The 70,281-nt window shown below is 47.0% G+C and overlaps 2 protein-coding genes, 3 long non-coding RNA genes and 1 pseudogene across 8 annotated transcripts; all 6 read left to right on the top strand.

The window, feature by feature from the left end:
• The first annotated feature begins 17,158 nt into the window (after positions 1-17,158).
• LOC136661679 (uncharacterized) lies at positions 17,159-22,452 on the top strand. The gene is made up of 3 exons (XR_010794945.1): positions 17,159-17,243; positions 20,939-21,026; positions 22,375-22,452. It is a non-coding gene; the product is annotated as an uncharacterized lncRNA (long non-coding RNA).
• Positions 22,453-22,599: 147 nt separating this feature from the next.
• On the top strand, positions 22,600-24,588 carry LOC136661678 (uncharacterized). The gene is made up of 3 exons (XR_010794944.1): positions 22,600-22,764; positions 23,779-24,171; positions 24,482-24,588. It is a non-coding gene; the product is annotated as an uncharacterized lncRNA (long non-coding RNA).
• Positions 24,589-25,225: 637 nt separating this feature from the next.
• Positions 25,226-27,500, top strand: LOC136661680 (uncharacterized). The gene is made up of 2 exons (XR_010794946.1): positions 25,226-25,295; positions 26,568-27,500. It is a non-coding gene; the product is annotated as an uncharacterized lncRNA (long non-coding RNA).
• A 5,131-nt stretch (positions 27,501-32,631) lies between these two features.
• Positions 32,632-46,003, top strand: LOC136661677 (pregnancy-specific glycoprotein 22-like). Of its 4 annotated transcripts, none has more exons than XM_066639045.1 (7): positions 32,733-32,761; positions 39,208-39,295; positions 39,558-39,956; positions 40,933-41,340; positions 41,651-41,755; positions 42,347-42,422; positions 45,441-46,003. In XM_066639045.1, the coding sequence occupies exons 2-6, from the start codon at positions 39,241-39,243 to the stop codon at positions 42,382-42,384; spliced, it is 1,005 nt and encodes a 334-aa protein (XP_066495142.1). In that variant the 5' UTR covers positions 32,733-32,761; positions 39,208-39,240; the 3' UTR covers positions 42,385-42,422; positions 45,441-46,003. The 4 variants fall into 4 exon arrangements, with proteins under 4 accessions (XP_066495143.1, XP_066495142.1, XP_066495144.1 ...); XM_066639044.1 differs by lacking the exon at positions 32,733-32,761 and adding an exon at positions 36,858-36,926; XM_066639046.1 differs by lacking the exon at positions 39,208-39,295 and having other exon boundaries at positions 32,632-32,761.
• A 4,210-nt stretch (positions 46,004-50,213) lies between these two features.
• On the top strand, positions 50,214-50,333 carry LOC136661762 (5S ribosomal RNA; annotated as a pseudogene).
• Positions 50,334-64,248: 13,915 nt separating this feature from the next.
• On the top strand, positions 64,249-69,935 carry LOC136661286 (uncharacterized). The gene is made up of 6 exons (XM_066638406.1): positions 64,249-64,364; positions 65,922-66,314; positions 67,322-67,717; positions 68,008-68,121; positions 68,743-68,819; positions 69,756-69,935. The coding sequence occupies exons 1-5, from the start codon at positions 64,310-64,312 to the stop codon at positions 68,814-68,816; spliced, it is 1,032 nt and encodes a 343-aa protein (XP_066494503.1). The 5' UTR covers positions 64,249-64,309; the 3' UTR covers positions 68,817-68,819; positions 69,756-69,935.
• Positions 69,936-70,281: the final 346 nt, after the last annotated feature.

Below are 70,281 nucleotides of genomic sequence, written 5' to 3'. Positions count from 1 at the left end.
GATCCTTTGGGATCCGGCCATCATCCATTCTCACAACATGACCAAGCCAACGCAGGCATCTCTGTTTCAGCAGTGCATACATGCTTGGTGAATATTCAGCAATTATTTGGTATCCTGCAACGACTTCAGGAATATTTGACATCAACTTTTGCAGAGGGGAGTTTGGGACACAAGTTTGTGTTGCCCACAAGCCTCTCTGCTCAGTGTCACTCACCACCTTGGTTCTCACCCAGAGTCTACCATGGTCTGCCTAGGTGAGAACCTTGGGGAGAAGCAGTGGCATAGCTAGAGGGGGGTACAAAGCACTAAGTTTTGTAGGGAGCCTCACCTCAGTGTGCAAGCAGCACCTCCCCCTCCCCTCCCTGCCACTGTTTTGCTCCCCCTGCCTGGAATGGCTCCAAAGGGGGAGGGGAAGGGGCTGCTTGCATGCTGTGGTGAGGTTCCCTGCAAAACTTAGTGCTTTGCACCCCCTCTAGTTATACCACTGTTGAGAAGCATCTTTGGTGCTCTGCCTGACTCTAGCATCTGAATTCCTGATTTTGAATATCATTCATAGCCCCTTTTTACAACTCGGATGCATGGATTTAGCCGTCTTATACGAGAATACGTTTGCAGGCATGAGTCAGAAAATCTGAATTCATGCAAGGAAATGAAAACAGAATTGGGTTCCTCTAATATCGCAGAAGCTTTAAAAAAAAAAAAATCAAAAGAACTGAGATGCCCAGGCAGCCAACTGGGTCACCTGCCCCTAAATCAGCCCTACCTCTTCCCTGTTTTGGACCATCCATCTTACCTGCAAGAAGAGAAATCCCCCAAGCCTTCTTCTTTAGGAATGAGGGTTGATGCTCCATCAGGATCCCTCACACTTCCTGAGCACCAAACCTGTCAAAGAGGTTTTTTTTTATCCCACCAGATCAGACTCTGGTGCCTACCAAACTCTTTGCAGAAGACTTTCTCCCCAAATCCTTTGGCTTCCCCTTCTCTGAAGACTGAGAAAGACGCTGCTGTGTGTCTATCTATCAGATCCTTGGGGTGTTGGCATGTGCTATGGTTTCATCTGCCTGTTTTGGCTCATCCCACCTGAATAGCCAGCTTTGTAGAGAGAGATGGTGGCGGTAGGAGGACTGGGGTGGGGGGGGGGAGAAGACTCTTGGGTTCCTCCCTTTTGATCCATCACAAAGTCACAAACAAATCCTGCTTAATACCCGCTATGCAAAGCAAGAGGCTGGAGGACAACAAGGGCTTCTGTGAAGCAAGGGATGATCAGGCAAGGCTCAACAGATGAAAGGGCTTGGAGTATACCAGAAAGGTCAGTGGGGTCTCCCTCCTCTCTCAACTAAGCCCAGCTTCTCCATGTATACACACTCAAAAATTTGTGTACAACGGTTGATTTGCATGTCACACCTATCAAGAGCACAACTATGAACGCTTCCATTGGGGATACATTTCACCAGGTGACAGACCTCAGAACCGGTTTGTAAAATGGAGGTGGGGACCTGGGGCAATACAGTAATATCCTCGATTTTCATCACTTTGCTCTTTCAGCCATTTTAAGTTATAACCACATTTCAAATTCTGTCCACATGCTTTCCTCTTTTGTCCAGTTTCGTCCAACCTTCCATGATGTTTGTCAATGCTCTTAAGTTTATTTTGCTTTTATTTCTGTTTATTTAGCTTTCGCATGCATTCACAAGTGTTATAGGTAGTTATTTACATATGACATTTTGACATTTACATTTTTGACTTTCAACCCCTGGGGGCTGGGGGATAAGAATAGGCCCTCAGTTTGGCTGTACTTGTCGTAAGAGGCGACTAAACAGCCACCGGGTAGATGGGACTCCTTAGCCTGGGAAGGCAGCTCATCTGAGAGAAGGAAAACTCTGATCCCAAACCTCCACTGCCTTGTGGCTACATCCAGTTATGGAAAAGGCTTCAGGAGTCAACCTCGAGGCAAAATCCAGAGCCGGAGTCCCTGAGGCAGTTCATGGCTGAACACAGTCACGTTCTGGCAACTCCTGCGACGCCGCTGGAACCAACCGTATTGGCCTCTGCCTTTCCATTGGACCATTTCAGCGTCGTGGAGAGGGGGAATTTTCTGCATGGGTAACAGTCTATCCTCCATATCTACATTACCCAGGCTTCGCGCACTGGAGAGGACACTGTTCCATAACCACTATTCAGAGCACGATACCATAGTCTTCCAAGACTGAAGGATGCCAACATGACATGATTTTGACTTTCATCCATGCTCAGGTCCCTCTCCAGACAAAAAGTGCAATGAATTATTCTAGCAGTAAATTGGCAAGTGCCTCTGAGCACGTAAAGAGTGTGCTTCCCAGACTACTGAAGAACAATCGGCACTTTCACCCATTAGGCATAGGGAGCTATTCATCAGGGCTTTGCACACCTTGACATCACTTGTTACTTGAAATTAAGCATAGAGAAAGTGTGAGTAATTGTGAGATTGTTTTTTGGTGGTTTAGGCAAACCGTTACCTATGCAATGAGTCTGTGAGGATGAAGCCTCCGGCACCAATTGGCTGGGCTAGCATGATGTCACAGAATGTTCACTGTTTCTTCATCCGGAACATTCCCTTTGCGTCCCTGACTGAAGGACAGCAAAATTTGGACAGAACATATGAAGTTACTTTCTACAATCCAAGATCGCTGATCCATCTAGCTTAGTTGTTTGTCTACACTGATCAGTAGAGTATCTCCCAAGTTTCAGAGCAAGGTCTTTCCCACTCCCATCTAGAGGTGTCAGGCACTGAACTGAGGACTTTGCTCAATAGCGAAGCATGTTTTGCAATGCCAGTGGGTCTACCCCATTGCTTACAGGTAGGGTGGCCAACTCAGACTGAAGCTATTCCTGGAGATCCCACCAACACAATATAATTTTGTTGGGAATTCCTGGAGGTCCAATTGAAATCTCCAAGATATCAGCAGACACCAAGAGACTGGTGCTAATTTTTGGAGATTTCGGTCCAATAAGAACACAAGAACATGAGAAGAGCCCTGCTGGATCTGGTCAAATGCCCACATAGTCCAGCTTCCTGTATCTCATAGTGGCCCACTAGAGACCTCAGGGAGCACACAAGACAACGAGATACCTGCATTCTTTTGCCATTCCCTCTCATCTGGCATTTTGAACTAGTCTACTTCTAAAACCAGGAGGTTGCACGTACCCACCCTGGCTTCTAACAGGTAATTGACTTCTCCTCCATAAATCTGTCCAAGCGCCTTTTCAGGGCATCTAGACCAGACACCCTCACCACATCCTATGGCGAGGAGATCCACAGATTAATTACACGCTGGATAAAGAAATATTGGAAGGTTGGCAACCCTAAGTAGTATGGTTGGACAGGCTGACAAGTCTGTCTGAAAATACCGTGTCCACTGTCAACTATGTTCCCAGGGCAACAGGAAGTCCTTCTGTTCTTCTCAGACCATCAGCATGTCCAGAAACTTAGGATGAGTGTGTTTGTTTGCTACTTGTGTGTTTGGTTTAGTTAAATGCACGACTGTATCCTGAAGGGAATCCTTCTGTAGGTTCAGGTATTAAGCCCCAAGTTTCAAGGGGGGGCCAACCAACAGGTTCTGAAAGTAACTGCTGTGACAAGCCCTTGAGATGTACCACTGCAGTTAAGAGCCTTTGATTCCATCTCCATGGAGAGATCCTAAATGAAGCAGCTTGGGCCAGAGGAGCAGAGAACTGTCTCTAGGTGAATTAACTGGACGGCAGTAGCTCTGCAGGGTAGACTAAGAAAAGATCCAAGAAGGTATGGAAGGAAAGGATCCCAGGGATTAGTGTTGCCAGCTGTTTTATCAGTCTGGGCTCCTATGCTTTTTTTTTGCTAACATGAGGTAATCATGCTTGTCTCCAGCCATGTTTGCGAACTGCCCTGAGAGGTATTCAGCCTGAAAGGGGGCAATCTATGATTAAAAATGATCTGAAAAGCCTCTTCTGAATCCTAAGCACAGGCTACTGTTAAATGCATAGGAGCAAGCCAGTTTTCTGATCAGCTGGCAGCTTTATGAGACACAAGGTGGCTAAAAAGCAAGATATGGTGAAAGAGGAACTGGAGAAGAGCAAGAGGTGGTGATGGCGTGACTAAAAGGCTGCAGAAACTGGGAAGTACGGCAATTTTACATATCGACTTGAACAAAACCAGACAGTGGTTGGCCAATAGGTTTCCCGTTTGCTCTAATTTGCAATACAAGATGGGTAGTCATGTAAGATGATACAATCTGTTGTGGTTGTTTTTTTTCCATGTATAATATTATGTAGGCAAGATTGGGCGAGATACAACACAAAAGTAACTTGAATTCGGGGGTTTCTGTCAGAGGCTGCGGCGAGGACGCAAGCACACTCCCTGTGCGTCACACTTATTGCTCATGCTTCAGTTCCACAAGGGGGAGAGATCAGGATATGGCACAGCAATCTGACATGCGTGGTGATGCTCAGGGGCCCCGGCCTGACCCAGGTTAGGGGGTAGAAGCACTGCCACCAGAGGAAGAATTGGCCACCCCAGTCCAAGTCTGCCCTCAGCCTGCGGTCAGCCAGTTAATGCAGGCATCCCTCAGTGTTGGAGCTCATTGCCGGAGGGGAGAAATCTGCTCTCTGCCCACACACAACCGCAGATCCTCACACCGCCCTTGCATCACTGGCTCAAGCCGTCTAATGGAGAAAAGGCCAGCAAACAGCTCATCACCCTTGTCTAAAAAGGGAAAATAATATGCCTTGTGACCAGAGGCAATGGGGAAAAATCCAAAGCAATTTCCACCACCACATTTCCTGCCCTAAGAAACTGACAAGGATGACGAGGCAGAATCTCCTCCATCAACCGTCCAAGGAGAATGAGAAGGTCTAAAAATCAGATTCTGCTCCAAGTACCAACGCAGGTTAAGGCTGCAGACAGTGGAAGGATTGCTGCTTGTGATGGAGGCCCCACACATTTTTACCTCCAGTTAAGCAGGTTCAGTAGGCTTTTGAGTTTCAAAAACCCACTGAACCTATGTGATCAGAGGTGACAAGAAGGCAAAAGAAGTGCTTATGTACACCATGGGGAGCAAAGTCTCTCCCAAACCACTTTCAGCTCTCTTAAAAACCCGTCTTCAGGCCTACAGAGTTTTATGAAGGTGAATATAATAGCGATTTTTTTTTAAAAAAACCTGAAATATTTATGGAAAGGGTTGCATAAAAAATATGATTGCCATAATTGGTGGCGCATGCTGGTTTCCCCACTTGACAGCAATATTCTTGTCTCCAACTGCCAGCGATAGAAGGAGGCCATGCTGCGTGAACCCAACAGGTACACGGATAACCTTGTCTACCTCTCCATCTGGCCATTTTCCTGACTGTAGCCCACCTTCTAGCTACAATGCACTGTGGATATCAGATGATGGTAACATGGGGGGAAATGAATTTCATAACCTCAACTTCCCTAATACTTTGCAAAAGGCGCATTGCCACACATTGCCACATTACTTCTGTGTTGCAAGTGGCAAAGAGAACAACAAGGGAAAGAATGGCGGGGTGTATAGCATGGGGGTGGGCTACAGGTAGAGCTGTTTTCCATGCACTTTCTGAAACCTGGATAATTGGATGATAAAGAAGCAGTGGCATCACCAGGGATTGCGTCACCTGGTGCAGGAGGCCAGCCGTCACCCCTGTGATGGACCTTCTCCCATGGAGTAAGCTGTGGGCGTGGTGATGTACCATAGCCCCGCCCCCACTGTTTTTTGGCTATAACTTTTGATAGAATAGAGACATTTCAATGTGGTTTGTTTCATTGCATTCTGCATGAAATTACGCATCGATTGATATATAACATGATGGTATTATTTGAAAATACCAAGATTTAAAAATTTTTGGCCAATAGTGGTGTCACCCCCCCATGAACATCACCCAGAGTGGTTCACACACCCCCAGTGATGCCACTGTAAATAAGGAGGCCATTTATCTAGGGTTGTGGCTCTCCTGTCCTTCGCCCCAAAGTGCTTCCAACAAGAATCCCATGTTGCAACATGGAATCTCACCTCTATATTTGCTGCTGAATTTCAAGATGAGGCTCTTGCAGCTTCTGTCCATTCCCCTCTCTCTCTCACCCAAATCCAGGTGCATCACCCAACAGATGGGTGTAGAAGGCAGACCAAAGACTGGGAAGGAGCAGGCAGGAGCAGCTATAACTGCCTTGTTGCTCTGTTCAACAGCAGACTGAAAGGCCAAGGGTGAATCTCCTGGTTGCAACACAAGTTTCAGACCCTTTGCATGATCTGGCAATGAAGCTCCATCTTGCCTAGCCTCTTGCTTCCAACAGGGGACAGTTGGACACTCCTCAACAGGACATGGAGGCAAAAGGCCTCCCCTTCTATTTCCCCCCCCCCCATGGTAACTGGTATTCAACCCTTTGCCCTGGTTGCCAAGGAAAGAGGAAAAACTGCTATCCTTTGGTGTCAATGGAGAAGAGTGATGGGTAATAGATGGTGGAATAGAGGATATCAATCATGACAGGACCTGCCTAAGAATTCGGAGCCTTCCTCTGGTTGAATCATCATTTCCAGGTGTAATAACCAAGCTTTGTGGAATTGCTTTGGCCAATATTGGTCCATCTCTCCCCCCCTATCCTCATCACTCTCTCTTATTATCTTCATTGTCTTGGTTAGAAACCTGTCTGGTATTTTTTTTTTTTTTTTTTGGCCTCTGTTAAGTCTTGTGTACATCAGATTGCCAATTATATGAATGACCTTTTGCCAAGTAAAGGGGGCACGGCAGAACTCTGGTCCGGCAATCCCCACAAACACTCAGAACCTGGTTGTTCCACACCCAGATGTGTGAGCGGTGCTGTCTGGACTCATCAGCCTTAGTCACCTTCGTGTGGTGCAACTCAAAAGCACCAACAGACCCAAAGAAGGCAAAAGAGCAGAGCGATCACAAGGCAGCATCACCCCTTGCAAAACACCACTTGCTTCCTTTCCTGTGGGACAAAAGGGGAAGCCGAGGGGGCAAGTGACTTCATTGGATCCACAGAAGGGCACAGTCAGAAGGACCAGAACCATCTTCAGGAGAAGAAGCCCCACTGTAACTTCTGCTCTTCTGCAGGATTCATTGATTCCACAGGCCATCTGCAGGATTAAGAGGTGATGGCTCAACCCAGCAGCGGTCGAGGACCACTGAAGGCAATTGTGCTGGCAGGTGAGCTAAAAGAATACCCTAGGTTTTTAGACCCAGAATCCAACCTACAGTGTGGCATAACTCCATGGCAGGTCTTGGTGCTACAAGCCGAAGACCAATGAGTTAAAAATCTGGGGGCCAACTTACCAGGAAAAAAACTGAGCTGCCTTGCTTCTGTGTTTTCTGGCAGCAGCTTGATGAGCAGACATCAGCACGTGATAAGGATTTACTCCATCCAGGTGCTCTTAAGAGGCAGAGTTAGAGTAACAGATTGAGACTAGCAACCCAACTAGCAACCCTAGTTAGATCAGCATTCCTGAGCAGGAAAAGCAAAACCAAGGACTAAGTAGAGAGTTGGGTGTCTGGGGTGGGCACTGAAGGCTGAATGGCAAGATGGAATGTATTGAGAGGATTGGGGGGGGGGGACTTATTGAAGCCAAGATTTAACTTCAGAAATGTGATGCAGGAGATGGAGACTGGTGAACCCAGAGAGTGTGGAGGATTCCAGGGTGCTGGTTGCAGGTGGGTTGAAAGGACAAGCAGACAGAGAACCTGCACACTCCTCGTGGCTTGACACCGCTGACATAAATGTGTGCAGGGAACCTGGGTGTAGAACAATCAACAGTGTGAATGGAAGGCAAGGAAAAGAGGGCTCCTGTGCTTTTAATAGTTACTAAGAAGTGGGTATCTTGGCAAGAGCAGCTTCTCCGTCAGCCTGCAGGGGTGAAGAAAGTCCTTCTGTGCAAACATTAAAGTATCTCCTTTGCATCCACTGGCAGTGCTCAAAATGGATTCAAACCTTGTGTTTGTGCTGTTAGTTCCTGCAGGTCCAGCAAGGGCAGAGTAGGAAACGAGCACAGCGACTTTCCAAAATGTTCCCCTTCCAAAAATGAAACATTGTAGTCCAGGACTCAAAGAATTCTGGGGTTCCAAGATGGTACCGCGCCTGCACAGAATTTCGTTGTGGGTGACAGATCCGGTGGCATCAACACAACTCACTAATTTCTGCCATCCATCCATCCATCCATCCATCCATCCATCCATCCATCCATCCATCCATCCATCCATCTCTCTCTCTCTCTCTCTCTCTCTCTCTGTGTGTGTGTGTGTGTGTGTGTTAAAGCAAAGTTCTAGTCCTTAAGGTTGCAAAGTTAAGTTTGAAAATTCTGGGCAGTAAGCAGTGAAGTCTCAAAAACTTAGAGAGGAAAAAGAACAAGACAGGATTGCCCTGATCAAGGTGTGGCACTCTAATATGAAGAGCCAATAGTGACTTGCAGTATTAAATCACATTTTCTTCATTCTCCCCGTTCCCAGGCATCTTCCTGAGCTGCATTCTGCAGCTGGCCCAGGCTCAGGTCAGACTTGTTGTAACCAAAGAACCAGAACATCCTAAAGTGGGTCAGGAAGTCACCTTGATCCCTCGGGGTGTTCCTGGCCAAATTACCTTGTGCCAGTGGTTCCGAGACAGCACATCAGGGCCATCTGGCGAGATCCTCAGTTACACCCAGTTTCGTGAACAGGACCTAAAAGTCATTTTCGACAAAAATCGTCAGAATTCAAATGGCAGTGCCTACACGGGGCGAGAAAAATTGCAACAGAATTGCTCCTTGCTCATTGAGAAGCTGACACTGCAGGATACAGGAAATTATACCGTTGTGATAGAGACAGACGCCCCGCAAACTGGGCAAACAGGACAAAGCGAGGTGAAAGTCTTCGAAGAATTTATCTATCTCCAGATTGAACGTAAGTGTTAAAGGCAAACACACAAAAAAATCAGAAGCTTGCCACTTTTGACATCCAGGTTCCTATGCTTTTAACAGCTGTAAGGCAGGCAGAAAGGCAGTTGGTGTGGGTTTTGCATCACCTTCCTCCAAGAAGCTGAGAGCAGCAAACACGGTCCCCCTCCTGTTTTATCTTCACAACAACCCTGAGAGGTGGACAAGGCTGAGAGAAAGGTCCCCTTCTGTGACTCAGTGGGAATTTGAACCCAGCACCCCTGCTCCACATGCAAAACTCTGACCACTGCAACACACTGCCTTGTTCTCATACCTCTTGTGTCTCTGCTGCTAAAGACACAGGAATCTTGCCAGCAAAAAACGGTGGAGAACGTTCCCAGCAAAGACACCCACAATCTTTTGGTGGAGGTAGAACCCCACTGCCACCTCCTGTTAATTTAACCTTGGGTGTGTTGATCACCAATCTCTCCCAACCCTGTGCCACTTGTAAATGTTTAACACATAATACAATAGTTCCTGTACTGTCTCAGCTCCTGTACTTTTCAAAGCAAAACATCACTGAAGCAAATTTCCTGCCACTTAATCCCATGGGCAGGAAAAGGGTCACTTGCTAAATTTAATGCTGCTGTTTTAGAGGCACAGGAGCAGGCCTAATAAAAAAAGTGGCAATCTGATGGGGGAGGTAGATAACTTTGGTAGTTTGGCTTCTAGCCTCTTCCAGCTGACCAGGAAAAAACCAGCCTGGACTGAAAGGCTGCTCTGCCTTTTCTATGAGTTTGTGTTGCAGAAACCAGCTTGTGAAATGTTTCAAGGTGTGATGATCTCAGCATCCTTTTAATATCTGTAGATCAAGCAACTTATTAAAAGCAGAAGAGCAAGTCCTGGTTAAAAAGTTGGCAACTCTTATTCCCCGCATTTTGGGTGGATTAGTAAGCCCAACATGAAATACTGGTCTGATTCCAATGCCATACAAAGTCTTTATCAACTCTCTTTACAGCCCCTGCACAACGAATCGTCATCACTGCTGACCCACAGTTTTCCAAGCCGGGTCAGAGTGTCACTCTCACCCCGAAAGTAAACCTCAGACAGTATACATTTTGTCAGTGGTCCATACAGACCCGCCCTGGACATTCAAAACCCATCCTCCGTCATTTGCCTGGGCAGCAAGTGGAGCAGGTTGACACTGACTACAAAGGTCGAGTATCAGTCAGAGATGTTTGCTCCATGCAGATCACGCAGCTAAGGACCAAAGATACCAACAACTACACAGTAACAATAAGAGCTCGGTCCCAACAGCCACAACAACCGCAACAGCCACAACAGCCAGGGCAAAGGGGCCGTGAGCAAGGAGAACTCGAGCAGGAGTACACAGGACACGTGTATTTAAACATTGCAGAGCCACACACTGGTAAGATCTATCTATCCCCTCTTGGGTCCAAGGAGTTCTGGGAGGTTGGAGGGCTGCAAGCTGTCACTCCAAGGGATTGGATTGGACTGTCACCCAGTGAAAGGCAACTTAGCCCATTAATCATATGAATTGAATGTGAAAGTTAAGAGGGACCTTAGAGGTCATCCAGTCCAACCCTCCTGCTCGGTGCAAGTGATTACCACACCCCAACAGTGGACATTCAGCCTCTGCTTGTATGGGTTTTAGTCTATTCATCAATCAGTGTATTTGTTGCAAGTCAATGTTTGTGCATTTGCAGAAGGGGAAAATCCATAGCTCTGAAAGTGTGAAGCAGCTGTTACTTTGTTTTCAGACAATGGATAAAGATGCTGTAGGAAGCATCATCTTAAAGGTGCAAAAGAGTAGAAAGGAAAAATAAGGTTTTTAAAATCATCGTCGTCGTCATCAGAAGCATCTTTTTGGTTGATTAATTTTTTTCCCCCATTGATTAATCTAACCCAGGGGTGTCAAACTCATTTCACGTGGTGGGCCAAACGGCATTCATTATGCCTGCTAAGGGCCGGCGGTGACATCATTAAGCAGGAAGTGACATCATTAAGCAGATGATGGCCAGGAATAAGCACTTTGTTCTCGCATAGGAACTCATTAGCTGCAAATGATAGAATAGAAAATGTGCAAATTTTGTTCATATTTTCAGTTTACAAGAGAGCCCAATTACTACGCTGGGAGAGCCCAGTTGTAATGGGGGCCAGATAAAGTGCTTCTGGTCTGTGGGCCTTACGTTTGGCACACCTGATGATGCATCAACTGAACATGGCAAAACTCTTATAACCACCAGGGGGCACCACGTTCCAAATTGCTTTCCTCATGAGTTGCATATCATGTTGCATTGGATTGGTAGCACATGCTGGTCTTTCATGGCTGTCATCACCGATGCCCTGTTCCAAGAAGGAATGGTGGTGGCAGGCAGAGGGAGGCACGGGATGGTCCCCCCGCCTTAGGCAGCTGCCTCAATTGGCCTCATGGACAGGTTGGCCCTGCGCAGAAAGGCAACAGGTCATGAGCCGAGCCAGCAAGGCAATGATCCTGGAACATGGATCCCAACCCTCACCCCTTGTCCACCTCTTATTCTTCCAGGAACCAAAGGAAGTTCTGCTTCTTTGAGCTACTCTGCAGGAGTCATTGCTGGGGGTCTGCTCGGATCGCTGGCCTGGGCAGACTCGCTCATGAGCCTCTTCTCAGTGCTTCTCGGTGAGTAAATCTCTTCCACCCTGACAACAAGCTGGATATGCAAGTTAAAGGAGGGGAGAAAAGAGGACTAGTGGTGATAGTGGGAATGGAGTCCAGGAGCCTGGAGGGGTGGAAATGGGGGAGCCACGAGTATCAGGATCTTTTTCAGTATTGGGGAATTAATTGCTGTGTTTTTCTTGTTTTTATCTTGTCCTTTCTTCAAGGACCACCAGGTGGCAGCCCTGGTTTACTTACTGGAGCAACTATAATTTTGCAGCCATTTGGTCTTATGGGACCATTTTTTTTTTAATTTTTCTTTTAAAAGTGGAAGATTTGAAAGGGAAGAGAGGGGAATGGAGCAGAAAAGGAAGTGTGGAGGAGAAGAGAGTGCTGGGCTAGAACATCCATCACTGTCTTCTCCTCCACACTTCCTCTCTTCCTTTTCAAATCTTTGCAGTGGAAGCAAGTGGAGGCTGGAGTAGTACCAGAGAAGTTAGGCAGCATTTGGCATGCTGCCTCAGTTGTCAGAAGGTGGCCTTGCCTGCCCAACCTCGCAGGGTTGTTAGGAAGATAAAACCCAACAGGGGCTGCCACAAGTTCAAGGGGCAGAACAATAGGAATCAACCTGCTTCCTTCCCTTTTCCAGGCTCTTTGGCTTCATGGAGGCCCAAGCTCTTTCCCTGAGTGTTGACCCTGGAGTTTATCACCTCTCTTTTTGAAAGGTATGTAGATGGGCCATTAGGATAAGGCTGACTGACAGGTAGAGGATATGGGGCAGAGTGGATTGGGGTTTAGCTGCTTGAAGTTAGAAATTGCACTCCAATGTCCATCCATTCCCCCCCCCCCCAATGCAGTGAATGACAACTTTGAGGAGGGAGGCAATTTAAGCCAGGGAAAAAAACAGAATGGCAAACGATTAGAATTGCCCCTTACCTGGTTTTATGGGGCTTAATTTAAGCCATAGCCAAGCACCAGAAGCTGTTTCTGAGACAAAACCTTCACCCCCTGGATCCACAAACTAGTAATATAGATTTTCGGAGCATGCACAGAGTGCCCTGCTCTTGCCACTATAGAATGGCCGCAGACTGCCTTACATGCTTAGGGCCAAAGCGTCAGCACCCCCAGTTTCCTGGAAGGCTTGAATCCTATGCCTCTCTTTGTAGAAATACTGTGAAATACTTTGAAGTCATGGCAAAGGATGAAATTTTCTGGAGTGAGTGACAGGTCCTGAAATATCCACCAGGTAGCAGTCTTACCTATAAAAGGGAATAGAATAAGAACATCTGAACAGCCCCACTGGATCAGGCCATAGGCCCGTCTAATCCAGCTTCCTGCATCTCACAGCGGCCCACCAAATGCCCCAGGGAGCACACCAGATCACAAGAGACCTCATTCTGGTGCCCTCCCTTGCATCTGACATAGCCCATTTCTAAAATCAGGAGGATGCACATACACATCATGGCTTGTAACCCATAATGGATTTTTCCTCCAGAAACCTGTCCAATCCCCTTTTAAAGGCATCCAGGCCAGATGCCATCACCACATCCTGTGGCAAGGAGATTCACAGACCAACCACACGCTGAACAAAGAAATATTTTCTTTTGCCTGTCCTAACCCTCCCAACACTCAATTTTAGTGGATGTCCCCTGGTTCTGGTGTTATGTGAGAATGTAAAGAGCATCTCTCTATCCACTTTATCCTTCCCATGCATAATTTTGTATGTGTCAATCATGTCCCCCCTCAGGCGTCTCTTTTCTAGGCTGAAGAGGCCCAAATGCCGTAGCCTTTCCTCATAAGGAAGGTGCCCCAGCCCAGTAATCATCTTAGTCGCTCTCTTTTGCACCTTTCATAGAATAGTATAGGTAGAATAGAGCATCAGCTTACAAAATAAGGAGATCTGGGTAATTTAGTCTACAATCCACTCCACGCTTACCTGGGAGTCAGCCCAATTGACTGTAGTGGGACTTCTTAGTCATGCATGGGATTGGCTGCTTAGTGAGGTACAGCATCGCCTACTATTTAATTAATCACTAATACTGGATCCCATCATTAGTTCTCATTCCACAGATGGCTACTCAAACCAAAATGGTTTCATATTATTTTTGGCTCTCCCCTGCCTGTTCTCTCCCCACTATTAAGCCTTGGATTGTAGGCTTTTTGGGGCAGAGATCATCTCCTTTTGTTGCTGCTGTTTATGCTGTAAAGCACCATGTGGCTTGATGATGATGATGATGATTAACAGTGTTTCATTTGCATGTCCAAATTTTTCCACAGTCATCACCCCAAAGCAAGAGGCTATCAGCAACATATCTTTCAATTGGAAAAAAAAAAATGACTCCACCATTGCTTGCAATACCAACAGGCATATCAAGAGAGAACATAGATCTGATGCAGTCCTGATACTTGTCAGAATAAAGTGCTTTTTGCCAGATCAAACCCCTTGCTTACAAAATCATTTTTCGTGCACCGACTAGTTCTACATCGGAAATGTCAATGACAAGACTGCTGGGCTTTGAGTGGACGTGTTGAAGGGAGAATTTTAGCTGGTGCACCTTCTTCCACCATGTTCAGTGGACTATAGAAGCAAACTCTCAGTCACGAATGCATGAAATTTCACTAGCTTTAAGCTACCGTTTAACAACAGGACACTTCAATCAGAATGTACCCTTGGATATCCTCGTGCTTTGAGTACGTTTAGTGCCAGGTCGATTAAGATCTTGCGTCACTGGTGAGGCATTTGTTAATACGTATGAATGTTTCATTCAGACCAAGAAAAGACCTCCCAGCGCTGGACAAAGTGGGCCAAATGCCACACATGCCCCTTTGTTGACTGTACATTGTCACCTCCACTGCTCTTTCTCCCTGGATTTGAAGAGGATGAGAGGAATGGAGGAGAGAATAGTGGTGGGCTAGAGCATTTCCAGCATTAGAGAAGCTCTAGCCCATCTCTCTCTTCTCCTCTGCGCTTTCTCCTCTGCTCTGTTCCTTCCCCCCTTCCTTTTTGAATCCAGAGTGAGGGAGGAGGAAAGTGATAAGAGTGAGCAGACTGCTACCTCTTCATGAAACTGTCTCCATTGGACGGGCCACCTCTGTTAAAGGAAAATTGTATATATACGACGTCAGGAGTCATATATATATGACTGTCTATGATTTTCTTTCTGGTTTAAATAGTACTTTTGTACTAAAATACTATGAATATTTCATTCCACAGACAATTTGGTTTGGTATGAAATCAACTCATTGTTAGTAATGTTTACCAATGAATTGTATTGCTTTTTTGAGCCTTCCTTTTTCTCTACCTTCTGCTTATTATGGCTTATGAAATATATTCCTAATAAAAATTTTTTAAAAACAAGAATATGCACATGGTCATAATCAAGAAAAAGAGCCCTGTGGAGTTAAGGTGACCAACACAAAACATAAGAGGGTTCCCTCCTGTAATATTGTTTCAATCACCCCTGATGAGATTGCCATGTTTTTTAATGACCAAACTCCTATGCCTTTAAAAGCAGCCTGCTACAGAGGAATTCAGTCAGTGACAGCAGAAGCCTTCACATCTCTCTCCAGCTATTAAAAAACTTTGCTGGTGTGATTTTGCTCAACAGGCTCTTAGTAAAGACATAGGAGCAGGAAACCCTCAACAAGTGGGAAATCCTGGCCTCTGGGCGGCCCGCTTGGAGGCAGGCTGTGCAGCATGGCCTTTCTCAGTTTGAAGAGACACTTGGCCAACAGTCTGAGGCTAAGAGGCAAAGAAGGAAGGCCCACAGCCAGGGAGACAGACCAGGGACAGACTGCACTTGCTCCCGATGTGGAAGGGATTGTCACTCCCGGATTGGCCTTTTCAGCCACACTAGATGCTGTTCCAGAACCACCTTTCAGAGCGCGATACCATAGTCTTTTGAGACTGAAGGTTGCCAATACAATACAAAGGAGCAGGAGCACAAAGCAAAACCAAAACCTGTGGCAACTCCACCTTCAGAGCTACAGGACCTCAGCATGGAAATGGCACAACATTGTCCCTTCCTGCACAACACTTTGCTGCACAAATGCCACGCCCCCTTGTCTACCAACATGCCAGACATTAACTACACTCCTCCACCACCCAATCCCTGGAAGAAGAAAAAGTGTGGACAGTGGTGAGCCAGAGCATCACAACTGCCTTGTCTTTTTGGTTTCAGTGGTGCTAAGTAACCATAAACCAGAGATTGTCAGTGTTTCTCTACTCACGGCGCACTGACCTCTATGGTCTTCTGTATGGTCTTTGCCTCTTGTGATGTTACTTCTGGCTTCTGAGAGACTCTTCCAGATTCTGCTTCGAGGGCAGCTGCCTGTAGTAACAAATCATCTGTTCCTCTTCCTCTAAGAAGAGAATTCATGACTACAGGCAGATGCTCTAGAAGCAGAGCCCGGAAGAGTTTTTCAACCATTTTCAACTACTGTGCTTTAAACTCCCCGAGGACCTTTCGTGGCACACCAGCGTGTCAACTCACTTTTCCCCCATCGAGCCAGTTTTCGAGGTATTGCAGGGGCTTGGGGAGGCTTTCGGGCTGGGATTCTGCTCTAACACACTTCTTAGGAAATTCCAAAGGAAAGCAAAGTCTGGTTGGGTTACAGAGACAATGTTCTAGCCAGGTATCCCCAGAGCAACAACTTTCTGTATAGTTAGAGTCTGGCTGGGCCGGCTGCTGTGCCTTTTTAGGGCATGGGGATAAAGACCGTTTTCTGCTTATTTCTACAGACAAACCTGCTGTCAAAGACATAGGAGAAGAGGCCACGAAAACATGGGTAACTTTGGGCCCAATCCTATCCAATTTTCCAGCACCGGTGTAGCCACAATGCCACCCCAAGGTTCCCACAGAAGAGGCCTCTGTGACTGCCTCCCCACCCCAGAATGCAGTGCATGCCCCACTGACACGGCTGCACCAGAACTGGATAGGATTGGGCCCTTTGTTGTTATTGCAGTGAGCAAGTCCGGCTCACACGCACTGGGGAATACCCCAAGCACACAAACGGAAAAGCGTGACATCGCAATGAGGAAGGACATCGCAATGACATCGCAATTCACGATTGTTGGGTTGGGTGCTTTCAGGGCCAGCTGCTTGTCTAGGCCTCCCTGGATTCGAAAAGGAAGTGGAGAGGAAAAGAGAATGTTGGGCTAGAGTGTCAGAAACTAGCCCACCACTCTAGTGCTCTGGTCCATTTTTTCTCTTTTCAGTTCCTGCACTCAAGTAGAACACCTTCCATAAGACACTCTCTGAGCTGTCAACAGAAAGATTCACCATCCAGCAGAGTCATATTTCATTCTCCCCTACTCTTCAACCCCCCTTAAGACCACTGATACCCCCTTTTCAAGCCCTCCTGTTCTTAAGCCACCCTGAACCCTGTGCCTTTCTGCCCAGCAGGTTAAAATTCAACTGGTGCCTCTTCAGGTGGCTGTGAGTTTCCTCAGAACTGGTATCTGCATCTCTGGGTGCCTTGGAGCATCCACTCACTCATTCCTACACCCAAATGAAAGTTGCAGCCCCACCTATCCTGTTGGCTTGCAGCCTGACTAGATCTGGGAATAGGGCGAGATCTGGGAATGTGTGGGTGAAGCTCAGGGAAAAGACGGGGTTGAAGTAAGAAGACAGACAACCACTGAGTTCCTGACACTTGGGACGATCCCTTCTAGATCTCTCTGGTCTCCCCTGCTGAAGGTGAGAGAAAGGAGGGCTCTCTTTCTGGCACTTGAGAAGGGAGTGGGGCACAGCAGTTAGAGCAGAGGGGGATAGAACCAGGCAGTGATAGGACTTCTACAGCCTTATCCTGGGCATTGCTTGGAAGTAAGTCCTAGTTGATTTGAAAGGGAGGATTTCTGGAACCTGCTTCTATTTGGATATGTGAATGGGGGGGTCTTGTTGGGGGGACAGTGTTGTCTTATGGGTAGAGCAAGGATTCCCAATGCCTCCTCCTCTCTCCAAAACATCACCCTCCTCCTCCATCCCACCCTAGTTACTTCCCCCATCATCTTCCTGAAAGGTCTCAATCACCCCATCCCCCCCCCCTGCATGGAATCAGGCCCCCATTTTTTTTAAGGAAAAGCCTGGACTAAAGCACTCTACTGTATAGCCAGTTGTTTAGACTTCTGGGATTTGACCTGAACTCTATGTAGGTATGGATGTGGGTGATCATAGGCAGGGTGACCAGATGTCCTCTTTTTCCAGGACATGTCCTTTTTTTAGCCTTGTGTCCTGGAAAAGAACTTAAATGTCCTCCTTTTCCCTGTGAGCAGGCCGCTACTCACAGGCAGCACAGAGCTTTCTGGTAATTAATAAATTATAGGTAATAAAGTTTTAAATTTATTAATAAGTAATATAATGTTTAAATTGACCACGTGAACTCAATATATGAGTGTTTTTAGCTTTTATTTTGTCATATCCTACATGTTCCTTGGATGTTCTAAGTTTTGGGGTGCCTTTTGTGGTGATGACATCTGGCCACGCTGATCATAGGGCCAACACCCAGGAGGTGGTTCTAAGACAGGGGTGCTCAAACTTTCAACTTTAGGGATGCTGGACCTTTAAAATTGTGTAGGAGAGATAATTTCAGCAGGTGCAGCTTGTCATCTGTGGGATGACAAGTTGCACCTGCTGAAATTCTCTCTTCTATATACTTGTTAAAGGTCCAGCATCCCTAAAGCTGAAAGTTTGAGCACCCCTGTTCTAAGACATCTGTGCTCTTCTAGCTCTGCATTAAAAAAAAAAGCACCATTTATTTAAAGTGCCTGAATCTCACTCTTCAGCAGACTCCATGAGTGGCTTATGTAAGATCTCACAATTACGGGAAAGCATTTTAGCACAACAGGCACACGTGTGGCTCGCTGGTTTCCCTTCCCTCCTTACAGGGTTGTTGGTAGGTCTGTGGCTTCTTTGAGGAGGGAGGGGCAATAAACATGACATGCAGGCAGTGGCATAACTATGGGGGTGCAAAGCACTAAGTTTTGCAGGGAGCCTCACCAGAGCATGTAAGAGGCCCCTCCCCTCGGAGTCATTCCGGGCAGTGGGAACAAAACAGAGGCATTTTTCACCCCCCTAGCTATGCCACTACATGCAGGGATACACTCGCAGCCTTCTTTAGCAGAGCGTTGGATCCCATTGTCATTGGAGAAGAGGTTCAAACTGCCGATGACTCACAGTTATGACATATAACCTAAGGCTTTCGTGGTCTGTATTCTTAGTGTTGTAGTAAGAAATGTCCATTCCACAGCCCATTTCTTTTCCTGGTCCAAGTTCCTGGATCCCTGAACTTCCAAGGACACAAGAGGCATTGTCAGTTGCTACAGGTTGACAATCAGCAGTGGCTGAACATGTTGCAATGACAGGTCATGGAATGGATTTCCAACACATGCAAATATTGTCTATGACCACCCAATACCACACACTCACATTTACAGGGAAGCAACAGAGATACAAAAATGCTGCAATGATAGGAACATTACCCCTGGGGGCTGGGGATAAGAATAGGCCCTCAGTTTTTCTGTATTTGTCGTAAGAGGCGACTAAACAGCCACCGGGTAGATGGGACTTGTCAGCCTGGGAAGGCAGCTCATCTGAGAGAAGGAAAACTCTGATCCCAAACCTCCACTGCCTTGTGGCTACATCCAGGTGTGGAAAAGGCTTCAGGAGTCAACCTCGAGGAAAAATCCGGAGCCGGAGTCCCTGAGGCAGTTCATGGCTGAACACAGTCACGTTCTGGCAACTCCTGCGACGCCGCTGGAACCAACCGTATTGGCCTCTGCCTTTCCATTTCAGTGACGTGGAGAGGGGGGATTTGCTGCATGGGTAACAGCCTATCCTCCATACCTACTTTACCCAGGCTTCGCGCTCTGGAGAGGACACTGTTCCAGAACCACCATTCAGAGCGTGACACCATAGTCTTTCGAGACTGAAGGATGCCAACAACAGATAGGAATAGGAAGGAAGAGCCCTAGAGCACCATCAATGCTTGGCTACCAGCCCTCAGAAAGGCCGGGATCCGGGGATTTGGATCCAGGAAAAGAACTGGGCTGCGTAAAGAAAGTCCCTTCAGGAACACGTGGCCACCCCTGACCCAGAGAGAACACAACCAACCTTCTCTTACACTTGCACAATGCACAGCTAGGGAAGACCAAGACTACTGCATAAAACACCATTCTGGGGAAACCAACTGTCCGCCCTGTTTATCTTCTCATTTTGATATGCTCCCAAGCAACCATTTGGTGAGGCACGACTTGGAAAACTTTAGGCTACAAGAGTGGCACAAGGAAGGTCACCCATTCAGCCTGCACTTGGCTTCTCCTTCTACATCCCCATCCATTATTTCCCATCGTGCCCAATTCTCAGAGCTGAAAGAAGGAGGGGTTGGATAAGAGGTAGACATGCACTGGTTCAAGGACTCACAAGGAGCGGTCCGGAGATAGGGGGTAATTGCTTCCCTTCCACGCTGGGCGATTCAACCATCCATTGCCACATCAATGGGTTCTTTATCATCTGGAAGACATCAGATACAACAAAACAATAACTTTGAACTTGAGTCACTTATGCTTATAGTTCTTCCTTTGGGCATGCACATTCATTTCCAAACAGAAATGAATACAATGAAGAGAGGAACGGAGGAGAGCAGAGTGTTGGGCTAGAGAGTCTCCAGCATTGGAGACATCTGAGCCCATCTCTCTCTTCTCCTCTGCACTTCCTTCTTTGCTGCCAATGGAGAAGGGGGATGGGTAATAGTTGGTGGAATACAGGACATCAATCACTACAGGACCTGCCTGTGAATCCAGAACCTTCCCCTGGTTGAAACCTCATTTCCAGGTGTAGTAACCAAACTTAGTCTGTGGAATGGCTTCACTCCATCCCCCTTATTTTCTTCATTGTCTTAATTTTTTTTAGAAATCTGACTGGTTTTTTGCCTCTGTTGTGTAAATCAAGGTGCCAATTACATGAATAACCTTTTGCCAAGGAAAGGGGGTACTGCAGAACTCTGGCCCAGAGATCCCCACAAACACCCACAACCTGGTTGTTCCACACTCAGATGCATGATCCGGAGCCTTAGGCTGCTTTCCTAACCTCAGTTTCCTGGGAGTAAGTCCCATTGAACACAATAGGACTTACTTCTGAGTAGACCTGGTTAGACTTGTGCCCTTAGTCAGCTTCATGTGGCATAACTCAAAAGCACTAACAGACCCCAAGAGGGTAAAAGTGTGGAGAGATCACAAGCCAGCATCACCCCTTGCAAAACACCACTTGCTTCCTTTTCTGTGGGACAAAAGGGGAAGTCGAGGGGGAAGTGACTTCACTGGATCCACAGAAGGGCACCGTCAGAGGTACCAGAACCATCTTCAGAAGAGACGTCTGCTTTTTTTGCTCTTCTGCAGGTTTCCTTAATTCTACATCTGCAGGATGAAGAGATGATGGCTCTGCCCAGCAGTGGTCGAGGAGCACTGAAGGCAATCATGCTGTCAGGTGAGCTAAAAGAACACCCTATGTTGTTGTTTTTTCAAACCCAGAATCTAACCTACAAGTGGTGTGCCGTAATTGTAGGTTCTACAAACTAAAGATCAATGAGTTAAAAATCTGGGGGCCAACTTACCAGAAAAAAACTGAGCTGCTTTGCTTCTGTGCTTTCCGGCAGCAGCTCGATGTGCAGATATCAGCAAGTGAAGCTTTTCACATCATGGAAATAAGTGTGGCTTAATATCCAGATGCTCTTAACGGGCAAAGTTTTAGTAACAGATTGAGAAATTGGCAACCGTAGTTAGATCAGCATCCCTGGGTAGGATAAGCCAAATTGAGGGCTAAGGAAAGGGTGGGGTCTCTGGGGTGGGCATGGAAGGCTGAATGGCAAGATGGAGCATGTTGAGATCTCATGCACTGGACAGCAGCAGTTCATGGGGTGTGGTCCTCAAAAAGTCTTGGTAGAAGGATCGTGGAGGGGGAGCTTGTGGAAGCAAAGGTTTTACTCCAGAAATGTGATACAGGAGATGGAGATCACTGAAGGGAATGGGGAATTCAGACGGTGTGGAGGATTCCAGGGTGCTGGTTGCAGGTGGATTTTTAAGGGCAAGCGGGCAGAGAACCTGCACACTCCTTGCGGCTTCACACCGCAGACATCAATGTGTGCAGGGAACTGGGTGTAGAACAATCAACAGTGTGAATGGACGGCTAGGAAAATAGGGCTCCTGTGCTTTTAATTATTCCTAAGAAGCAGCAACCTTGGCAAGAGTCAGTCTGCAGGGGGGAGGGAAGTCCTTCTATGCCAGTCATTTTCAACCACTGTGCCGCGGCACACTAGTGTGCGTGAGTGGTCCATAGGTGTTTCACAAGAATTTGAGAGAAGATCATTTATTAGTAGGGCCAATGGGGAGGTGAGCCCCCTACTGACAGCGTAGTGTGCCTTGTCAATTGTCAGAAACCTGATGGTGTGCCTTGACAGTTTTAGTGCCTTGTCAGTGTGCCCCGAAATGAAAAAGACTGAAAATCACTGTTCTCTGCAAACATCAAAGTATCTCCTTTGTGTCCACTGGCAGTGCTCAAAATGGACTAGAACCTTGTGTTTGCAGTGTGAGTTAGCTCCTGCAGGTCCAGCAAGGGCGGAATAGGAATCGGGAACAGGGACTTCCCAAAATATTCCCCTTCTTAAGGTTGCAAACTTAGGTTTGAAAATTCTTGAGCAGTATGTAGTGAAGTCTCAAAAACGTAGAGAGGAAAAAGAGCAAGACAGGATTGCCCTGATTAAGGTGCGGCACTCTAATATGTAGAGCCGATAGTGACTGCAGAATTAAATCCCATTTTCCTCATCTCTCCTTCCCAGGCATCTTCCTCACCGGCATTCTGCAGCTGGCCCAAACTCAGAACCAACTTGTTGTAACCAAAGAACCAGAGTATACTAAACTGGGTCAGGAAGTCATCTTGATCCCTTCACCAATTTCCAGTAACATTACCATGTGCCAATGGTTTCGAGGCAGCACACCAGGGTACTTCAGCAAGATCTTTACTTACTTCCCTGGGGAAACTCACTATACGTTATTTGGAAATGCCAGAACTGGGTGGGAACTTTTCCGCATCGGTTGCAACTTGCATATCCAGAAGTTGACACCGCAGGAAGTAGGGAATTATACTATTGTGATCACCCAGAAATCTGGAGAAAAGGAACAAGATGGAGAGAAAACCTTGCAAGCCTTTACTTATCTCCAGATCCAGAGTAAGTGGTAACATGTGGTAAGATGGCAACAAACACACAACCAAATCAGAAGCTTGCCACTTTTGGACATCCAGGCTCCTATGCTTTTCACAGCTGTGAGACAGGCAGAAATGCAGTTGATTTGGGTTTTGCATCACCTTCCTCCAAGAAGCTGAGAGCAGCAAACACGGTCCCCCTCCTTCTGTTTTATCTTCACAACAACCCTGAGAGGTGGACAAGGCTGAGAGAAAGGTCCCCTTCCGTGACTCAGTGGGAATTTGAACCCAGCACCTCTGCTCCACATGCAAAACTCTAACCACTGCACCACACTGCCTTGTTCTCATACCTGTTGTGTCTCTGCTGCTAAAGATACAGGATCCTTGACAGGAAAAAACGGTGGTGAACGTTCCCAGCAAAGACACCCATCATCTATTGGTGGAGCTATAACTCCACTGCCACCTTCTGTTAATTTAACTTTGGGTGTGTTGATCACCAGTCTCTCCCAACCCTGTGCCACCTGTACATGGCAAACAGCTCCTGTGCTGCCTCTGCTCCTGTACTTTTCAAAGCAAAACATCACTGGAGCATTTTTCCTGCCACTTAATCCCATGGGCAGGAAAAGGGTCACTTGATACATTTAAGGCTGCTGTTTTAGAGGCACAGGAACAGGCCTAATAAAAAGTGGCAATCTCATCTGAGGGGGGAGGTAGATACCTTTGGGGTGAGTAGCTTAGCCTCTTCCAAATAGGGTTGCCAACTGACCAAGGGGAAAAAAGTCCAGCCTAGACTTAAAGGTTGCTCTACCTTTTCTAGGACTTTGAATTGTAGAAACCAGCTAATGAACTGTTTCAAGGCATGAAGATCTTAGCATCTCTCCAATATCTGTAGAGCAAGCAATTTATTAACAGCAGAAGAGCAAGGGCTGGTTAAAAATTTGGCAACTCTATTCCCAGCATTTTGGGTGGATTAGTAAGCCCAACATGAAATATGGGTCTAATTCCAATGCCATACAAATTCTATCAACTCTCTTTGCAGCCCCTGTACGAATCGCCATCACTGCTGACCCACTGTTTCCCAAGCTGGGTCAGAACGTCACTCTCACCCCGCAAGGAAACTTCACACAGAACTTAAGTTGTCACTGGACCTTTTCGCCAGTGGATCACCCTAGACATTCATAACATATCGTCCGTCAGATCTTCGAGCATGAAGTGAAGCAGAATGAAAAAGGCAACAGGCATCCAATAATAATAGGAAATGGTTGCTCCTTGCAGATCACACAGCTAACGACCACAGATACCCAAAATTACACATTAACAATAAGAGCTCGGTCGCAAGAGCCACAACAGCCAGGACAGAGGGTCCACGGCCAAGGAGCACTCGAGGAGTACACAGGACACATTTCTTTAATCATTGAAGATCCACACGCTGGTAAGGATCCATCTATCCCCACTTGGGTCCGAGGAATTCTGGGAGGTGGGAGGACTGCAAGCTGTCACTCCAAGGGATTGGACTGGACTGTCACCCAATGAAAGGCAACTTAGCCCATTAATCATATGAATAATTGAATGTGAGAGTTGGGAGGAACCTTAGAGGTCATCCAGTCCAACCCCCGTGTTCAGTGCAAGTGACTACAACACCCCAACAGGAAACGCAACAGGTCCTGAGCCAAGCCAGCCAGGGAATGATGCTGGAACATGGATCCCAACCCCCACCCCTTGCCCACTTCTTATTCTTCCAGGACCTGAAGGCAGTTCTGCTTCTTTGAGCTACTCTGCAGGAGTCATTGCTGGGGGTCTGCTCGGATCGCTGGCCTGGGCAGACTCGCTCATGAGCCTCTTCTCAGTGCTTCTCGGTGAGTAAATCTCTTCCACCCTGACAACAAGCTGGATATGCAAGTTAAAGGAGGGGAGAAAAGAGGACTAGTGGTGATAGTGGGAATGGAGTCCAGCAGTCTGGATGGGTGGAAATGAGGGAGCCACAAGTATTGGGATCTTTTTCAGTATAGGGGAATATTCTTTAATTGCTGTTTCTCTCATTTTCATCTTGTCCTTTCTTCAAGGACCCCCAGGTGGCAGCCGTGGCTTGCTTACTGGAGCAACTAGGGTTTTGCAGGCATTTGGTCTTATGGATCCAATTTTTTATTTTTCTTTTAAAAGTGGAAGATTTTAAAGGGAAGAGAGGGGAATGGAGCAGAAAAGGAAGTGTGGAGGGGAAGAGAGTGCTGGGCTAGAACATCCATCACTGTTTTCTCCTCCACGCTTCCTCTCTTCATTTTCAAATCTTTGCAGTGGAGCAAGTGGAGGCTGGAGTAGTACCAGAGAATGGAGGCAGCATTTGGCATGCTGCCTCAGTTGGCAGAAGGTGGACTTGCCTGCCCTGCCTTGCAGGGTTGTTAGGAAGATAAAACCCAACAGGGGCTGCCACAAGTTCAAGGGGCAGAACAATAGGAATCAACCTGCTTCCTTCCCTTTTCCAGGCTCTTTGGCTTCATGGAGTCCCAAGCTCTTTCCCTGAGTGTTGACCCTGGAGTTTATCACCTCTCTTTTTGAAAGGTATGTAGATGGGCCATTAGGATAAGGCTGACTGACAGGTAGAGGATATGGGGCAGAGTGGATTGGGGTTTAGCTGCTTGAAGTTACAATTTGCACTCCAAAGTCCCGTCCCCCCCATGCAGTGAATGACAACTTTGAAGAGGGAGGCAATTTAAGTCAGGGAAAAAAGCAGAATGGCAAATGATTAGAATTGCCCCTTACCTGGTTTTATGGGGTTCAATTTAAGACAGAGCTGAGCCCCAGAAGCTGTTTCTGAGACAAAAGCTCCACCCCCTGGACCACAAACTAGTAATATAGATTTTCTGAGCATGCACAGAGTGCCCTGCTCTTGCCACTATAGAATGGCCGCAGGCTGCCTTACATGCTGAGGGCCAAAGCTTCTGCACCCCCAGTTTCCTGGAAGGCTTGAATCCTATGCCTCTCTTTTTAGAAATATTGTAAACTACTTTGAAGTCATGGCAAAGGATGAGATTTTCTGGAGTGAGTGTGTAGTGATTATGGAGAAGCACGCTTTGACTTTAATGAACCAACAGGCGCATCTACCCTCCCCTCGAGGCAAACCTTGAGTGAGCCAGTTCCTTAGTTGTGGAGCCTGTAAACAAGGTGAGATAGTACTTTAGAGTGGAGAAGCACTCATATCTCATGTCTTAGGAATGCGTTGCCAGGGTGCCTATCAGTAACCGTTAGTAACCTCTGCATTGTTTCAAAAGAGAATAAAAGCTGGCTGTGAGGCTGGTACAACAAGTTTTGCTTTGCTCCCTCCATTCAGTCTTAAACCCTGACTCTGCCTCCTCAACTAATGCTTCAACTAATCATTGCTTCTCCAACCCCTCACTGCTACATACATCATTGCTACAGAGTTACAGGTCCTGAAATAGCCACCAGCTAGCAGTCTTAATTTACAGTCCTTTCCACACTTACCTGGGAGTCAGCCCAATTGACTGTAGTGGGACTTCTTAGTCATGCATGGGATTGGCTGCTTAGTGAGGTACAGCATCTCCTACTATTTAATTAATCACTGATACTGGATCCCATCATTAGTTCTCATTCCAGAGACAGCCTGCTCAAATCAAAATGGTTTCATGTTATTTTTGGCCCTTCCCTCCCTGTGTTCTCTCCCCACTATTAAGCCTTGGATTGTAGGCTCTTTGGGGCAGAGATCATCTCCTTTTGTTGCTGCTGCTTATGCTGTAAGGCACCATGTGGCTTGATGATGATGATGATATACAGTACTTAACAGTGTTTCATTTGCATGTCCAAATCTTTCCACAGTCATCATCCCAAAGCAAGAGGCTATCAGCAACATATCTTTCAATTGGAAGAAGAAAAAAAATGACTCCACCTTTGCTTGCAATACCAACAGGCATATCAAGAGAGAACAGATCTGATGCAATCCTGATACTTGTCAGAATAAAGTGCTATTTTCCCAGATCAAACCCCTTGCTTACAAAATCATTTTTCATGCACCGACTAGTTCTACATCGGAAATGTCAATGACAAGACTGCTGGGTTTTGATTGGATGTGTTGAAGGGAGAATTTTGGCTGAAGGTGCTTGGATCATTTCAAACTTTGCAATCTCTCCCCAGAGTCTTTAATGATGATGAGCTCGGGAAACGCAAAAGAAATTTTGCGTCAGAGGTTGGCAGACCTTGAATTGAGATCTGCGAGAACCAGACTTTCTGTGCATGTTTTTCTTGGGGATCAAGCTCTTGCATTTTCTCCTGCTAGATATTTTTATAATATTGTTATTCCCAAATTTAGGATTGCTTTTACTAAAGCTAGGTGTAATGCACTTTTATCAGCAGTTCTTTTGGGGCATTATGCAAGGCGTCCCTATGCAGAGAGACTGTGCCCCTGCCCTCAAAATGTGGTGGAGACAACTGCCCGCATTGTTTTGCAATGTCCACACTATGACGACTTGAGATCTAAATTTATCTCCCCGATCTTCAGTATTGAAACTGGGATGCAGGCGGAGGAGCAGCTTGCTTTTCTGCTTTCTGATGTATACTCGGATATATCACTCAGGGTTGCCCGCTTCTGTTATGCTGCACAGTTGGTAAGGAAGAAAATTGAGAGTGTAAATCTCTGATTTTATGATTTTACATATGTGTATCGGGGTGTTGGTTTTAATTCTGTGTATTTTGTTTTGTTGTTTGTGACTAGCTGGTCGGATGACCGTAAATAAAGTATCTTATCTTATCTAATTTTGGCTGGTGCACCTTCTTCCACCATGTTCGGTGGACTTTAGAAGCAAGCTCTCAATCAAGACTGCATGAAATGTCACTAGCTTTAAGCTACCATTTAACAACAGGACACTTGAATCAGAATGTACCCTTGGATATCCTCGTGCCTTGAGCACGTTTAGTGCCAGGTTGATTAAGATCTTGCGTCACTGGTGAGGCATTTGTTAATAAGTATGAATGTTTCATTCAGACCAAGAAAAGACCTCCCAGCACTGGACGAAGTGGGCCAAATGCCACACGTGCCCCTTTGTTGACTGTACATTGGCACCTCCACTGCTCTTTCTCCCTGGATTTGAAGAGGATGAGAGGAATGGAGGAGAGAATTGTGGTGGGCTAGAGCTTCTCCAGCACTAGAGAGGCTCTAGCCCATCTCTCTCTTCTCCTCTGCACTTTCTCTTCTGCTCTGTTCCTTCCCCCCTTCCTTTCTGAATCCAGAGTGAGGGAGGAGGAAAGTGATAAGAGTGAGCACAGACTGCTACCTCTTCATGAAACCGTCTCCACTGGATGGGCTAGCTCTGTTCTCTGTTAAAGGAAAATTGTATATATACAACGTCAGGAGCTATGACTATCTATGATTTTCTTTCTGGTTTAAATAGTACTTTTGTACCAAAATACTATGAATATTTCATTCCACAGACAATTTGGTTTGGTATCAAATCACCTCATTGTTAGTAATGTCTACCAATGAATTGTATTGCTTTTTCGAGCCTTCCTTTTTCTCTACCTTCTGCTTATTATGGCCCTAATAAAAATATTTTAAAAACAAGAATATGCACATGGTCATAACCAAGAAAAAGAGCCCTGTGGAGTTAAGGTGACCGACACAAAACATAAGAGGGTTCCCTCCTGTAACATTGTTTCAATCACTCCTGATGAGGTTGCCATGTTTTTTAATGACCAAACTCCTATGCCTTTAAAAGCAGCCTGCTACAGAGGAATTCAGTCAGTGACAGCAGAAGCCTTCCCATCTCTCCAGCTATGAAAAAGCCTCACTGCTGTGATTTTGCAGAACAGGCTCTTTTTAAAGACATAGGAGCAGGAGCATAAAGCAAAACCAAAACCTGTGGCAACTCCACCTTCAGAGCTACAGGACCTCAGCACGGAAGTGGCACAACATTGTCCCTTCCTGCACAACACTTTGCAGCACAAATGCCACGCCCTCTTGTCTAACAACATGCCAGCCATCAACTCCACTCCTCCAGCACCCAATCCCTGAAAGAAGAGAAAGTGTGGACTGTGGTGAGCCAGAGCATCACAACTGCCTTGTCTTTCTGGTTTCAGTGGTGCTAAGTCACCATAAACCAGAGAATGTCAGTGTTTCTCTACTCACGGCGCTCTGACCTCTATGGTCTTCTGTATGGTCTTTGCCTCTTGTGATGTTACTTCTGGCTTCGGAGAGACTCTTCCAGGTTCTGTTTCAAGGGCAGCTGCCTGTAGTAACAAATCATCTGTTCCTCTTCCTCTGTGGAGGAAGAGAATTCATTACTACAGACAGTTGCTCTAGAAGCAGAGCCCTGAAGAGTTTTTCAGCCATTTTCAACTACTGTGCTTCAAACCCCCCCCCCCACCGGACCTTTCGTGGCACACCAGCGTGTCATGGGACCCTGGTTCAAAATTACTGCCATAAGCGTTTTTAGGAGACAACTCACTTTTCCCCCATCGAGCCAGTTTTCGAGGCATTGCAGGGGCTTGGGGAGACTTTCGGGTTGGGATTCTGCTCCTGGGAAATTCCAAAGGACAGCAAAGTCTGGTTGGGTTACAGAGACACAATGCCACCCCAAGGTTCCCATACCTTAAGGAGGCCTCTGTGTCTGCCTCCCCAGCACAGAATGCAGTGCATATCCCACTGACATGGCTGCATCAGCACTAGAAAACTGGATAGGATTGGGCCCTTTGTTGTCTATCGCAGTGAGCAAGTCTGGCTCACACGCACTGGGGAATAACCCAAGCACACAAACTGAAAAGCATGACATCGCCTATCCTGTTGGCTTGCAGCCTGACTAGTTCTGGGAATAGGGCGAGACAATAGGAACATGACATGCAGGCAATGACATAGCTGGGGGGTGCAAAGCACTAAGTTTTGCAGGGAGCCTCAACAGAGCATGTAAGAGGTCCCTCCCCCTCAGAGTCATTCTGGGCAGTGGCAGCAAAACAGAGGCATTTTTCACCCCCTCTAGCTATGCCACTGCATGCAGGGATACACGCGCAGCCTTCTTTAGCAGAGGGTTGGATCCCATTGTCATTGGAGAAGAGGTTCAAACTGCCGATGACTCAAAGTTATGACACAGTCTAAGGCTTTCATGGTCTGTATTCTTAGTGTTGTAGTAAGAAATGTCCATTCCACAGCCCATTTCTTTTCCTGGTCCAAGGTCCTGGATCCCTGAACTTCCAAGGACACAAGAGGCACTGTCGGTTGCTACAGGTTGACAATCAGCCGTGGCTGAACGTGTTGCAATGACAGGTCATAGGATGGATTTCCAACACATGCAAATATTGTCTATGCCCACCCAATACCACACACTCACATTTACAGGGAAGCAATAGAGATACAGAAATGCTGCAATGATAGGAACAGGAAGGAAGAGCCCTAAAGCACCAGCAATGCTTGGCTACCTGCCCTCAGAAAGGCCGGGATCCGGGGATTTGGAACAGGAAAAGAACTGGGCTGCGGAAAGAAAGTCCTTTCAGGAACACGTGGCCATCCCTGACCCAGAGAGAACACAAGCAGAAGTGTTTGTGAGGAGCTCCAGAAGGATCTCTCCAGACTGGCAGAATGGGCAGCAAAATGGCAGATAAGCTTCAATGTCAGTAAGTGTAAGGTCATGCACATTGGGGCAAAAAATCAAAACTTTAGATATAGGCTGATGGGTTCTGATCTGCCTGTGACAGATCAGGAGAGAGATCTTGGGGTGGTGGTGGACAGGTTGATGAAAGTGTCGACTCAATGTGCGGCGGCAGTGAAGAAGGCCAATTCTATGCTTGGGATCATTAGGAAGGGTATTGAGAACAAAACAGCTAATATTATAATGCCGTTGTACAAATCTATGGTAAGGCCACACCTGGAGTATTCTGTCCAGTTCTGGTCGCCGCATCTCAAAAAAGAAATAGTGGAAATGGAAAAGGTGCAAAGGAGAGCGACTAAAATGATTACGGGGCTGGGGCACCTTCCTTATGAGGAAAGGCTACAGCGTTTGGGCCTCTTCAGCCTAGAAAAGAGACATGGGACATGATTGAGAAATACAAAATTATGCATGGGAAGGATAAAGTGGATAGAGAGATCCTCTTTACACTCTCATAATACCAGAACCAGGGGACATCCACTAAAATTGAGTGTTGGGAGAGTTAGAACAGACAAAAGAAAATATTTCTTTACTCAGCATGTGGTCGGTCTGTGGAACTCCTTGCCACAGGATGTGGTGATGGCGTCTAGCCTGGATGCTTTAAAAGGGGATTGGACAAATTTCTGGAGAAAAAATCCATTACGGGGTACAAGCCATGATGTGAATGCGCAACCTCCTGATTTTAGAAATGGGTTATGTAAGAATGCCAGATGCAAGGGAGGGCACCAGAATGAGGTCTCTTGTTGTCTGGTGTGCTCCCTGGGGCCGCTGTGAGATACAGGAAGCTGGACTAGATGGGCCTATGGCCTGATCCAGTGGGACTGTTCTTATGTTCTTAAACTACAATTCCCAGGAGGCCTTGCAGGTCTTCTTGTTGTCTGGTGTGCTCCCTGGGGCATTTGGTGGGCCGCTGTGAGATACAGGAAGCTGGACTAGATGGGCCTATGGCCTGATCCAGTGAGGCTGTTCTTATGTTCTAACCAACCTTCTCTTACACTTGCACAATGCACAGCTAGGGAAGACCAAGACTACTGCATAAAACACCATTCTGGGGAAACAAATGGTCCACCCTTGTTTATCTTCTCATTTTGATATGCTCCCAAGCAACCATTTAGTGAGGCACGACTTGGAAACCTTTAGGCTACAGGAGGGGCACAAGGAAGGTCACTCACTCAGCCAGCACATGACTTTCACATCCCTATCCATTATTTCCCATCATACCCCGTTCTCTGAGCTGAAAGAAGGAGGTGTTGGATAAGAGGTAGCCACGCACTGGTTCAAGGACTCCCAGGGAGTGGTCCGGAAATAGGGGGCAGTTGCTTCCCTTCCACGCTGGGCGATTCGAACGGTGAATCCATCGCCTCCTAAATGGGTTCTTTATCATCTGGAAGACACCAGATACAACAAAAAGATCACTTTGAACTTGAGTCACTTATGCTTATAGTTCTTCCTTTGGGCATGCACATTCATTTCCAAACAGAAATGAATACAATGAAGAGAGGAAAGGAAGAGAGAAGAGTGTTGGGCTAGAAAGTCTCCAGCACTGGAGACATCCGAGCCCATCTCTCTCTTCTCCTCTGCACTTCCTTCTTTGCTGCCAATGGAGAAGGGGGATGGGTAATAGTTGGTGGAATACAGGACATCAATCACTACAGGACCTGCCTGTGAATCCAGAACCTTCCCCTGGTTGAAACCTCATTTCCAGGTGTAGTAACCAAACTTAGTCTGTGGAATGTCTTCACTCCATCCCACTTATTTTTTTTCATTGTCTTAATTTTGGTTAGAAATCTGTCTGGTTGTTTTTTGTTTGTTTGTTTGTTTTTGCCTCTGTTGTGTAAATCAGAGGTGCCAATTACATGAATAACCTTTTGCCAAGGAAAGGGGGTACTGCAGAACTCTGGCCCAGAGATCCCCACAAACACCCACAACTTGGTTGTTCCACACTCAGATGCATGATCCGGAGCTTTAGGCTGCTTTCCTAATCTCAGTTTCCTGGGAGTAAGTCCCATTGAACACAATAGGACTTACTTCTGAGTAGACCTGGTTAGACTTGTGCCCTTAGTCAGCTTCATGTGGCATAACTCAAAAGCACTAACAGATCCAAAGAAGGTAAAAGTGTGGAGTGATCACAAGGCAGCATCACCCCTTGCAAAACACCACTTGCTTCCTTTTCTGTGGGACAAAAGGGGAAGTCGAGGGGGAAGTGACTTCACTGGATCCACAGAAGGGCACCGTCAGAGGGACCAGAACCATCTTCAGAAGAGGACACGTCTGCTTTTTTTGCTCTTCTGCAGGTTTCCTTAATTCTACATCTGCAGGATGAAGAGATGATGGCTCTGCCCAGCAGTGGTCGAGGAGCACTGAAGGCAATCATGCTGTCAGGTGAGCTAAAAGAACACCCTATGTTGTTGTTTTTTCAAACCCAGAATCCAACCTACAAGTGGTGTGCCGTAATTGTAGGTTCTACAAGCTAAAGATCAATGAGTTAAAAATCTGGGGGCCAACTTACCAGAAAAAAACTGAGCTGCATTGCTTCTGTGCTTTCCGGCAGCAGCTCGATGTGCAGACATCAGCACGTGATGCTTTTCGCAGCATGAAAATAAGTATTTACTCCATGCTAGTGCCTAAATATCCAGGTGTTCAACAGGCGGAGTTCGAGTAACAGATTGAGAAATTGGCAACTGTAGAGCTGAAGAGCCGCTGGAATTAGATCAGCTTCCCTGGGTAGGATAAGCCAAATTGAGGGCTAAGGAGAGGGTGGGGTCTCTGGGGTGGGCATGGAAGGCTGAATGGCAAGATGGAGCATGTTGAGATCTCATGCACTGGACAGCAGCAGTTCATGGGGTGTGGTCCTCAAAGAGTCTTGGTAGAAGGATCATGGGGGGGGGGGGTGTGTGCTTGTGGAAGCAAAGGTTTTACTCCAGAAATGTGATGCAGGAGATGGAGATCACTGAAGGGAATGGGGAATTCAGACGGTGTGGAGGATTCCAGGGTGCTGGTTGCAGGTGGATTGGAAGGGCAAGCGGGCAGAGAACTTGCACACTCCTCGTGGCTTCACACTGCAGACATCAATATGTACAGGGAACTGGGTGTAGAACAATCAACAGTGTGAATGGATGGCTTGCAAAAGAGGGCTCCTGTACTTTTAATAGTTACTAAGAAGTGGGTATCTTGGCAAGAGCAGCTTCTGTGTCAGTGTACAGGGGGGAGGAAAGTCCTATGCAAACATTAAAGTATCTCCTTTGTGTCCACTGGCCGTGCTCAAAATGGACTAGAACCTTGTGTTTGCAGTTAGCTTCTGCAGGTCCAGCAAGGGCAGAGTAGGAATCGGGCACAGTGACTTCCCAAAATGTTCCCCTTCCAAAAATGAAACATTCTAGTTTGAGTTCAAGAACCTTTATAAAACAAATTTAAAACATAATTTAAAACATAAAACAAATTTAAAAGGGCACAAGAAACAACAAGTTCTGTTCACAGCATAAATTCAAATAGATGGAACACATGGGAATGCTTTCTTTATAACAGCTAACAAATAATCGGCGACTAAATCAGTGGTAGCTGCAAAATTATCTCCCAGAAGAAAACACAAAAGATCATCAGAAGAACCAGAAGGGACAGGTCTAGTAAAGAATCACGAAGTGTTCGAAAAGCAGGGCAGAGACAGAGGATATGAACCACTGTGTCAGATTCTAAAGAAATTTGCAAGCCCTACTTTCGAACTGGGCATTGCAAAATCTTTCCTCAAGAACTGCAGAGGGAAAGATATTAAACCTGGCGAGTATAAAAGCCCGCCTCTTACTTGGGTTTACTAGTTCCCTAAGATAATTGGCTGCACGGCCAGAAGCAAAAGATAGACCAAAATAGTGGGGAGAACAAATGGGGTTGATGCTAGAAATTAAAAAACTGGGATTCGACTTCAAAAAGTCTGGTCTTAATGATAGAGTGGGCCTGTTGAAGACCAATGTCGGCAAGTGATTCCAAAGTAATATCCAAGGCTTGAAGTTTGGCTTCGAAAAGCCTAAACCAAGTGGAAGTATAAGAATTGTTTAGTAGATCGTGGAGAAGGGAATCGGGCTGAAAATTGAGATGGAGACGCAACCAATATTTAAAGGCTAAAGACCACGCCATGGTAGAGGGGAGATGAATTCCAAGTTCCAAGGCCATGGTCGATAGCCTGATTAAGTTAGGCACGCCCAGAATACGCCTGAGAAAAGTGGACGCTACCTGGTCCAGTTCTTTATTTGCGGCCTCAATCCATATGGGGACTCTATACAGGAGTTGGCTAAGGGTTTTTGCATGAAATATCTGAAGAGCCGCGGGAATATACTGATTACCACAATTAAAGTGGAAACGAGCTATTGCGTTAAGGTGAAGTGTTGTGGAAGAAATAACCAATTTCCTGTGGAGAGACCAACTAAGGCGGTGGTAAAAAGTAATCCCGAGATACTTAAAAGATTTAACTTGTTGGGAGGCATCATTACCGACTTTCCATGGGACTGGCGCCCAGGACTTGGAAAAGACCAAAATTTTGGTCTTCTCCGTATTAATTACCAGATCATTGGATGAACAGTAAGACTGAAACTCCGCCAATAAATGGTGCAACCCTGCCTCTTGTGATGTTGTTTCTGGCTTCTGAGAGACTCTTCCAGGTTCTGTTTCTAGGGCAGCTGCCTGTAGTAACAAATCATCTGTTCCTCTTCCTCTATGGAGGAAGAGAATTCATTACTACAGGCAGTTGCTCTAGAAGCAGAGCTGCAGAGCCCGGAAGGGTTTTCCAGCCATTTTCGACTACTGTGCTCCAAACTCCTTGAGGACCTTTCGTGGCACACCAGCGTATCATGGGACCCTGGTTCAAAATTACTGCCATAAGCGTTTTTAGGAGACAACTCACTTTTCCCCCATCGGGCCAGTTTTAGAGGCATTGCAGGGGCTTGGGGAGGCTTTCGGGTTGGGATTCTGCTCTAACACACTTCTCAGGAAATTCCAAAGGAAAGCAAAGTCTGGTTCGGTTACAGAGACAATATTCTAGCCAGGTATCCCCCAGAGCAGGGGTGACCAAACCCCAGCCCTGGGGCCACTTGCAGCCCTTGAGGCCTCTCAATGCAGCCCTCAGGGAGCCCCCAGTCTCCAATGAGCCTATGGCCCTCCAGAGATTTGTTGGAGCCCACACTGGCCCAATGCAACTGTTCAGCCTGAGAGCAACTTTTGACCTTTTATATGAGCTGTGGGATGTTGTCTCACATCTGTGATGCAGCAGCAGCAGCAGCAAAGGAAAGGCCAGCCTTGCTTTGTGTGAGGCCTTTTATAGGCCTTGAACTATTGCAAAACCTTCATTCATTCATATAAGTTCATCTTTAATATATTCATTTATGTAAACATGTAAACTTATTCAAATTTTAAATGTAAATTAATTCTCTCCCCCCCCCCCCCCGGCACAGTGTCAGAGAGACAATGTGGCCCACCTGCCAAAAACTTTGGACACCCCTACCCCAGAGCAACAACTTATTGTATAGTTAGAGTCTGGCTTGGCCGGCTGCTGTGCCTTTTTAGGTCATGGGGATAAAGACTGTTTTCTGCTAAGGTCTACAGACAAACCTGCTGTCAAAGACATAGGAGAAGAGGCCACAAAAACATTGGTAACTTTAGGCCCAATCCTATCCAATTTTCCAGCACCAGTGTAGCCACAATGCCACCCCAAGGTTCCCATACCTTAAGGAGGCCTCTGTATCTGCCTCCCCACCACAGAATGCAGTGCATGCCCCACTGACAGGGCTACACCAGCGCTGGAAAACTGGATAGGATTGGGCCCTTTGTTGTCTATTGCAGTGAGCAAGTCCGGCTCACACACACTGGGCAATATGCCAAGCACACAAACTGAAAAGCATGACATCGCAATGAGGAAGGCCATCAATTCACGATTGTTGGGTTGGGTGCTTTCAGGGCCAGCTGCTTGTCTAGGCCTCCCTGGATTCGAAAAGGAAGTGGAGAGGAAAAGAGAATGTTGGGCTAGCGTGTCAGAAACTAGCCCACCACTCTAGTGCTCTGGTCCATTTTTTCTCTTTTCAGTTCCTGCACTCAAGTAGAACACCTTCCATAAGACACTCTCTGAGCTGTCAACAGAAAGATTCACCATCCAGCAGAGTCATATTTCATTCTCCCCTACTCTTCAACCCCCCTTAAGACCACTGATACCCCCTTTTCAAGCCCTCCTGTTCTTAAGCCACCCTGAACCCTGTGCCTTTCTGCCCAGCAGGTTAAAATTCAACTGGTGCCTCTTCAGGTGGCTGTGAGTTTCCTCAGAACTGGTATCTGCATCTCTGGGTGCCTTGGAGCATCCACTCACTCATTCCTACACCCAAATGAAAGTTGCAGCCCCACCTATCCTGTTGACATGCAGCCTGACTAGTTCTGGGAATAGGGCGAGATCTGGGAATGTGTGGGTGAAGCTCAAGGAAAAGACGGGGTTGAAGTAAGAAGACAGACAACCGCTGAATTCCTGACACTTGGGACGATCCCTTCTAGATCTCTCTGGTCTCCCCTGCTGAAGGTGAGAGAAAGGAGGGCTCTCTTTCTGGTACTTGAGAAGGGAGTGGGGCACAGCAGTTAGAGCAGAGGGGGATAGAACCAGGCAGTGATAGGACTTCTACAGCCTTATCCTGGGCATTGCTTGGAAGTAAGTCCTAGTTGATTTGAAAGGGAGGATTTCTGGAACCTGCTTCTATTTGGATATGTGAATGGGGGGGTCTTGTTTGGGGGACAGTGTTGTCTTATGGGTAGAGCAAGGATTCCCAATGCCTCCTCCTCTCTCCAAAACATCACCCTCCTCCTCCATCCCACCCTAGTTACTTCCCCCATCATCTTCCTGAAAGGTCTCAATCACCCCATCCCCCCCCCCCCATGGAATCAGGCCCCCATTTTTTTTTTTTAAGGAAAAGCCTGGACTAAAGCACTATACTGTATAGCCAGTTGTTTGGACTTCTGGGATTTGACCTGAACTCTATGTAGGTATGGATGTGGGTGATCATAGGCAGGGTGACCAGATGTCCTCTTTTTCCAGGACATGTCCTTTTTTTAGCCTTGGGTCCTGGAAAAGAACTTAAATGTCCTCCTTTTCCCTGTGAGCAAGCCGCTACTCACAGGCAGCACAGAGCTTTCTTGTAATTAATAAATTATTAATTACATAATAATTAATATTATTAATAATGAATAATTAATTACATAAAAATAATATTGTTTTAAATTTATTAATAGGTAATATAATGTTTAAATTAACCATGTGAACTCAATATATGAGTGTTTTTAGCTTTTATATTGCCATGTCCTACATGTTCCGGGGATGTTCTAAGTTTTGGGGTGCCTTGTCCTCTTTTGCGGTGATGACATCTGGCCACGCTGATCATAGGGCAACACCCAGGAGGTGGTTCTAAGACATCTGTGCTCTTCTAGCTCTGCATGGAGCTGGATGGGCTAGCAGATTAAAAAAAAAAAAGCACCATTTATTTAAAGTGCCTGAATCTCACTCTTCAGCAGACTCCATGAGTGGCTTATGTAAGTTCTAACAATTATGGCAAAGCATTTTAGCACAACAGGCACACGTGTGGCTCGCTGGTTTCCTTCCCTCCTTACAGGGTTGTTGACAGGTCTGTGACTGCTGTGAGGAGGGAGGGGCAATAAACATGATGTGCAGGCAATGACATAGCTGGGGGGGTGCAAAGCACTAAGTTTTGCTGGGAGCCTTACTAGAGCATGTAAGAGGCCCCTCCCGCTTGGAGTCATTCCAGGCAGTGGCAGAGGCATTTTTCACCCCCTCTAGCTATGCCACTGCATGCAGGGATACACTCGCAGCCTTCTTTAGCAGAGCGTTGGATCCCATTGTCATTGGAGAAGAGGTTCAAACTGCAGATGACTCACAGTTATGACATACAATCTAAGGCGTTTGTGGTCAGTATTCTTAGTGTTGTAGTAAGAAATGTCCATTCCACAGCCCATTTCTTTTCCCAAGTTCCTGGATCCCTGAACTTCCGAGGACACAAGAGGCATTGTCAGTTGCTACAGGTTGACAATCAGCAGTGGCTGAACATGTTGCAATGACAGGTCATAGGATGGATTTCCAACACATGCAAATATTGTCTATGAACACACACACTCACATTTACAGGGAAGCAAGAGAGATACAAAAATACTGCAATGATAGAGACAGGAAGGAAGAGCCCTAGAGCACTTGGCTACCTGCCCTCAGAAAGGCCGGGATCTGGGGATTTGGAACAGAAAAAGAACTGGGCTGCGGAAAGAAAGTCCTTTCAGGAACACATGGCCACCCCTGACCCAGAGAGAACACAACCAACCTTCTCTTACACTTGCACAATGCACAGCTAGGGAAGACCAAGACTACTGCATAAAACACCATTCTGGGGAAACAAACTGTCCACCCTTGTTTATCTTCTCATTTTGATATGCTCCCAAGCAACCATTTAGTGAGGCACGACTTGGAAACCTTTAGGCTACAGGAGGGGCACAAGGAAGGTCACTCACTCAGCCAGCACATGACTTTCACATCCCTATCCATTATTTCCCATCATACCCCGTTCTCTGAGCTGAAAGAAGGAGGTGTTGGATAAGAGATAGCCACGCACTGGTTCAAGGAGTGAGTGGAGTGATCACAAGCCAGCATCACCCCTTGCAAAACACCACTTGCTTCCTTTTCTGTGGGACAAAAGGGGAAGTCGAGGGGGAAGTGACTTCACTGGATCCACAGAAGGGCACAGTCAGAGGGACCAGAACCATCTTCAGGAGAAGAGGACAGGTCTGCTTTTTTTGCTCTTCTGCAGGTTTCCTTAATTCTACATCTGCAGGATTAAGAGATGATGGTTCTACCCAGCAGTGGTCGAGGACCACTGAAGGCAATCATGCTGTCAGGTGAGCTAAAAGAACACCCTCCACACTTCCTCTCTTCCTTTTCAAATCTTAGCAGTGGAAGCAAGTGGAGCCGTACCAGAGTAGGGAGACAACATTTGACATGCTTCCTCCTTTGGCAGAAGGTGGCCTTGCCTGCCCTACCTTGCAGGGTTGTTAAGATAAAACCCAACAGGACTGCCCTGATCAAGGTGCGGCACTCTAATATGTAGAGCCGATAGTGACTGTAGAATTAAATCCCATTTTCCTTCTTCCTCCTTCCCAGGCATCTTCCTGACCAGCATTCTGCAACTGGCCCAAGCTCAGAACCAACTTGTTGTAACCAAAGAACCAGAATATCCTTATTGGGGTCAGGAAGTCTTCTTGATCCCTTCACCAATTTCCAGTAACATGACGATGTGCCAATGGTTCCGAGGCAGCACACCAGGGTTCTTGTTCTCCAACCTGATCTTTAGTTACAGCCTGGAAGGGAAAGCTCACTATACGGTATTGGGAAATGCCAGAACTGGGCGAGAATCAATCCACCAAAATTGCACCTTGCAAATCTGGAAGCTGACACCGCAGGACACAGGGACTTATACTTTTCAGATCACCCAGCAATCTGGAGAAAAGGTGAAAGATGGAAAGAAAACCTTTCAAGCCTCTACTTATCTCCACATCCAGAGTAAGTGGTAACATGTGGTAAGAGGGCAACAAACACACAACCAAATCAGAAGCTTGCCACTTTTGGACATCCAGGTTCCTATGCTTTTCACAGCTGTGAGACAGGCAGAAATGCAGTTGGTTTGGGTTTTGCATCACCTTCCTCCAAGAAGCTGAGAGCAGCAAACACGGTCCCCCTCCTTCTGTTTTATCTTCACAACAACCCTGAGAGGTGGACAAGGCTGAGAGAAAGGTCCCCTTCTGTGACTCAGTGGGAATTTGAACCCAGCACCCCTGCTCCACATGCAAAACTCTGACCACTGCACCACACTGCCTTGTTCTCATACCTGTTCCATACACAGGACCCTTGACAGGAAAAAATGGTGGTGAACGTTCCCAGCAAAGACACCCACAATCTTTTGGTAGAGCTATAACTCCACTGCCCCAAGGAACTGGGGTGTGGTGATCACCAGTCTCTCCTTACCATGTGCCACTTGTACATGGCAAACATGTGATACAACAGCTCCTGTGCTGCCTCTGCTCCTGTACTTTTTAAAGCAAAACATCACTGGAGCATTTTTCCTGCCACTTAATCCCACCGGCAGGAAAAGAGTCACTTGATACATTTAAGGCTGCTGTTTAAGAGGTACAGGAGCAGGCCTAATAAAAAAGTGGCAACCTGAGGGGGGAGGTAGATACCTTTGGGGTGAGTAGCTTAGCCTCTTCCAAATAGGGTTGCCAACTGACCAGGGGAAAAAAAAACCAAGCCTGGACAACTTCTGGAGTTGCAAAAAGCAGCTGATGAAATGTTTCAAGGCATGAAGATCTTAGCTTCACTCCAATATCTGGAGAACAAGTAATTTATTAACAGCAGAAGAGCAAGGCCTGGTTAAAACGTTGGCAACTCTATTCCCAGTATTTTGGGTGGATTAGTAAGCCCAACATGAAATACTTGTCTAATTCCAATGCCATACAAAGTCTATCAACTCTCTTTGCAGCCCCTGTACGAATCGCCGTCACTGCTGACCCACCGTTTCCCAAGCTGGGTCAGAACGTCACTCTCACCCCACAAGGAAACTTCACGCAGTATTTAAGTTGTCAGTGGACCTTTTTGCCAGTGGATCGCCCTAGACATTCACAACGTATCGTCCGTCAGATCTTGGACCATGAAGTGAAGCAGACTGGCAATGCGCTTCGAGTAAAGGTAGGAGATGGTTGCTCCTTGCGAATCACAGAGCTAACGACCACAGATACCCAAAACTACTCAGTAACAATAACAGCTCGGTCACAAGAGCCACAACAACTGCAAGAGCCACAAGAGCCAGGGCAGAGGGTCCACAGCCAACGAGAACTCGAGCAGGAGTACACAGGACACATTTCTTTAAACACTGAAGATCCACACGCTGGTAAGGATCCATCTATCCCCACTTGGGTCCGAGGAATTCTGGGAGGTTGGAGGGCTGCAAGCTGTCACTCCAAGGGATTGGATTGGACTGTCACCCAATGAACGGCACCTTAGCCCATTAATCATATGAATAATTGAATGTGAGAGTTGGGAGGAACCTTAGAGGTCATCCAGTCCAACCCCCGTGCTCAGTGCAAGTGACTACAACACCCCAACAGGAAACGCAGCAGGTCCTGAGCCAAGCCAGCCAGGGAATGATGCTGGAACATGGATCCCAACCCCCACCCCTTCTCCACTTCTTCTTCTTCCAGGCAGTTCTGCTTCTTTGAGCTACTCTGCAGGAGTCATTGCTGGGGGTCTGCTGGGATCGCTGGCCTGGGCAGACTCGCTCATGAGCCTGTTCTCAGTGCTTCTCGGTGAGTAAATCTCTTCCACCCTGACAACAAGCTGGATATGCAAGTTAAAGGAGGGGAGAAAAGAGGACTAGTGGTGATAGTGGGAATGGAGTCCAGCAGCCTGGAGGGGTGGAAACGGGGGAGCCAAAAGTATTGGGATCTTTTTCAGTATAGGGGAATATTCTTTAATTGCTGTTTCTCTCGTTTTCATCTTGTCCTTTCTTCAAGGGCCTCCAGGTGGCAGCCGTGGTTTGCTTACTGGAGCAACTAGGGTTTTGCAGGCATTTGGTCTTATGGAACCCATTTTTAATTTTTCTTTTAAAAGTGGAAGATTTTAAAGGGAAGAGAGGAGAAAGGAGCAGAAAAGGAAGTGTGGAGGAGACGAGAGTGCTGGGCTAGAACATCCATCACTGTCTTCTCCTCCACACTTCCTCTCTTCCTTTTCAAATCGTAACAGTGGAAGCAAGTGGAGCAGTACCAGAGAAAGGAAGAAGATGGTGACCTTTCCTGCCCTACCTTGCAGGGTTGTTAAGAAGATAAAACCCAACAGGGGCTACCACAAATTCAAAGGGAAGAACAATATGCATCAACCTGTTTCCTTCCCTTTTCCAGGCTCTTTCTCTTCATGGAGGCCCAAGCTCTTTCCCTGAGTGTTGACCCTGGAGTTTTTCACCTCTCTTTTTGAAAGGTATGTACATGGGCCATTAGGATAAGGTTGACTGACAGGTAGATGATATGGAGTAGAGTGTTTTCAGGGTTTAGCTGCTTGAAGTTAAAAAGTGCACTCCAAAGTCGTCGTCCGTCCCCCCCATGCAGTGAATGACAACTTGAGGATAGCACAATGATTAGAATTGCCTTTCCACCTGGTTTTATGGGGCTCAATTTAAGCCAGAGCTGAGCCCCAGAAGCTGTTTCTGAGACAAAAGCTCCACCCCCTGGATCCACAATCGAATAATATAGATTTTCTGAGCATACACAAAGTGCCCTGCTCTTGCCACTATAGAATGGCCGCAGACTGCCTTACATGCTTAGGGCCAAAGCTTCTGCACCCCCAGTTTCCTGGAAGGCTTGAAGCCTATGCCTCTCTTTTTAGAAATACTATGAACTACTTTGAAGTCATGGCAAAGGATGAAATTTTCTGGAGTGAATGAAAGATCCTGAAATAGACACCAAGCTGCAGTCTTACCTATGATTGAGAGTGGTAGGAAATCTGGGTAATACAGTGCGCAATTCTAACCCCTTATGTCAGTGCTTTCCAGCACTGACATAAGGGCAATGCAGCTCTGAGGTATATTAGTATTGGCAACCTTCAGTCTCGAAAGACTATGGTATTGCGCTCTGAAAGGTGGTTCTGACACAGCGTCTAGTGTGGCTGAAAAGGCCAATCCGGGAGTGACAATCCCTTCCACACCGGGAGCAAGTGCAGTCTGTCCCTGGTCTGTCTCCCTGGCTATGGGCCTTCCTTCTTTGCCTCTTAGCCTCAGACTGTTGGCCAAGTGTCTTTTCAAACTGGGAAAGGCCATGCTGCACAGCCTGCCTCCAAGCGGGCCGCTAAGAGGCCAGGGTTTCCCACTTGTTGAGGTCCATCCCTAAGGCCTTCAGATCCCTCTTGCAGATGTCCTTGTATCGCAGCTGTGGTCTACCTGTAGGGCGCTTTCCTTGCACGAGTTCTCCATAGAGGAGATCCTTTGGGATCCGGCCATCATCCATTCTCACGACATGACCAAGCCAACGCAGGCGTCTCTGTTTCAGCAGTGAATACATGCTAGGGATTCCAGCACGTTCCAGGATTGTGTTGTTTGGAACTTTGTCCTGCCAGGTGATGCCGAGGATGCGTCGGAGGCAGCGCATGTGGAAAGCGCTCAGTTTCCTCTCCTGTTGTGAGCGAAGAGTCCATGACTCGCTGCAGTACAGAAGTGTACTCAGGACGCAAGCTCTGTAGACCTGGATCTTGGTATGTTCCGTCAGCTTCTTGTTGGACCAGACTCTCTTTGTGAGTCTGGAAAACGTGGTAGCTGCTTTACCGATGCGCTTGTTTAGCTCGGTATCGAGAGAAAGAGTGTCGGAGATCGTTGAGCCAAGGTACACAAAGTCATGGACAACCTCCAGTTCATGCTCAGAGATTGTAATGCAGGGAGGTGAGTCCACATCCTGAACCATGACCTGTGTTTTCTTCAGGCTGATTGTCAGTCCAAAATCTTGGCAGGCCTTGCTAAAACGATCCATGAGCTGCTGGAGATCTTTGGCAGAGTGGGTAGTGACAGCTGCATCGTCGGCAAAGAGGAAGTCACGCAGACATTTCAGCTGGACTTTGGATTTTGCTCTCAGTCTGGAGAGGTTGAAGAGCTTTCCGTCTGATCTGGTCCGGAGATAGATGCCTTCTGTTGCAGTTCCAAAGGCCTGCTTCAGCAGGACAGCGAAGAAAATCCCAAACAAGGTTGGTGCAAGAACACAGCCCTGCTTCACTCCACTTCGGATGTCAAAAGGGTCTGATGTGGAGCCATCGAAGACAACAGTGCCCTTCATGTCCTTGTGAAAAGATCTGATGATGCTGAGGAGCCTGGGTGGACATCCAATCTTGGGGAGAATCTTGAAGAGGCCGTCTCTGCTGACCAGGTCGAAAGCCTTTGTGAGATCTATGAAGGCTATAAAGAGTGGCTGTCGTTGTTCCCTGCATTTCTCCTGCAGTTGTCTAAGGGAGAATACCATATCAGTGGTGGACCTGTTGGTCTGAGGTAAGGGAACAAACATTCCCTTACTTTGAGGAGGCCTCTGTGACTGACACCCAACTGCAAGACACTGCACATGTCTCATTGGCACCACTATGCCACTACTGGAAAGCACTGACATAAGCGGTTAGGATTGCACCCTTAGTCTACAATCATATCCACACTTACCTGTGAGTCAGCCCAATTGACTGTAGTGGGACTTCTTAGTCATACATGGGTTTGACTGCTTAGTGAGGTACAGCATCTCCTACTATTTAATTAATCACTAATACTGGATCCCATCATTAGTTCTCATTCCACAGATAGCTACTCAAATCAAAATGTTTTCATGTTATTTTTGACTCTCCCCTCCCTGTGTTCTCTCCCCACTATTAAGCCTTAGATTGTAGTCTCTTTGGGGCAGAGATCATCTTCTTTTGTTGCTGCTGTTTATGCTGTAAAGCACCATGTGGCTTGATGATAAGAACATAAGAACAGCCCCACTGGATCAGGCCATAGGCCCATCTAGTCTAGCTTCCTGTATCTCACAGCGGCACACCAAATGCCCCAGGGAGCACACCAGATAACAAGAGACCTCATCCTGGTGCCCTCCCTTGCATCTGGCATTCTGACATAACCCATTTCTAAAACCAGGAGGTTGCGCATACACATCATGGCTTGTACCCCGTAATGGATTTTTCCTCCAGAAACTTGTCCAATCCCCTTTTAAAGGCGTCCAGGCTAGACGCCATCACCATATCCTGTGGCAAGGAGTTCCACAGACCGACCACACGCTGAGTAAAGAAATATTTTCTTTTGTCTGTTCTAACTGAAGAGGCCCAAACGCCGTAGCCTTTCCTCATAAGGAAGGTGCCCCAGCCCTGTAATCATCTTAGTCACTCTCTTTTATGCTCTTTTATCTCGCTCATCATGATGATGATGATGATGATATACAGTACTTAACAGTGTTTCATTTGCATGTCCAAATCTTTCCACAGTCATCACCCCAAAGCAAGAGGCTATCAGCAACATATCTTTCAACTGGAAAAAAAATGGCTCTATCTTTGCTTGCAATACCAACAGGCATGTCAAGAAAGTATATAGATTTGATGCAGTCCTGATACTTGTCAGAATAAAGTGCTCTTTTGCCAGATTGAACCCTTGCTTACAAAATCATTTTTCATGCACCGACTAGTTCTTTATCGGAACTTTCAATGACAAGACTGCTGTGCTTTGAGTGGATGTGTTGAAGGGAGAATTTTGGCTGGTGCACCTTCTTCCACCATGCTTGGTGGACTATGGAAGCAAGCTCTCAATCAAGCCTGCATGAAATGTCACTCTGTCCCTTTTAAAGCTACCATTTAACAAAGGGCAGTTCAATCAGAATGTACTCCTGCATATCCTGGTGCCTTGAGCAAGTTTAGTGCTAGATCGATTAATATTAATAAATGTCTCACCAGTAACGCAAATTAAGTATGAATTTGTCATCTCATTGTTAGTAATGTTTACCAATGAATTGTATTGCTTTTTTGAGCCTTCCTTTTTTCTACCTTCTGCTTATTATGGCTTATGAAATATATTCCTAATAAAGATATTTTAAAATCAAGAATATGCACATGGCCATAACCAAGAAAAAGAGCCCTGTGGAGTTAAGGTGACCAGTTGGCATTTGGCAACCTTCAGTCTCGAAAGACTCTGGTATCACGCTCTGAATGGTGGTTCTGGGACAGCATCTAGTGTGGCTGAAAAGGCCGATTCGGGAGTGACAATCCCTTCCACACCGGGAGCAAGTGGAGTCTGCCCCTGGTCTGTCTCCCTGGCTATGCGTCTTCCTTCTTTGCCTCTTTGCCTCAGACTGTTCTCCCACCGTAGGAAGTAGCCCCTGGCGTCACGCTCTACACCAATCGAGCAAAGACTTGTTACCGGTAAACTGCTGCTTCAACACAAAACATAAGAGGGTTCCCTCCTGCAATATTGTTTCAATCACTCCTCGTGGGTTGCCATGTTTTTCGATGATCAAACTCCTATGCCTTTAAAAGCAACCTGCTACAGAGGAATTCAGTCAGTGACAGCAGAAGCCTTCACATCTCTCTCCAGCTATTAAAAAACTTTGCTGGTGTGATTTTGCACGACAGGCTCTTAGTAAAAACAAAGGAGCAGGAGCACAAAGCAAAAGGAAAACCGGTGGCAACTTCGCCATCAGAGTGACAGGACTTTAACCAGAGCTCCTAGCACCTGAAATGGCACAACAGTGTCCCTTCCTGCACAATACTTTGCTGCACAAATGCCAAGCCCTCTTATCTGCAGACATTCCAGCCATCAGCTCCACTCCTCCACCACCCAATCCCTGGAAGAAGAGAAAGTGTGGACAGTGGTGAGCCAGAGCATCACAACTGCCTTTTCTTTCAGGGTTTCAGTGGTGCTAAGTCACCATAAACCAATAAGAGTCATAAACCATAATTAGAGTCTGGCTTGGGGCAGGGAACTGGCAAGGGCAGTGAAGAGAGAAGGAGGACAAATAAACATGACATGCAGGCTGTGGCATAGCTAGAGAGGGGTGCAAAGTACTAAGTTTTGCAGGGAGCCTCACTGGAGCATTCAAGCAGCCCCTCCCCCTCAGAACTATTCCGGGCTTTGGGAGCAAAAGCTCAGCATTTTGCACCCCCTCTAGCTATGCCACTGCATGCAGGGATACACTGGCAGCCTTCTTTAGCAGAGGGTTATAACCCATTGCCATTGGAGAAGAGGTTCAAACGGCCAATGACTCACAGATGACATATAACTTAAGGCTTTCATGGTCGGTATTATTAGTGTTGTAGTAAGAAATGTTCATTCCACAGCCCATTTCTTTTCCTGGTCCAAGTTCCTGGATCCTTGAACTTCCAAGGACACAAGAGGCACTGTCAGTTGCTACAGGTTGACAGTCAGCAGAGGCTGAACATGTTGCAATGACCGGTCGTGGGATGGATTTTCAACACATGCAAATATTGTCTATGAACACCCAATACCACACACTCACACTTACAGGGAAGCAATAGAGATACAGAAATGCTGCAATGATAGGAACAGGAAGGAAGAGCCCTAAAGCACCATCAATGCTTGGCTACCAGCCCTCAGAAAGGCCAGGATCCAGAGATTTGGAACAGGAAAAGAACTGGGCTGCGGAAAGAAAGCACATAGCCCTTTAAGGCAGGGACTAGGAGAGGGGGGGTAAAGGGGGTAATTTGTACTCGGGCCCAGGGTCAGAAAGGGGGCCCACAGGCCAAAGGAGGGGGCCCAGAAAGTTCCTGGGACCTGACATTTTCCTATCTTACCTGAACTCACTGCCAGCGCATAATGCTGGGGCACAATCACGTGCATGCAGTGTTAACTGCTGCTGCAAGCCATGCACACCAGGCCCAGGAAAGCATCCATGACCCTCCTGAACACAGTGTCAAATCTGGGAGGAAACTGGCCTGCAGCAGTAGCTCTTTGGCTTGGGGATCCCATAACCATGCAGGAGTGCATAGAAGCTCAGGGACCCAGCTATAGGGCTACAGCTGCTGCAGGAGTTCATTTTGATCCTCTCTAGTGTGAGCCTAAATATGATGATGCTAATTCCCTGCAATGGATTTTCTATATTTCAAAAATTTGAGAGAGACTTAGGAGTGTGTTTGGTTTTCCAAATTACTTTATCTGGCTGCTAGTGACGCATGGTTGGGTAGGCCTGGGCTCTGCATCAAGAAACCTGGTAGACCTGAGCTCCAAAGACCATTGTGGCTGGCAGCACCCTCCCTGCGCCCTATTCTGCCTGCCCCCATGTCCCCCTTCCCCTTTGGGAAGGGGCCCTGAAGAAACTTTGTACCCCCTGACAAAGGTCCTGCTTTAAGGAACACATGGCCACCCCTGATCCAGAGAACACACCCAACATCCTCTTGCACCTGCACAATGCGCAGCTCGGGAAGACCAAGACTACTCCATAAACCGCCATTCTGGGGAACAAACTCTCCACCCTTGTTTATCTTCTCATTTTTATATGCTCATAAGCAACCATTTGGTGAGGCACGACTCGGAAACATTTAGGCTGCAGGAGTGGCACAAGGAAGGTCACCCACTCATCCGGCACATGACTTCTCTCCCACATTCTCATCCATTATTTCCCACCATGCCCCATTCTCAGAGCTGAACGAAGGAGGGGTCAGATAAGAGGTAGCCGCGCACTGGTTCAAGGACTCACAGGGAGTGGTCCGGAGATAGGGGGCAGTTGCTTCCCTTCCACGCCGGGCGATTCCACAGGTGAAGCATCACCCCTTGCAAAACAGCACTTGCTTCCCTCCTGTGGGACAAAAGGGGAAGTCGAGGGGGAAGTGACTTCATTGGATCCACAGAAGGGCACAGTTAGAAGGACCAAAACCATCTTCAGGAGAAGAGGACACGTCTGCTCTTCTGCAGGATTCATTAATTCTACATCTGCAGGATTAAGAGATGATGGCTCTGCCCAGCAGTGGTCGAGGAGCACTGAAGGCAATCATGCTGTCTGGTGAGCTAAAAGAACACCCTAGGTCTTTAGACCCAGAATCCAACCTACAAGTGGTGTGACCTACCTGTAGGTTCTACAAACTAAAGATCAATGAGTTTAAAATCTGGGGGCCAACTTAGCAGACAAAACTGAGCTGCCTTGCTTCTGTGCTTTCTGGCAGCAGCTCGATGTGCAGACATCAGCACCTGAAGCTTTTCACAGCATGGAAATAAGTATTTACTCCATGCTAGTGCCTGAATATCCAGGTGCTCAACAGGCGGAGTTCGAGTAACAGATTGAGAAATTGGCAACTGTAGTTAGATCAGCTTCCCTGGGTAGGATAAGCCAAATTGAGGGCTAAGGAGAGGGTGTGGTCTCTGGGGTGGGCATGGAAGGCTGAATGGCAAGATGGAGCATGTTGAGATCTCATGCACTGGACAGCAGCAGTTCATGGGGTGTGGTCCTCAAAGAGTCTTGGTAGAAGGATTGGGGGGGGGTGTGCTTGTGGAAGCAAAGGTTTTACTCCAGAAATGTGATGCAGGAGATGGAGATCACTGAAGGGAATGGGGAATTCAGACGGTGTGGAGGCTTCCAGGGTGCTGGTTGCAGGTGGATTGGAAGGGCAAGCAGGCAGAGAACCTGCACACTCCTCGTGGCTTCACACTGCAGACATCAATATGTGCAGGGAACTGGGTGTAGAACAATCAACGGTGTGAATGGATGGCTTGCAAAAGAGGGCTCCTGTGCTTTTAATAGTTCCTAAGAAGTGGGTATCTTGGCAAGAGCAGCTTCTCTGTCAGTGTGCAGGGGGGAGGAAAGTCCTATGCAAACATCAAAGTATCTCCTTTGTGTCCACTGGCAGTGCTCAGAATGGACTAGAACCTTGTGTTTGCAGTGTTAGTTTGCTTCTGCAGGTCCAGCAAGGGCAGAGTAGGAATCGGGCACAGCAACTTCCCAAAATGTTCCCCTTCAGAAATGAAACATTCTAGTTCAGGACTCCAAGTGTTCGGGGGTTCCAAGATTGCACCACGACTGGACAGAATTTCGTTGAGGGTGACAGATCTGGTGGCATCAACACAACTCACTAGTTTTTGCGCTCTGTGTGTGTGTGTGTGTGTGTGTGTGTGTTAAAGCAAAGTTCTAGTTCTTAAGTTCTTTGCAAAGTTAGGTTTGAAAATTCTTGAGCAGTATGTAGTGAAGTCTCAAAAACGTAGAGAGCAAAGAAAGCAAGACAGGATTGCCCTGATCAAGGAGCGGCACTCTAATATGTAGAGCCGATAGTGACTGCTACCCTGCACATGCCCAATCTTGTCTGATCTTGGAAGCTAAGCAGGGTCAGGCCTGGTTAGTACTTGGATGGGAGACCGCCTGGGAATATCGGGTGCTGTAAGCTTATACCATAGTCTTTCGAGACTGAAGGTTGCCAACCATAGTGACTGCATGTTTAAATCCCATTTTCTCCCTCCCTCCTTCCCAGGAATCTTCTTGAGCTGCATTCAGCAGCTGGTCCAAGCTCAGAACAGTTTTGTTGTGACCAAAGAACCAAAACATCCTAAAGTGGGTCAGGAAGTCACCTTGATCCCTTCTCCATTTTCCAGAAACACTACCATGTGCCAATGGTTCCGAGGGAGCACATCAGGGTTCCACAACTATATCTTAAGTTACAACCGATCTGAGCAAGGTTACCAGATAGGATTCGGACGTGCCTACACTGGGCGGGAAACCTTGCAGGAGAATTGCACCTTGCAAATCCAGAAGCTGACACTGCAAGACGCAGGGAATTATACTATTGTGATCACCCAGCGATCTGGACAAAAGGAACAAGATGAAAAGAAAACCTTTCAAGCCTCTACTTATCTCCACATCCAGAGTAAGTGGTAACATGTGGTAAGATGGCAACAAACACTCAACCAAATCAGGAACTTGCCACTTTTTGACATCCAGGTTCCTATGCTTTTAACAGCTGTAAGGCAGGCAGAAATGCAGTTGGTGTGGGTTTTGCATCACCTTCTTCCAAGAAGCTGAGAGCAGCAAACACGGTCCCCCTCCTTCTGTTTTATCTTCACAACAACCCTGAGAGGTGGACAAGGCTGAGAGGAAGGTCCCCTTCCGTGACTCAGTGGGAATTTGAACCCAGCACCCTGACTCCACATGCAAAACTCTGACCACTGCACCACACTGCCTTGTTCTCATACCTCTTGTGTCTCTGCTGCTAAAGACACAGGATCCTTGACAGGAAGAAATGGTGGAGAACGTACCCAGCAAAGACACCCACACTCTTTTGGTGGAGCTAGAACTCCACTGCCACCTTCTGTTAATTTAACTTTGGGTGTGTTGATCACCAGTCTCTCCCAACCCTGCACCACCTGTACATGGCAAACACATGATACAACAGCTCCTGTGCTGCCTCAACTCCTATACTTTTCAAAGCAAAACATCACTGGAGCATTTTTCCTGCCACTTAATCCCATGGGCAGGAAAAGGGTCACTTGCTACATTTAAGGCTGCTGTTTAAGAGGCACAGGAGCAGCCCTAAGAAAAAAGTGGCAATCTGAGGGGGGAGGTAGATACCTTTGGGGTGAGTAGTTTAGCCTCTTCCAAATAGGGTTGCCAACTGACCAAGGGGAAAAAAAGTCCAGCCTGGACTTAAAGGCTGCTCTGCCTTTTCTACGAGTGAGTTGTAGAAACCAGCTAATGAAATGTTTCAAGGCATGAAGATCTTAGCTTCACCTCAATACCTGTAGAGCAAGCAATTTATTAAAAGCAGAAGAGCAAGGCCTGGTTAAAAAGTTGGCAACTCTATTCCCAGCATTTTGGGTGGATTAGTAAGCCCAACATGAAATACTGGTCTGATTCCAATGCCATACAAATTCTATCAACTCTCTTTGCAGCCCCTGTACGAATCGCCATCACTGCTGACCCACAGTTTCCCAAGCTGGGTCAAAACATCACTCTCACCCCGCAAGGAAACTTCACGCAGTACTTATTTTGCCGGTGGACCTTTTTGCCAGTGCATGGACCTGTACAATCACATGCTATCGTCCATCAGATCCCGGAGCATGAAGTGAAGCAGATTGACACAGGCAACAGGAGTCGAATAACAATAGGAGATGGTTGTTCCTTGTGGATCACAGAGCTAAGGACCACAGATACCCAAAACTACACAGTAACCATAACAGCTTCGTCGAAAGAGCCACAAGAGCCAGGGCAGAATGGCCAGGGCCAAGGAGAACTCGAGCAGGAGTACACAGGACACATTTATTTAAACACTGAAGAGCCACACACTGGTAAGGATCCATCTACCCCCACTTGGGTCCAAGGAATTCTGGGAGGTTGGAGGGCTGCAAGCTGTCACACCAAGGGATTGGATTGGACTGTCACCCAGTGAAAGGCACCTTAGCCCATTAATCATATGAATAATTGAATGTGAGAGTTGGGAGGAACCTTAGAGGTCATCCAGTCCAACTCCCCTGCTTGGTGCAAGTGACTACAACACCCTAACAGGTGGCCATTCAACCTCAGCTTGTATGAGTTTTAGTCTGTTCATCCATGTATTTGTTGCTAGTCAATGTTTGTGCATTTGCAGAAAGGGAGAAGCCTTAGCCCTGAAAGTGTGAAGCAGCCTTCTCTGCTTTCAGACAATGGATAAAGATGCTGCAGGAGGCATCATCTTAAAGGTGCAAAAGAGTAGAAAGGAAAAATAAGGTTTTTAAAAATCATCTTCATCAGGCGCATCTTTTTGGTTGATTAATTTTTTCCCCATTGATGAATCTAACCCAGGGGTGTCCAACTCATTTCATGTGGTGGGCCACATGAAGGGTAGGAAGGAACTGTCATTCTGGTGGTTGGGCTAACAATCTGTCAAGAGCACTTTCAGCAGCCTTACTAAACTAGAATGCCCTTTCGTTTGGGACGGGGAAGCCGTTCTAATTAGTCATAATAGTGAAACGAAGCTTCCATGTGCAAAGACAGTATACTTCTCAACACAGGTGTAGCTAAGAGGGACTCAGGGGGGCATTTTCCTGGGCACCATGGCTGGGGGGCATCAGGGGGTACCTTCCTGAGGTCTGGGGAAGCTATTCCCCAAGTCTCGGAAGGCCTTACAATTCTGCCAGAGGCCTTAGAAATGCACTTCTGGTTTTTGCAAAAACCAGAACTGCTTCTGGGGGGGGGGGGCGCTTAAAATTTCTTTTGGCAGGGGTGTCAGATGGCGTAGCTACACCAGTGCAATACAAACTGCATGGGGAAAACACAGGAGCTGAGTTGCTTGTCAGCTTCCAGAGAAATCTGGCAGGTAGCTACTCCTGCAGTCAATGGTTAGACCCCAGGGCAGTGATTTTCAACCTTTTTCATCTCACGGCAGACTGGTAAGGCACTAAAATGGTCAGGGCACACCATCGGTTTTTTTGACAATTGACAAGGCCCGGAGTGCTGTCAATGGAGGGCACCCAATGACCCTACTAATAAATGACCTCCTCCCAAATTCCCGTGGCACACCTGGCGACCATTCACGGCACACCAGTGTGCCACGGCACAGTGGTTGAAAATGGCTGCCCCAGGGCTTTAGCCCCCCACTTTCCACCTGTTTCTCTTCTGTGCTGTACCCCTCTTCCCTTTTGACTGCAGGTCCTGCGCCAAGCCAGCCAGGGAATGATGCTGGAACATGGATCCCAACTCCAACCCCTACTCCAGGTCACAATAGCAGTTCTGCTTCTTTGAGCTACTCTGCAGGAGTCATTGCTGGGGGTCTGCTCGGATCGCTGGCCTGGGCAGACTCGCTCATGAGCCTCTTCTCAGTGCTTCTCGGTGAGTAAATCTCTTCCACCCTGACAACAAGCTGGATTTGCAAGTTAAAGGAGGGGAGAGAAGCGGACTAGTGGTGATAGTGGGAATGGAGTCCAGCAGCCTGGAGGGGTGGAAATGGGGGAGCCACGAGTATCAGGATCTTTTTCAGTACTGTATTGGGGAATATTCTTTAATTGCTGTTTTTCTTGTTTTTATCTTGTCCTTTCTTCAAGGGCCTCCAGGTGGCAGCTGAGGTTTGCTTACTGGAGCAACTATAATTTTGCAGGCATTTGGTCTTATGGGACCATTTTTTTATTTTTCTTTTAAAAGTGGAAGCTTTGAAAGGGAAGAGAGGGGAACGGAGCAGAAAAGGAAGTGTGGAGGAGACAAGAGTGCTGGGCTAGAACATCCATCACTGTCTTCTCCTCCACACTTCCTCTCTTCCTCTTCAAATCATAACAGTGGAAGCAACTGGAGCAGTACCAGAGAAGGGAAGAAGAAGGTGACCTTGCCTGAGGGTTAAGAAGATAAAACCCAAGGCTGCCACAAGTTCAAGGGGCAGAACAATATGAATCTACCTGTTTCCTTCTCTTTTCCAGGCTCTTTTCCTCCTCTTCATTGAGTCCCAAGCTCTTTCCCTTAGTGTTGACCCTGGAGTTTGTCACCTCTCTTTTTGAAAGGTATGTACATGGGCCATTACGATCAGGTTGACTGACAGGTAGAGGATATGGGGCAGAGTGGATTGGGGTTTAGCTGCTTGAAGTTACAAATTGCACTCCAATGTTAACCCCCCAAAATGCAGTGAATGACAACTTTGAGGAGGGAGGCATAAGGGCAAATGATTAGAATTGCCCTTTACCTGGTTTTATGGGGATCCGTTTAAGACAGAGCTGAGCCTCAGAAGCTGTTTCTGAGACAAAAGCTCCACCCCCCTGGATCCACAATGTAATAATATAGATTTCCTGAGCATGCACAGAGTGCCCTGCTCTTGCCACTATAGAATGGCCGCAGGCTGCCTTACATGCTGAGGGCCAAAGCTTCTGCACCCACAGTTTCCTGGAAGGCTTGAATCCTATGCCTCTCTTTGTAGAAATACTACTTTGAAGTCATGGCAAAGGATGAAATTTTCTGGAGTGAGTGACAGATCCTGAAATAGCCCCCAGGTAGCAGTCTTACCTATAGCCTATAGCAGTGATGGCAAACCTTTTAGAGACCAAGTGCCCAAACCGCAATCCCAAACCCACTTTTTTATTGCAAAGTGCCAACACGGCAATTTAACCTGAATACTGAGGTTTTAGTTTAGAGAAAAAAAAAAACTCATATATTAACATCTTTTACCTACTATTACTTGTAACCCATAATGAACTTTTTCTCTAGAAATTTGTCCAATTCCTTCTTAAAGGCATCTAGGCAAGTTGTCATCACTGCTTCCTGTGGCAAAGAGTTCCACACACTAATTACATGCTGGGTAAAGAAATATTGGCAGGGAGGGGGTGGCTGCAAGACCTTGCCACTGCTCATTTTCTCAAACAATAAAATATATATATTTTTAAAACCGCACCCGCAGAAGTGGGCTCTAAGGCTGCAGTCCCAGCCACTCTTTCCTAAGAGTAAGCCTCATCCACTGTAATGGGGTTTACTTCTGAGTAGACACGCACAGGAGCAGGCTCCAAGGCTGCAAGGCCAGCCACCCTTTCCTGGGAGTAAGCCTCATCCACTGTAATGGGGCTTACTTCTGAGTAGACACGCACAGGAGCAGGCTCCAAGGCTGCAAGGCCAGCCACCCTTTCCTGGGAGTAAGCCTCATCCACTGTAATGGGGCTTACTTCTGAGTAGACACGCACAGGAGCAGGCTCCAAGGCTGCAAGGCCAGCCACCCTTTCCTGGGAGTAAGCCTCATCCACTGTAATGGGGCTTACTTCTGAGTAGACACGCACAGGAGCGGGCTCCAAGGTTGCAATCCCAGCCACTCTTTCCTGGGAGTAAGCCTCATCCACTGTAATGCCGCTTACTTCTGAGTAGTCACGCACAGGAGCGGGCTCCAAGGCTGCAAGGCCAGCCACCCTTTCCTGGGAGTAAGCCTCATCCACTGTAATGGGGCTTACTTCTGAGTAGACACGCACAGGAGCGGGCTCCAAGGTTGCAATCCCAGCCACTCTTTCCTGGGAGTAAGCCTCATCCACTGTAATGCCGCTTACTTCTGAGTAGTCACGCACAGGAGCGGGCTCCAAGGCTGCAATCCCAGTCACTCTTTCCTGGGAGTAAGCCTCATTTACTCTAATGGGGCTTACTTCTGAGTAGACACGCACAGGAGCAGGCTCCAAGGCTGCAATCCCAGTCACTCTTTCCTGGGAGTAAGCCGCATCCACTGTAATGGGGCTTACTTCTGAGTAGACACGCAGGACTTGTCTCTGGCTGCGCTGCTCACCCCCAGCTGTGCCTGCGCTGTGCAGGAAAAGCCTCTCCTTGCACTGAGTGGGGAGCTGCTCACGGAAAGGCGGGCTGCAAAGGCTCACAACGGCTGAGGAGGAAGGCGGCTCAGGATTGGCTGGTGGTCAGCCAGTGAAGGGCCCTGAGCCATTCCAACAGAAAAAGCCAGGAGCTTGCTGGATGCTGATTGGCTGAGCCTGCTGGAGAGTTGGGGAGGGGAAAAAAAGGAACCTGAAGCCTGCAGAGCGGGCAAAATTGAAAAGGGAAACCAACTCGGGGCAGGTGGGGGCAACGGAGCGAAGGGAGAGGACGGCAGTGAGCTCAGGGGGTGGAGGGAAACAGCCCACCCTCAGCCCCCACACACAGAGTCTTGGAGAGAGCCTCCATTTTCATTAGAGCGACAGCAGCTTCAGCGCCCCTCTCCAGGCTGCCTGGCTCAGCACGCGTGCCCATAGAGACGGCTCGGAGTGCCCTCTCTGGCACGCGTGCCATAGGTTCGCCAACACTGGCCTATAGGTAGAAGAGAGCTTCAGCTTACAAACTAAGGAAATCTGGGTAATGTAGTCTACAATCCTCTCCATACTTACCTGGGAGTCAGCCCAATTGACTGTAGTGGGACTTCTTAGTCATGCATGGGATTGGCTACTTAGTGAGGTACAGCATCTCCTACTATTTAATTAATCATTAATACTGGATCCCATCATTAGTTCTCATTCCGCAGATGGCTACTCAAATCAAAATGGTTTCATGTTATTTTTGGCTCTCCCCTCCCTGTGTTCTCTTCCCTAAAAATCCTTGGATTGTAGGCTCTTTGGGGCAGAGATCATCTCCTTTTGTTGCTGCTGCTTATGCTGTAAAGCACTATGTGGCTTGATGATGATGATGATGATTAAAAGTGTTTCATTTGCATGTCCAAATCTTTCCACAGTCATCACCCCAAAGCAAGAGGCTATCAGCAACATATCTTTCAATTGGAAAAAAAAATGACTCCACCTTTGCTTGCAATACCAACAGGCATATCAAGAAAGAACATAGATCTGATGCAGTCCCGATACTTGTCAGAATAAAGTGCTTTTTTGCCAGATCAAACTTCTTACTTACAAAATCATTTTTCATGCACGGACTAGTTCTATATCGGAAATGTCAATGACAAGACTGCTGTGTTCTGAGTGGACGTGCTGAAGGGAGAATTTTGGCTGGTGCACCTTCTTCCACCATGTTTGGTGGACTATAGAAGCAAGCTCTCAATCAAGCCTGCATGAAGTTTCACTAGCTTTAAGCTACCGTTTAACAACAGGGCACTTCAATCAGAATGTGCCCTTGGATATCCTGGTGCCTTGAGTACGTTTAGTGCCAGGTCGATTAAGATCTTGCGTCACTGGTGAGGCATTTGTTAATAAGTATGACTGTTTCATTCGGACCAAGAAAAGACCTCCCAGCGCTGGACAAAGTGGGCCAAATGCCACACGTGCCACTTTGCTGACTGTACATTGGCACCTCCACTGCTCTTTTGTTACCAAAAGGGCTGTTTTGTTTAGGGGAATTATTACACTGCCCTTATTGGAACCTGAGGGTCGTAGGCTGGATAACAAGATGGCGTAATGCAGAGAAATTCCCTTTTGCTTAAAGAAGAGACTGAGAGAAAGATAACTTTTAATAAAAGATTCTAGTTTTATTACAAAAGCACAAAGGTAAACATAATGCACATGGAGAAATGATAAGTGTATGTTTCTTGGTCCTAGTACTTGAATCTAGTGTACCTAGCTTTCATGGTGGTTGCGTGTAAAGAGTATTTAGTGCATCCGAGGAAATTAGAAAAAGGATACGTTGTAGGGAAGGATTTGAGGGGTCCCTGATCTGCCAACCCCAGCTGCTAACTAAAGATGGGGAGAGAAGGGGAGAAAAAGGGGGGAGGGAAGAAGGGAAAGAGTTCCAGGCGCAAGATAGTTACCTGTCCTGTAGAGCAGTTGGGGGGGAAGAGTCCTGAGAAGAGGACCCTCTGACACAACACAGATGTGTTGGTCCTTGGGGGGAGAGAGAGCATGTGGGAGGAAGCCCTCACTTAAAAGGGGTTTTCAGTCAGTGCTGAGCTGGAGGGTAGCTTGATGACTACCACACAGCAGCGTGCTTGGACTATGTAAAACATTGAAGGAGGATCAGGATGTCATTTATCAGCAAAATTCAATGGGGTCCAAGAAGGCAGTTCAAGTTTGCATACAGTACTTAAACAGTGATTGGGTTAGGAGACACTTAAACAATGATTTAAGATGCCAGACCTCCTCCCATAATGTGTGACCATGGGGTGGGTGGTTGTGTAACCATGAGCTTGTGCCTTGACCAGAGTTTTGGAAATGTGGCCTGTCTGCTGGGAGAAGTTAAGCCTGCATGATATTTTAGTCCATAGTAACATAACCAGATATAGAGAGAAAATCACAACTAAAAGGCAAAAGGGGATTTTCTCGTAACACTTTCTCCCTGTATTTGAAGAGGATGAGAGGAATGGAGGAGAGAATTGTGGTGGGCTAGAGCTTCTCCAGCACTAGAGATGCTCTAGCCCATCTCTCTCTTCTCCTCTGCACTTTCTCTTCTGCTCTGTTCCTTCCCCCCTTCCTTTCTGAATCCAGAGTGAGGGAGGAGGAAAGTGATAAGAGTGAGCACAGACTGCTACCTCTTGATGAAACCGTCTCCATTGGATGGGCCAGCTCTCTTCTCTGTTGAAGGAAAATTGTACATAGATGAAGTCAGGAGCTATGACTGTCTATGACTTTCCTTCTGGTTTAAATAGTACTTTTGTACCAAATATCTATGAATATTTCATTCCACAGACAATTTGGTTTGGTATCAAATCACCTCATTGTTAGTAATATTTACCAATGAATTGTACTGCTTTTTTGAGCCTTCCTTTTTCTCTACCTTCCGCTTATTATAGCTTATGAAATATATTCCTAATAAAGATATTAAAAAAAAAAAAAGAATATGCACATGGTCATAACCAAGAAAAAGAGCCCTGTGGAGTTAAGGTGACCGACACAAAACATAAGAGAGTTCCCTCCTGTAATATTGTTTCAATCACTCCTGATGAGGTTGCCATGTTTTTCAGTGACCAAACTCCTATGCCTTTAAAAGCAGCCTGCTACAGAGGAATTCAGTCAGTGACAGCAGAAGCCTTCCCATCTCTCTCCAGCTATGAAAAAACCTAGCTGGTGTGATTTTGCATGACAGGATCTTTGTAAAGACATAGGAGCAGGAGCACAAAGCAAAACCAAAACCTGTGGCAACTCCACCATCAGAGCTACAGGACCTCAGCCAGAGTTCCTAGCACCAAAATGGCACAACATTGTCCCTTCCTGCACAACACTTTGCAGCACAAATGCCACGCCCCCTTGTCTGCTGACATGCCAGCCATCAACTCCACTCCTCCACCACCCAATCCCTGGAAGAAGAGAAAGTGTGGACAGTGGTGAGCCAGAGTATCACATCTACCTTGTCTTTCTGGTTTCAGTGGTGCTAAGTCATCATAAACCAGAGAATGTCAGTGTTTCTCTACTCATGGCGCACCGACCTCTAAGGACGTCTGTATGGTCTTTGCCTCTTGTGATGTTACTTCTGGCTTCTGAGAGACTCTTCCAGGTTCTGTTTCTAGGGCAGCTGCCTGTAGTAACAAATCATCTGTTCCTCTTCCTCTATGAAGAGAATTCATGACTACAGGCAGTTGCTCTAGAAGCAGAGCCCAGAAGAGTTTTTCAGCCATTTTCAACTACTGTGCTCCAAACTCCCCGAGGACCTTTCGTGGCACACTAGCGTGTCATGGGACCCTGGTTCAAAATCACTGCCATAAATGTTTTTAGGAGACAACTCAATTTTCCCCCATCGGGCCAGTTTTCGAGGCATTGCAGGGGCTTGGGGAGGCTTTCGGGTTGGGATTCTGCTCTAACACACTTCTTAGGATTCCAAAGGATTCTGGAATTTTCCAAAGGATAGCAAATTCTGGTTGGCTTACAGAGACAATGTTCTAGCCAGGTATCCCCAGAGCAACAACTTACTGTATAGTTAGAGTCTGGCTTGGCCGGCTGCTGTGCCTTTTTAGGGCATGGGGATAAAGACGGTTTTCTGCTTATTTCTACAGACAAACCTGCTGTCAAAGACATAGGAGAAGAGGCCACGAAAACATGGGTAACTTTGGGCCCAATCCTATCCAATTTTCCAGCACCAGTGTAGCCAGAATGCCACCCCAAGGTTCCCACAGAGGAGGCCTCTGTGACTGCCTTCCCACCACAGAAAGCAGTGCATGCCCCACTGACACAGCTGCACCAGCGCTGGAAAACTGGATAGGATTGGGCCCTTTGTTGTCTATTGCAGTGAGCAAGTTTGGCTCACACGCACTGGGGAATAGCCCAAGCACACAAACTGAAAAGCATGACATCGCAATGAGGAAGGCCATCAATTCATGAATGTCAGGTGCGTTCAGGGCCAGCTGCTTGTCTCAGCCTCCCTGGATTCGAAAAGGAAGTAGAGAGGAAAAGAGAATGTTGGGCTAGAGTGTCAGAAACTAGCCCACCACTCTAGTGCTCTGGTCCATTTTTTCTCTTTTCAGCTCCTGCACTCAAGCAGAACACCTTCCATAAGACACTCTCTGAGCTGTCAACAGAAAGATTCACCATCCAGCAGAGTCATATTTCATTCTCCCCTACTCTTCAACCCCCCTTAAGACCACTGATACCCACCTTTTCAAGCCCTTCTGTTCTTAAGCCACCCTGAACCCTGTGCCTTTCTGCCCAGCAGATTAAAATTCAACTGGTGCCTCTTCAGGTAGCTGTGAGTTTCCTCAGAACTGGTACCTGCATCTCTGGGTACCTTGGAGCACCCCACTCACTCATTCCTACACCCAAATGAAAGTTGCAGCCCCACCTATCCTGTTGGCTTGCAGCCTGACTAGATCTGGGAATGTTTTGGTGAAGCTCAAGGAAAAGACAGGGTTGAAGTAAGACAGACAACCTCTGAGTTCCTGACACTTGGAACTCCATCTAGATCACATTCCATCTAGATCTCTCTCGTCTCCCCTGCTGAAGGTGAGAGAAAGGAGAGCTCTCTTTCTGGCACTGAGAAGGGAGTGGAGCACAGCAGTTAGAGCAGAGGGGGATAGAACCAGGCAGTGATTGTACTTCTACAGCCTTATCCTGAGCATTGCTTGGAAGTAAGTCCTAGTTAATTTGAAATTGAGGATTTCTGGAACTTGCTTCTATTTAGATATGTGAATGGGGGGGTCTTGTTTGGGGGACAGTGTGGTCTTATGGGTAGAGCAAAGATTCCCATTGCCTCCTCCTCTCTCCAAAACATCACCCTCCTCCTCCATTCCACCCTAGTTACTTCCCCCATCATCTTCCTGAAAGGTCTCAATCACCCCATCCCCCCCCCCCATGGAATCAGGCCCCCAATTTTTTTTTAAGGAAAAGCCTGGACTAAAGCACTCTACTGTAGAGCCAGTTGTTTGGACTTCTGGGATTTGACCTGAACTCTATGTAGGTATGGATGTGGGTGATCATAGGCAGGGTGACCAGATGTCCTCTTTTTCCAGGACATGTCCTTTTTTTAGCCTTGTGTCTTGGAAAAGAACTTAAATGTCCTCCTTTTCCCTGTGAGCAGGCCGCTACTCACAGGCAGCACAGAGCTTTCTTGTAATTAATAAATTAAAGGTGATATAGTTTTAAATTTATTAATAAGTAATATAATGTTTAAATTAACCACGTGAACTCAACATATGAGTGCTTTTAGCTTTTATATTGCCATGTCCTACATGTTCCGGGGATGTTCTAAGTTTTGGGGTGCCTTTTGTGGTTATGACATCTGGTCACCCTGATCGTAGGGCCAACACCCAGGAGGTGGTTCTAAGACATCTGTGCTCTTCTAGCTCTGCATGGAGCTGGATGGGCTAGCAGATTAAAAAAAAAAAGCACTATTTATTTAAAATGCCTGAATCTCACTCTTCAGCATGTAGTATTTATTTACAGGCGCTGAGCTTAGCCTTAGTAACATGGCAACCCGCAGGCAGGCAAGCCAGCTGCCCCCCCCCCCACTCAGAGTGGGCCAGTTGCGAAGGCTGAAGCCCAGCAGCACGTAAACAGAGGATGTTATGAAGAAGCCCTTATCTAGGAATGTATTGCGGTCAAGCCAGAGCCAGCAGGTTGCTTAGCAGTGCAGATTTCAGCAACCTTCAGTAATTTTCCTATTGCATAGCATTGTTTCTTGTGTTTTGAGACTTATTAAAAGGCTGGGTCAGGAGCCGGGGGCGGGACACTTCCAGCTGCTCTCTCCCTGCATCAACCCTGAAGAATGAATGTCTCTCATTGCTCTGACTCCTTGCTGCTCCGGTTCTAACTTTCAAACCCTCAGAGTGCTTCTGCTTTTAGCACTCTCCCTCAGGCACCAAGGTTCTAAGCCCTGGGTGCTTCCCAAGTAGCACTGCACTGCAACATCAGCAGACTCCATGAGTGGCTTATGTAAGATCTCACAATTACGGGAAAGCATTTTAGCACAACAGGCACACGTGTGGCTCGCTGGTTTCCCTTCCCTCCTTACAGGGTTGTTGGTAGGTCTGTGGCTTCTTTGAGGAGGGAGGGGCTATAAACATGACATGCAGGCAGTGGCATAGCTAGAGGGGGTGCAAAGCACTAAGTTTTGCTTTAGAGAATGTAAGTGGCCCCTCCCCCTTGGAGTCATTCAAGGCAGTCAGAATGGAGTCATCAGTGGCAGCAGAACAGAGGCATTTTTCACCCCCTCTAGCTATGCCACTGCATGCAGGGATACACTCACAGGCTTCTTTAGCAGAGGGTTGTATCCCATTGTCATTGGAGAAGAGGTTCAAACTGCCGATGACTCACAGTTATGACATATAACCTAAGGCTTTTGTGGTCAGTATTATTAGTGTTGTAGTAAGAAAGGTCCATTCCACAGCCCATTTCTTTTCCCGGTCCAAGGTCCTGGATCCCTGAACTTCCAAGGACACAAGAGGCATTGTCAGTTGCTACAGGTTGACAGTCAGCAGTGGCTGAACGTGTTGCAATGACAGGTCATAGGATGGATTTCCAACACATGCAAATATTGTCTATGAACACCCAATACCACACACTCACATTTACAGGGAAGCTATAGAGAATGTAAAAGGCCCCTCCCCCTCGGAGTCATTCTGGGCAGTGGCAGCAAAACAGAGGCATTTTTCACCCCCTCTAGCTATGCCACTGCATGCAGGGATACACTCGCAGCCTTCTTTAGCAGAGGATTGTATCCCATTGTCATTGGAGAAGAGGTTCAAACTGCCCATGACTCACAGTTAGGATAATGCAGGCTGGGTAAAACCAAACTTATGCTAAGAAATGCCAAAGCCCTGAATGTTGTATCACACATTACAGTTCATAAGCTTAAGGATGTTGTGTTAGGGGAAAAAGGATATGTACTTAGCAGGACCAAAACCAGCTAAAGACCATCTCTGATTCAGAACAAAGGCCTTTCACTGAGTTCTAGTGTCTGCTGATACCCACAAACCCCTCTTTTGCCCCTCCCCCCTGCATCCCGTTTGTCTCTCCACTGCTCCCTCCCCAATTTCCTGATACCCACAAACCCCTCTCTTGCCCCTCCCCCCTGCATCCCCTTTGTCTCCCCACTTGGGGGTTGGGTAAGAGGTAGCCACGCACTGCTTCAAGGATTCACAGGGAGTGGTCCGGAGACAGGGGGCAGTGGCTTCCCTTCCATGCTGGGCGATTTGATGGATTGGGTGAATCCATCGCCTCATCAATGGGTCCTTTATCATCTGGAAGACACCAGATACAAGAAAACGGTTGAACACAATAGGACTTACTTCTGAGCAGACCTGGTTAGACTAGTGCCCTTAGTCGCCTTCATGTGGCATAACTCAAAAGCACTAACAGACCCCAAAAAGGTAAAAGTGTGGAGAGATCACAAGCCAGCATCACCCCTTGCAAATCACCACTTGCTTCCTTTTCTGTTGGACAAAAGGGGAAGTCGAGGGGGAAGTGACTTCACTGGATCCACAGAAGGGCACAGTCAGAGGGACCAGAACCATCTTCAGGAGAAGAGGACAGGTCTGCTCTTTTTGCTCTTGCGCAGGTTTCATTAATTCTACCTCTGCAGGATTAAGAGATGATGGCTCTACCCAGCAGTGGTCGAGGAGCACTGAAGGCAATCATGCTGTCAGGTGAGCTAAAGGAACACCCTATGTTGTTTTTTTTCAAACCCAGAATCCAACCTACAAGTGGTGTGCCGTAATTGTAGGTTCTGCAAGCTAAAGATCAATGAGTTAAAAATCTGGGGGCCAACTTACCAGAAAAAAACTGAGCTGCCTTGCTTCTGTGCTTTCCGGCAGCAGCTCGATGTGCAGATATCAGCAAGTGATGCTTTTCGCAGCATGGAAATAAATGTGCCTGAATATCCAGGTGCTCTTAACAGGCAGAGTTCGAGTAACAGATTCAGAAATTGGCAACCATAGTTAGATCAGCATCCCTGGGTAGGATAAGCCCAATTGAGGGCTAAGGAGAGGGTGTAGTCTCTGGGGTGGGCATGGAAGGCTGAATGGCAAGATGGTGCATGTTGAGATCTCATGCACTGGACAGCAGCAGTTCAATGGGGTGTGGTCCTCAAAGAGTCTTGGTAGAAGGGGGGGGGGGGCTTGTGGAAGCAAAGGTTTTACTCCAGAAATGTGATGCAGGAGATGGAGATGACTGAAGGGAATGGGGAATTCAGATGGTGTGGAGGATTCCAGGGTGCTGGTTGCAGGTGGATTTTTAAGGGCAAGCGGGCAGAGAACTTGCACACTCCTCGTGGCTTCACACTGCAGACATCAATGTGTGCAATCAACAGCGTGAATGGACGGCTAGGAAATAGGGCTCCTGTGCTTTTAATAGTTCCTGAGAAGCAGGAACCTTGGCAAGAGCAGCTTCTCTGTCAGTCTGCAGGGGGGAGGAAAGTCCTTCTATGCCAGCCATTTTCAACCATTTTCAACTAGTGTGCGTGAGTGGTCCATAGGTGTTTCACAGGAATTTGGGAGAAGATCATTTATTAGTAGGGCCAATGGGGATGTGAGCCCCCCACTGACAGCATGGTGTGCCTTGTCAATTGTCAGAAACCTGATGGTGTGCCTTGACAGTTTTAGTGCCTTGTCAGTGTGCCCCGAAATGAAAAAGATTGAAAATCACTGTTCTCTGCAAACATTAAAGTATCTCCTTTGTGTCCACTGGCAGTGCTCAAAATGGACTAGAACCTTGTGTTTGCAGTGTGAGTTAGCTTCTGCAGGTCCAGCAAGGGCAGAGTAGGAATCAGGCACAGCGACTTCCCAAAATGTTCCCATTCCAAAAATGAAGCATTCTAGTCCAGGACTCCCAGTATTCGGGGGTTCCAAAATTGCACCGTGCCTGCACAGAATTTCATTGTGGGTGACAGATCTGGTGGCATCAACATCTCTCTCTCTCTCTCTCTCTCTCTCTCTCTCTCTCTCTCCCTCCCTCTCCCCCTCTCTCTCTCTCTCTCTCTCTCTCTCTCTCTCTCTCTCTCTGTGTGTGTGTTAAAGCAAAGTTCTAGTCCTTAAGGTGGCAAAGTTAGGTTTGAAAATTCTTGAGCAGTATGTAGTGAAGTCTCAAAAACGTAGTGAGGAAAAAGAGCAAGACAGGATTGCCCTGATCAAGGTGTGGCACTCTAATATGTAGAGCCGATAGCGACTGCAGGTTTAAATCCCATTTTCTCCCTCTCTCCTTCCCAGGCATCTTCCTGACCAGCATTCTGCAGCTGACCCAAGCTCAGAACCAACTTGTTATAACCAAAGAACCAGAATATCCTAAAGTGGGTCAGAAAGTCATCTTGATCCCTTCACCAGTTTCCAGTAACATTACCATGTGCGAATGGTTCCGAGGCAGCACACCAGAGTACTCCAACAAGATCTTTGCTTACAGCCAGGTTGGGGAAACTCGCTATACATCCTTGGGAAATGCCGGAACTGGGCGGTTATTAATCCACTCGAATTGCAACTTGCATATCCGGAAGCTGAGACCGCAGGACGCAGGGAATTATACTTTTCTGATTACCCAGAAATCTGGACAAAAGGAACAAGATGGAGAGAAAACCTTGCAAGCCTTTACTTATCTCCAGATCCAGAGTAAGTGGTAACATGTGGTAAGATGGCAACAAACACACAAACAAATCATAAGCTTGCCACTTTTGGACATCCAGGTTTCTATGCTTTTAACAGCTGTAAGGCAGGCAGAAATGCAGTTGGTTTGGGTTTTGCATCACCTTCCTCCAGGAAGCTGAGAGCAGCAAACACGGTCCCCCTCCTTCTGTTTAATCTTCACAACAACCCTGAGAGGTGGACAAGGCTGAGAGGAAGGTCCCCTTCCGTGACTCAGTGGGAATTTGAACCCAGCACCCCTGCTCCACATGCAAAACTCTGACCAGTGCACCACACTGCCTTGTTCTCATACCTGTTGTGTCTCTGCTGCTAAAGACACAGGATCCTTGACAGGAAAAAACGTTGGTGAATGTTCCCAGCAAAGACACCCACAATCTTTTGGTTGAGCTAGAACCCCACTGCCACCTCCTGTTAATTTAACCTTGGGTGTGGTGATCACCAGTCTCTCCCAACCCTGTGCCACTTGTACATGGCAAACACGTGATACAAAAGCTCCTGTGCTGCCTCAACTCCTGTACTTTTCAAAGCAAAACATCACTGGAGCATTTTTTCTGCCACTTAATGCCATGGGCAGGTAAAGGGCCACTTGCTACATTTAAGGCTGCTGTTTTACAGGCACATGAGCAGGCCTAATAAAAAAGTGGCAAGCTAATCTGAGGGGGGAGGTAAATACCTTTGGGGTGAGTAGCTTAGCCTCTTCCAAATAGGGTTGCCAACTGACCAGTGGGGGGGGGGGGAACTAGCCTGGACAACTTCTGGAGTTGCAGAAACCAGTTGATGAAATGTTTCATGGCATGAAGATCTTAGCTTCACTCCAGTATCTGTAGAGCAAGCAATTTATTAAAAGCAGAAGAGCAAGGTCTGGTTAAAAGGTTGGCAACTCTATTCCCAGCATTGTGGGTGGATTAGTAAACCCAACATGAAATACTGGTCTGATTCCAATGCCATACAAAGCCTATCAACTCTCTTTGCAGCCCCTGTACGAATCGCCATCACTGCTGACCCACCGTTTCCCAAGCTGGGTCAGAACGTTACTCTCACCCCGCAAGGAAACTTCACGCAGAACTTAAGTTGTCACTGGACCTTTTTGCCAGTGGATCGCCCTGGACATTCACAACGTATCGTCCGTCAGATCTCGGAGCATGAAGTGAAACAGAATGAAAAAGGCAACAGGCGTCTAATAATAATAGGAGATGGTTGCTCCTTGCAGATCACACAGCTATCGACCACAGATACCCTAAATTACACAGTAAAAATAACAGCTCGGTCGCAAGAGCCACAAGAACCAGGGCAGAGGGTCCACGGCCAAGGAGCACTCGAGCAGGAGTACACAGGACACATTTCTTTAAACATTGAAGATCCACACGCTGGTAAGGATCCATCTATCCCCACTTGAGTCTGAGGAATTCTGGGAGGTTGGAGGGCTGCAAGTTGTCACTCCAAGGGATTGGATTGGACTGTCACCCAATGAAAGGCACCTTAGCCCATTAATCATATGAATAATTGAATGTGAGAGTTGGGAGGAACCTTAGAGGTCATCCAGTCCAACCCCCGTGCTCAGTGCAAGTGACTACAACACCCCAACAGGAAACGCAACAGGTCCTGAGCCAAGGAACATGGATCCCAACCCCCACCCCTTGCCCACTTCTTATTCTTCCAGGACCTGAAGGCAGTTCTGCTTCTTTGAGCAACTCTGCAGGAGTCATTGCTGGGGGTCTGCTCGGATCGCTGGCCTGGGCAGACTCGCTCATGAGCCTGTTCTCAGTGCTTCTCGGTGAGTAAATCTCTTCCACCCTACAACAAGCTGGATATGCAAGTTAAAGGAGGGGAGAAAAGAGGACTAGTGGTTATAGAGGGGATGGAGTCCAGCGGCCTGGAGGGGTGGAAATGGGGGAGCCACGAATATCAGGATCTTTTTCAGTATAGGGGAAAATTCTTTAATTGCTGTTTTTCTCGTTTTTCTCTGGTCCTTTCTTCAAGGACATCCAGGTGGCAGCTGAGGTTTGCTTACTGGAGCAACTAGGGTTTTGCAGGCATTTGGTCTTATGGGACCAATTTTTTATTTTTCTTTTAAAAGTGGAAGATTTGAAAGGGAAAAGAGGGGAATGGAGCAGAAAAGGAAGTGTGGAGGAGAAGAGAGTGCTGGGCTAGAACATCCTTCACTGTCTTCTGCTCCACACTTCCTCTCTTCCTTTTCAAATCTTAGCAGTGGAGCAAGTGGAGGCTGGAGTAGTACCAGAGAAGGGAGGCAGCATTTGGCATGCTGCCTCAGTTGCAGAAGGTGGACTTGCCTGCCCTACCTCGCAGGGTTGTTAAGAAGATAAAACCCAACAAGGGCTGCCACAAGTTCAAGGGGCAGAACAACATGAATCAACCTGTTTCCTTCCTTTTTCAGGCTCTTTCTCTTCATGGAGGCCCAACACTCTTTCCCTGAGTGTTGACCCTGCAGTTTATCACCTCTCTTTTTGAATGGTATGTACATGGGCCATTAGGATAAGGCTGATTGACAGGTAGAGGATATGGGGCAGAGTGGATTGGGGTTTAGCTGCTTGAAGTTACAAATTGCACTCCAATGTTAACCCCCCCAAAATGCAGTGAATGACAACTTTGAGGAGAGGGCATAAGGGCAAATGGTTAGAATTGCCCCTTACCTGGTTTTATGGGGATCCGTTTAAGACAGAGCTGAGCCCCTATAGCAGTGATGGCAAACTTTGAAGTCATGGTAAAGAATGAAATTTTCTGGAGTGAATGAAAGATCCTGGAATAGCCACCAAGCTGCAGTCTTACCTATAATTGAGAGTGGTAGGAAATCTGGGTAATATTGGGCGCAATCCTAACCCCTTATGTCAGTGCTTTCCAACACTGACATAAGGGTAATGCAACTCTGAGCTAAGGGAACAAACATTCCCTTACTTTGAGGAGGCCTCTGTGAGTGACACCCAACTGCAGGATGCAGCACATGTCCCATTGGCACCGCTATGCCAGTGCTGGAAAGCACTGACATAAGGGGTTAGGATTGCACCCTTAGTCTACAATCCTATCCACGCTTACCTGGGAGCCAGCCAAATTGACTGTAGTAGGACTTACTTCTTAGAAATGCATGGGATTGGCTGCTTAGTGAGGTACAGCATCTCCTACTATTTAATTAATCACTAATACTGGATCCCATCATTAGTTCTCATTCCACAGATGACTACTCAAATCAAAGTGGTTTCATGTTATTTTTATCCCTTCCCTGTGTTCTCTTCCCTAATAATCCTTGGATTGTAGGCTCTTTGGGGCAGAGATCATCTCCTTTTGTTGCTGCTGCTTATGCTGTAAAGCACCATGTGGCTTGATGATGATGATGATGATGGTGATGATATACTATATTTAACGTTTCATTTCCATGTCCAAATCTTCCCACAGTCATCACCCCAAAGCAAGAGGCTATCAGTAACATATCTTTCAACTGGGAAAAAAAATGGCTCCATCTTTGCTTGCAATACCAACAGGCATATCAAGAAAGTACATAGATTTGATGCAGTCCTGATACTTGTCAGAATAAAGTGCTCTTTTGCCAGATCGAACCCTTGCTTACAAAATCATTTTTCATGCACTGACTAGTTCTGTATTGGAACTGTCAGTGACATGTCAAAGGGAGAATTCTGGCTGGTGCACCCTCTTCCACCATGCTCGGTGGACTATAGAAGCAAGCTCTCAATGTTGTTGGCAACCTTCAGTCTCGAAAGACTATGGTATCGCGCTCTGAATGGTGGCTCTGGAACAGCGTCTAGTGTGGCTGAAAAGGCCAATTCGGGAGTGACAATCCCTTCCACACTGGGAGCAAGTGCAGTCTGTCCCTGGTCTGTCTCCCTGGCTACGGGCCTTCCTTCTTTGCCTCTTTGCCTCATTCTGTTGGCCAAGTGTCTCTTCAAACTGGGAAAGGCCATGC

This window comes from Tiliqua scincoides, chromosome 10 (genome assembly GCF_035046505.1).
Source record: "Tiliqua scincoides isolate rTilSci1 chromosome 10, rTilSci1.hap2, whole genome shotgun sequence".
Lineage (NCBI taxonomy): Eukaryota > Metazoa > Chordata > Lepidosauria > Squamata > Scincidae > Tiliqua > Tiliqua scincoides.
The sequence above is the reverse complement of the archived record's forward strand: the minus strand, read 5'-3'. Positions and strand labels throughout refer to the sequence as shown.

Excerpts from the sequence above, each read along its gene's own strand:
- LOC136661677 (XM_066639046.1), top strand. The coding sequence starts at position 32,707 with ATGATGGCTCTGCCCAGCAGTGGTCGAGGAGCACTGAAGGCAATCATG. Across the intron at positions 32,762-39,557 it reads GAAGGCAATCATGCTGTCAG|GCATCTTCCTGACCAGCATT; the intron begins GTGAGCTAAAAG and ends CCTCCTTCCCAG. Across the intron at positions 41,341-41,650 it reads CACTGAAGATCCACACGCTG|GCAGTTCTGCTTCTTTGAGC; the intron begins GTAAGGATCCAT and ends TTCTTCTTCCAG.
- LOC136661286 (XM_066638406.1), top strand. The coding sequence starts at position 64,310 with ATGATGGCTCTACCCAGCAGTGGTCGAGGAGCACTGAAGGCAATCATG. Across the intron at positions 64,365-65,921 it reads GAAGGCAATCATGCTGTCAG|GCATCTTCCTGACCAGCATT; the intron begins GTGAGCTAAAGG and ends TCTCCTTCCCAG. Across the intron at positions 68,122-68,742 it reads CCTGTTCTCAGTGCTTCTCG|GCTCTTTCTCTTCATGGAGG; the intron begins GTGAGTAAATCT and ends TTCCTTTTTCAG.